Here is a 72,089-nt window from a genome sequence, read left to right on the forward strand (position 1 = left end):
CTGATTTGATTAAAAAGCCACCTGAGTGCTTACCACATTCAACATTTATGTTAGACTCTGCCAGGTAGAAATATGACACTAAAAGGCATCACTTCTTTTGCAATCTGGCCTGAAATATCTGATGGAAAATGAAAAACCATTATGGCTACCTGGTAGCAAGTCCAATTACAAATGACTCTAGAGCCCTCTGCAATGCGACCTGACTCTAAATCGTCCTTAAGGATTGTCATCCAGCCTGCTGGCCCTCTGCTTTCTGCCTACTCACATGTAATTGGGAAATGGAAGGTACTTATCTGTCTTGTTGATGGCACTGTGCTCGTTTGATAACAGTTGCTCCATAAGAGCACAAGAAGGAAAGTACATTTGCTGTAGCTATAAATTCACTCACTGAAGTGAGTAAATCATGGGGATTGCATTTGGACAAATAGACACTGAGAAGAGGGGCTAGGGGTAATAGGACTTTTTTCTTAAAAAATAAAATAAAATAAACCTCTTCCTTCACCCTCTTTACCTGACTTCTATTATCTTATTCATGAAAAATAGAGATAAAAGAAATCGGAAAATGGTATTGAGGAAGTCAGAAAGCGATAATTATTTGTATTCTTGGTAACAGGAGAATCTAAACTAAATATTAGGAGTAGATTTCACTCTGTTAATACAGTTATTCTTCAAGAAGTCTCTTTTGGTCGGAGGAGGCTTTTTCTTTTCTTGTTGTCCTAATATTGCACCTGAAAATGCTCATTATTTCCCCACCCCATTTTGGAATCAGTGTGGTAAAGAGTCAAGGCATGCTTTTTAGTCGAATACTACACAGGTCCTATTTTGTGTTGATCTTGCAAAGTGCAGCGTTGCGAATATTCACTGCAGGTGCCCAGTCAAGGGAGCAAATTTTCCCAGATAGAGCAGGTAGTAAAGAAGTCCATTTAGATGTAAGAATTGAATGTAGGGGTTTTACATTTTTATACATTTTTTATGAATTATAAAAAATAAATGAACACAAAACCACATCTGCAAATAATCAGAAGGAGCTAAAACCATGTTTAAAGACTTAAAGATAAAAATTTTTACCTCAGCAAGCATCAAGGAATGTTTTGTTAAAGTGCTGTCACAGTCATAAAAGCGAGGATTTTACATCTTTTATTAGCACTTCTGATTTAGAAAGCTGAAAAGCACTTTGACTTATTTGTGAAAATGAAAATACCCAAACCAAAACCTTTTTCTTTTTAGTAATAAATCTTTGCCTGCTTCTGAGGATTGTCCTGTATTCTTTTTTGGCATATTAGTAGCAAAACTCTTACAACCTGAAGCAAACACCTTTATTTGGGACTTTAAAGGATGGTTGATTTCTTAAGAAGAAGAGAAGTAGGATTAGGTAAATCCATAGGTGGTTGCTGCTTCAGTAACTTAAAATTCTTTGAAGAATTCAAGTCATTGTTTTCAAGCAAATATAGTGTTAAACATCAAAATATGAATAATGTAAGACATAATACTAATAACAAAATTGATCATTAAAAACAATATAACATTGATAAACTCTTTCCAAATTAATTTTGAAAAACGCCTGGATTTCTTTAAGACACTGCTCAAATGGGATTTTTGAGTTTTCTTTTACATCTGAAGTTTTGCAAAATGAACATGGAGGAATGTTTTGCTTAAGGGTTGTTTGGGCCCTTGCTCAAAGTCACACACAGAGCTGGGATTAAAATGATTGAGTCCTTACTTCTGGTTCTGCCTTTCTCTTCACTTGACAACACATCATCCAGCAAAAGAGCAAATCAATAATAATGAAAACTTCCTCTTTCTCCCTGGAGTGTTAAAGAGAACAGGTTCACAGAGTAATATCTGTAGCAGCAACGGCTGCTTGTTGACCAAGACCTCAGCCATTTTGGTGTGGGACAGTGGGACTATTTAGGACGCCTAGCCGGGGGATAAAAACAGCATTAAATAATGAGCATAGCAGAGAGTAGAGCCCTGTGGGCTAAACACAGGACACCTCAGCCCTGACACTGATTGGCTCTGTGACTTTGAGCTAATCACATAATTCCTCGGTGCCTTACTTTGGCCAGGAGCAAAATGGGACATGGAAGCAGAACAAACTTGCTCTCTACTGTTGTGGTATTACATCAATTGCTGGGAACTACTTTCAAAACAGAGGTGCTGGGAGTGGTGTTTCCTCTATTGATTTTCATTCTAAATCGAGTTGACATTTAGAAAATCTTTATTAGGAGATTTAATAATATTAACTGGTTGGGACAAAGTATGAGGGGTTTGAGTACAATAAGTGTAATTGAGACCAATCTGCAGTGTGCTAAAATGAATGATACATGGAACTCGTATGTTTTTCAGCATTGTTGCAGTTAATTTGAAGCTTCAGTCTAACACAAATTTCCCTGAAGCAGCCCCCACCTACTGTTTCAGGAAGTGTAGCCTCCTGCAACATACCTTCACTCTCATATTCTTATTAGTTATCATGGAGTCTGCTTGTTATGCCAAACTAGCCCCTGTAATTCTGGTGTTCTTTCTGCAGGTGTTGGCTGTTAGGTCACGGACATGGCCATCTGGCAGGTGTGATGATCATCTTTTGGTGGTGACTTTCCCGAGATGCTCTTTTCCAGTTTTCCTGAGGTTAAAATGATCCTAAAGCTTAATTTTTTTCAAAGTTTCCAAAATGCAGTTATTTCTCTTTCAGCCTCTGCAAAGTCCCATAGGAAACAGATCCTTTAGTCTCTACCCCAAATGCATTCATTTACTGGGATTCAGAAAACATTTCCTATGTGAGGGTAGAGGCATATCTGGAATCTTTCATTCTTATTATCTCCACTTCCAGTTCTTTTGCATAACATCCCTCTATTTTTCTTCATCAAAGGGCAAACTCTCCCATGCTTCTCTGCTGTAACTAGAAATATCTAAAGGAAAGACAGGATTTCGTCCCTGCATTTCTACAAACAGCTAGATTTCGAGTCCAAGTTTGTGTTTAGAGGAAGTTTTCCTCAGATATCACTATTTCCCCATTTTTAACAGTGAAAAAGGGAAAAGTTGTGAAAAGGAACAAAGCAATTAAAAAAAATCAATTGAAAGTCGAAAACAGTGACTCATGCTTGTAATCTCAGCATTTAGGGAGGCCAAGGTGAGAGGACTCCCTGAGGACAGGAGTGTGAGACCAGTCTGGGCAACATGGCGAGAACTCTCTACAATAAAAAATTAGCCCAGCATTGTGGTGCAAGCCTGTAGTCCCAGTTACTTGGAAGGGTGAAGTAGAAGAATCGCCTGAGCGCAGCAAGTTGAGGCTGCAGTAGCCATACTCATGCCACTGCAATCCAGCCTGGGCAACAGAGTAAGACTCTGACTCAAAAAAAAAAAAAATTAAAAATATTGTTTTTTACTGTAGCTATATTTCTTACTTCATTCTATCTGGGATTTATTCCTTTTGACCCCAAATAATTATATATGCCTAAAATAATTGCTTAAAAAAACAAGTGATATGGTGTTTGCTAGGTTGATTTGTGTGAACTTAACAAACTTTTAAATGTTTTTATCTACAAAAATAGCAATTTTATATGCTGCAGACTAAATACTTCCATTTTTTCTGAAGAAATGTTTCATTTATAAGGTATTCAATTAAAAAATTATCTGTAGTTAAAATGACACTTTATCAGAGTTAGGTGGACTGAACTAATCAATTTGTGATCTTGTTACTTAGAATATTTGATCGAAGTTTTTGGTCAAGGAGTACATATTTAATAGTTGCCCAACTTAGATTCTGTCAGTTCTTGCCTGTGCATAAATATTTCAAAATATCACACCGGCATATAGAAAGTATATTTTTCATTCCCTGTTTTATATAGAACCTCTTGTCTCAACAGGCCATAACAAGACATTTAGCTCAAATATCTCACTTTTTAAAGGGAAAACTTTGGTGCAAAGAGAATAAGTGCCTGGCTCAAAGCAACTCAGCTTTAATAGTGGGATAAGGTGGGTGTTGGTTGGGAGGGGGAATGGAAAGATTATGGGTGTCAATAGGCAGTACGTGTTGCCTAAAAATGTTGGCAGTTGATATATATAAAATAGTCTACATAGATTCCCACCATTATGGAGCTATAGCAGAGGTTGGTGTGGTCACCCCTTTTTGGAAACCCAAGCACACACATCATCAGAATTCATAATATCCCTTTATAAGTTCTCATGCCCTTTAATACTTCTTTGGATATTCATTTTTGATATCACTTAGCCTGCATAAAAATGGCATGGTTGTCAAATAAGCAACAGAGAGAGAGGAGTTCTGCAAGATTTAGTAGTGGAAAACTGTAGTCAGAACTAATGAATAAGTTATGTCTCAGGACAAAGAGTTTGACATCTGGCCTTTTATACACTAGCTGTTGAATCTTGGTGACTAAAGTCTCATAGCTGTGCACCTAGAAGCTGTGCACCAAATTTTAGTTAGATGGGGAGCGAGAACACAGTGGTTGCAGGTGTACTTCAGGCATAAGCATGCCAGAAGAAGCAAGAGAGAAAGGTGCCACAGCAATGGGTTACTTTTGAGTACTAGCCACAGTGGCTTCCAAGAATAAAATGCTCAGGAAGATTCTGAGGCTCTCTTAATTGACCACAAACTTAGTCCTTAAAATATCATCTTCTTTCTTCCTTTGAAAGAAACTTTTAAAACAGGTCAAATTTTCCTAAATGGCTTTCTTCAAGAAAATTATTAACTTTCTTCTCTATCTGCTTTTGTTGTCATTTTTTGTATAAATTTTGGACCAATCACATTCATATCTTTTCTTCCTATTTTTTTAAGCATAGTACTGCCTCAAGGAGAATGATGTCAGCAAGATGTTGAACTAGGAAGCCCAACATTCATCCACCCCACAAAAATGATTAATAAACAACTACATACTCACAAATATAGCTCTACGAAAGCACCAGACTACAAAAAACAAGCAGAAGAAACCCTATGGAGGACAAAACTTGAGGATGGCAGCATTAAAATAGCAGAGAGCATTTTTACCAGTGTCACCCCAATCCCCCCCAGAACAGCTTAGTGCCAAGAAGGATCCCCTCAAAGGGATTTCCCCCACAGGGCAAAGGAAATCAGGAGGACCTCAGCAAACCTTGTATCCACTGGGGACATTTGCAGCCTTCTCTATTGAGGATGCTCACGGTCTTCACTGATACTGAGCCAGAGGCTAGAGTTGCCTGGAGTCCACATTTCTGCACTTCTCTCGGGGCTGAGGCTGTTGTGGTGCTAAGCGCTGCCCCAGGGTCCTGGGTTGCTGCTGCACTCCACCCTCCGAGACCAAGACACCATTGTGCTATACCATCTGTGTGACCAGAGCTGCTGCTATGTCATACTCTAACTCCAGGGCCTAAGTTGAAGCCGTGACCTATCATCACTGGGGCTGCACTTTTGCTATGCTGTATCCCAACCCTGGGACCTAAGTCATGGTACTGCTGCTCTGTACCCCACTCACTGGAATCTGAGCTGCAGCTGTGAAACCCCATTCCTAGGGGTGCACTGCTGCTAAGCCAGGACACAAGTCACTGCTGCACTCTGGGACACAAGTCACTGCTGCACTCTGTCATCATCCTTGTGTCCTTGTCTTTGCTGCCTCCCACCTCATCAGGACCTGAGTAATCATGGCATGGTCCAGAGATCCAGACCCTGGCTCCATGGACAATCCACACATGCCCATGACTCAGTTACTGGTGCCACAACCACTGCAAATGTACCAAATCCCCAGCCCCAACTACACAATAGTTCCTGCATGCCCCTGAGCCCAGGATAATGGCTCCCCTGCCACTCTGAGTGCCTGCGCTCCCACCACTGCTGTAAGCCCATCTACTCTCTCAATCCTGGTGTTGACCTGGCTACATACATGCCAGCACATGACTTGGCGCCAAGAGAAATCTCTTCAGCTAGAAATTCTTCTGATAGAGGAATAGGAGAATAGAGGGACCCAGCAACCTTCATGACCAAGGATCCTAAAAGTCTAGCTGCCACTGCCACTGCAGACACCTTCGGCCTTGGCAGCCAAGAACCCCTGTTTTCTCCAACGTTGATGTCAGTTTGCTGCTTCTTCTATCTTGAATAGGAGATGCCGGACCCCATCCAAGGAGCCCCTTTAAAGCAAAGTCCATCTGGAAAACTGAAGGAGGTGACTGTTCCCCTCAAATGTACAGTCATCAACATAAGGCCACTAGATATAAGAAAAAGCAGGGAAACATGACACCACCAATGGAACACAATAATTTTTCAGTAACTCACCTCAAAAATCAGACTTATATAAATTACTTGGAAAATAATTCAAAATAACTATTTTAAGAAAAAAATAATATATGGGCAAAAGACTTCAATAGATATTTTTTCCAAAGAAGACATACAGATGGCTAACAGATATATGAAAAGTTGCTCAACATCACCAGTCATCAGGGAAACGCAAATTAAGACCTCAATGAGGTCTCACTTCACACTTGTTAGGATGGCCATTACAAAAAAGGTAAGAGATTACAAATGCTGATCATACTATTGGTGGGAATGTAAATTGATATAGTTATTAAGAAAAGCAGAATTGGGGTTCCTCAAAAAAAAATAACATGGAACTATCACATGATTCAGCAATTGCACTTCTATGTATCTATGCAATCAGTATGCCAAAGAGTTATCTGCATTTCCATGTTCATTGAAACATTATTTACAATAGCCAATATATGGAATCAATCTAAGTGTTCGTCAACAGTTTACTGGATAAAGAAAATACGGTATATGTACCTAATGAAATGTTATTCAAGCTTATAAAAGAAAGAAATCCTGCCACTTGCAGCAATGTGGATGGACTTGGACGACATTATGCTAAGTGATACAGCCAGACACAGAAAGATCAATGTTGCATGATTATTTATGGAATCTAAAATAAGTCGAGTACAGAATGTTGGTTACCAGGGACTGAGGAAGTGGATAAAATGATAGATGGTTAAAGTGTACCAATCTTATAATTCTCTGTTACAAGATTAGTAAACTCTAGAACTCTAACGTACAGCATGGTAACTACAGTTAATGATAAGGTACAGATGCTTCTTTACTTAAAATGGGATTAGGGGTGTGTAATATTTCATCATGTATATGTACCACATTTTTAAAATATAGTTCACTTTCTATGGGCAGCATGAGTGGTTCCATGTTTTTGCTATTGTGAATAATGTTGCAATAAACATGCATGTGCAGGTGTCTTTTTCACAGAGTGATCTAAGTTCCTCTGGGCATATTCCAAGAAAGGGGATTGCTGGATCACATGGAAGGTTGATTTTTAGCTCATTTAGGAATCACCACAGTTTTTCAGAAAGGTTGTACTAGTTTATACTCCCACCAACAGTGTAGAAGTGTCCCCTTTCCCCTGCATCCTCTCCAGCATCTGGGATTGGCAGTAGTGGGAAACTGCCGAGGTGGGGTGGGGGGGGAGGCACACTTCATCAATAAGGGTACCTGATCTCAACTCAGGTGAAGTGGGGACCAAAGTGAGGCCCACACTTTACCTGTACAATGACTATTTGTATACCAAACCCTTAACTGTACCCCACATATTTAGAATAAAAATCTTTTTTAAAAATGGGAGTATGTCCCAATAAACACATCATAAATTGAAAATATCATAAGGAAAAAATACATTTAATACACTTAATCTGTCAAACATCACAGATTAGCCTAGTATACTCAAACATGCTCAGAACATTTATATTAACTTATAGTTGGGCTAAATTATGTAACACAAAGCCTATTTATCATAAAATGTTCAATATCCCATGTAACCTGTTGAGTGCTGTACTGAAGTATGGTTTCTACTGAATTTGTATCACCTTTGCACCATCATAAAGTCAAAAAAAATCTCAAGTTGAACCATTGTAAGTTGGGGATTTTCTGTATTATAAACTTGAAATTTGCTAAGAAAGTAGATCTGAAATGTTCTCATTATACACATATACAGAGTAACTCTGTGAGTGATGAATACATTAATTAGTCATTGTGAGAATCATTACACAATATATACTTAAATAAAAATACTATGTAATACACCTCAAATATATAAAACTTTTGTCTATCATACATCAATAAAATGGGAAAAATATTGCCTCAGGTTCTTAGTTAACAGGTAGGATTTTCCCTGTTTTTATGAAGTCCTTTTTCTACAGCCTTCCATCCTCAGCTGCACACTTTCTGCAATTGTTTGTTACCTGCCTACAATGTGCAAACAGTTACACCTGCTTCAGGTGAGCATTGTGGTCCTAACAAGCTGATACTGTCAGTTGGTGTGGATTCTGGGCTCATTCCAGCAGCCTGTCTGCTCATTTTCAAAATAAAACACATTATCAGCAGAGTTGAAACTGGTCTCCTTAGAAAAATAAAGAAATCTCTGACTGCTCTTATAAAACTCACAGATCTTGTCAGAGCAAGTTCGATGTTGTTGACAGATCATCAATTGAAGGGTGCCTGTGTGAAAACAAATGTGGGAAGTGAGTGGTGTGTGACTTTTCGAGGGGTGACAGTGGCGCTCACCAGGTTGGGAGACAAGCTGGAATCCATTTTGTACTCAACTGTGGCTCAAAAGCAATAGTGCTAGATTTCAAAGAGTAATTAACTTACTAAGACTATCAACTGTCCCTTCCAACATGTATCTATAGCTCTTGTCCTTATTTGAGTATATTTTTATTTCTCCCCATGGCATGTGTTAGTTCTACCAGAGCAACAGGGCATGATACACAACACTATGCTGTTTGGACATCGGATAGATTTATGCCTACTACAGGCTGAGGCTTTCTTTGATTTACCAGAGGCAGACTTTAAGGTTTTGTTGGTGATTATTTCAAATATGTTTTACTTACATATTTAGTAAGAATGACAAAGCAAATCTCTTTTTGTTCTGTTTACAGTGAAGTATAACTATGTAGGATTGATCCCAGCTCAGTAAGATGCACCAGAAAGAGCAGGGTGTAGAGTGAGAGTGGCTTATGCTATACTGCCCAGAGATGGTGTAAACTGGGCAATTTAGTTATCCTCTGAGATTTGGTTTCAACATTTGTAAAGTGAGGATACCAATACCTACTTTGCAATGTGTTGTCAGGATTAGGGAAGTACTGTGCTTAAAACAAGCACACAAACTGGGCTCGGTGGCTCAGCCTGTAATCCCGTGCCTTTGGGAGGCTGAGGTGAGTGGATTGCCTGAGCCCGCGGGTTCGAAACCCGCCTGGGCAGCGAGATCTCATCTCTACAATAAATTAAAAAAAAATCAGCTAGGCGTGGTAGCGCATGCCTGTAATTCCGGCTACTCGGAAGGCTGAGGCGGAAGGATTGCCGGAGGAGCCCAGCAGGTCGAGGCTGCGGTGACCGGGAGTGGCCACTGCACTCCAGTCTGGGCGACCCGAGTAAGACGCCAACTCAAAACAACAACAACAACAAACAAGCACACAAAAAAGTTTAGTGCTTTGCATATAAAAGATACTTAATGGTTATCACTATATGTGACAATAACAACAGCAACAATATAACAATTTATTGAAAAATAAGTACTGGGATTGAATGATGAGAGATATTGTGCTCAGTTGATGAAAGTAGAGCTCTGTAGCTCACGTAGATCTTAAACCATTCCCATGTGTTAGGTTACTGAAAGTGTCACAGGGAGTTTCATTAATTCCAGTAAAACATCCAGAAACATGGACCTTAATAATTTACTTATAAGGCCATATATACAAGCATCAATAAAAATTATCTGCCAAAAATCTTTTGGCACTGATAAAGTATCTTCAGAAAGAATTAATTGCAGATGTTTTGTGTGAGTTTTCACAGAATATTAGTTTCAGAATGACTATATTCCTACTTTTTAAAATGTAATTGAGGTATAGGGTTTTAAAATTGTTTCAGCAAAACAGAATCCAGGCTTTGCAATCTCTAAATCTTCTGCCATCCATTATTGCTCATGACTTTTCTTTGCTTCTTTTCTATGGAAAAAGGACTGTTTCAAACCGTACATACAATGTTATACAGTTACTTATCAGTGACTTAGAATATAAAGGATGCTTTTAGATATCTATCAGAGACTTTTGACTTCAACATGCTTGTACTTTTAGTGATTTTTTGAAAAAGGATATAAGATAAAATTGAATATTTGGTAATATACTTTTCCATTACCGTGATAACATCTATTTGAAGAAAATAAATCCAATGTGTGAATTAAAATTGAGAAATATAATTAGATTACTTTCTTGCTTTGCTCATTTTTCATAAATTAATTTAATTTAGTAAAACATTTTTCTTTAAGATCAGGCAAACCTAAATTTATCCAGGATAGAGCTGTATTAAGGAGGCCTAGATAAATATATAACATTAATATTGGTAGTTTTGATGGCACTTTTAAAACTTGTATCTATATAGCCAATAAATTATATTATAGTATTAGACCCACTCTAGCTTAAATATATGTAAAGTCTTCATAGGACATTTTTGAGCACTTATATATTTAAATAACTTCCAACAATGTTACTGAAAGGGTAAAAATTAAGGCAGTTTGGTCGTTCTGCAAGGCTTAATTAAATGTATTACACAGGTAATTGAGTATGTAAATATTTCATTGAGTGATAAACTTCACACAAGGAACTCTTCTAACACTTGGTGATATTGAACTTGGTGATGCTGCAGGTTCATCAGAGAGTTAATCTATGTGAATGATGTTGTGTCTAAGAAGGAACAATGAGCTTAAATTAGAAATAAAAGTGACCTGAAAGCTTGCTTGGAGTTTGAATTGATCTTTTTTCTTGAACTGTTTCTGATTTACATGTATTTCATTTTCAGAGTATAATTGTAACTTTCAGCATCTTTGCATTTAAAAAGGCAAGATAAAAAAATACTAGCATACGATTGAAGATGAAAATGCATGTTCTAATTAGAAACTTTTGGCATTATTGACTTACAGATTATCTTACAGGATGCTCAGCTTCATCTATGAATATGTGGTGGTTTATTTCCAGACAAATAACTGACAAATACCAAGTTATCTTTGTTTTCTGAGAACCTAGAGCTACATCCTTACAACTGTCATCCACATGCCAAGTTGAGTTTAATGAAGAACATTCTTTGGATCACAGAACAAAAACCAACATTAGACTTACCTTATTTTAATAATTTCTTTTAGAACTAGTTGTTACTGCATTTTTATTTTTTGTTTTGTAAAATTAGATTTTTATTAATACATAATATTTTATTTTATTTTATTTTATTTTTTGAGTTGGAGTCTCACTCTGTCGCCCAGACTGGAGTGCAGTGGCCGCTCCCGGCCACCGCAACCTCGACCTGCTGGGCTCTGGCGATCCTTCCGCCTCAGCCTTCCAAGTAGCCGGAATTACAGGCACATGCTACCACGCCCAGCTATTTTTTTGATTTATTGTAGAGATGAGGTCTCGCTGCCCAGGCGGGTCTCGAACCCGCGGGCTCAGGCAATCCACTCACCTCAGCCTCCCAAAGGCGCGGGATTACGGGCTGAGCCACCGAGCCCGGCTAATACATAATATTTTATATATTCACAGGGTGCATGTGGTATTTTGTAAGTTGCATAGAATATGTAATGATCAAGTCGGGGTCTTTGGGTTATCACTATCATTTCTGTGTGTTACAGAGAACAATCAAAGTCCTCTGTTCTACTATTTTGAAATATATAATACATTGCTGTTCATTATAGTTACTCTACTCTGCTGTTGAACAATAATAAACCTTTTATCTAAGTATATGTTTGCATCCATTAACTTACCTCTCTTAATCCTCCCTCCCACCCTTCTCAGCCTCTTATACCACTATCATTCTGCTGTTCATATTTATGAGATCAATGTTATTACATTTTATCACCCAAATCTTAAATAGTGAGTGGTGTTCATAATCTGGAAGCCCATCACATGTTGTAAACGTCAGAATTTAGTTCAGCTCCTTTCTATACTGAAACTCATATATCTGTCTAATGTGTCATTTAGGAGAAACAGACCTGAAGAAAGAGAGTGATGACAAGAAAAGATGCCAGCCTCCAGCTCCACAGTATGTTGGAAATCACAGACTTTCAACTCCTTTCATCCTGCAGGGTTTATATTGAAGGTTGGTGGGGCTGCTTTTTGTCTGCATTGATCCTCTTACTATGCCTACCACTTTATTTGAAAAGAAATATCATTTTGCCATTAGACTTTTTATAGGTAATTCAACAGATGGTTATGGTAGCATTAGTCTTATTTCCAAAATGAGAGCTTTTGGAGTTCATTCCATACAATGGTTAAAACTGCAATTTGCAGCACTCATTGTTTGGGTAGCTTTACCTTGTAGGCAGCATGATGTCTGTTGAAAAATTATTCCCTGTCAGATGATATATTTTCTAACCTTATTCAGCTTGGTTAAAAGCAAAAGATAGAAAGGAAAGAGAAATAAGAAATAAGTATCATGCACATTCTAAATTGGTTTCTATAAGGTTTGGGGAGACTTGACTAGAACCACTGATAGGGAGATATAACTATGAATCATAGTCATCCTAGGAAAAATAACTTAATCATCAAGTCTTGGTTGCTTGTCTGTAAAATAGTATTCATCTCATGGAATTAATGAGTCTTGAATAAGGTGATCAATTTAAAGAATTTAGTCAATCTTTAATACATAAATTATATCAGTTATTATCACTAATATATTTTGAGTTTTCTGGAAATATAAGTTCCAATTTCATTGAAGCTAGCAGAACATGAGTTTAAAACCTTTTTTTCCCACCCTTTCCGGCAGTGAGCCCCTCTCATGTCTCTTCTTAGACTTGCAAACTGGAATTCATTTTGCATTTAGAATGCTTGATGAACAAGGAAACATTAATATAGCTGCTTCTTATTCACTGACTCAACGTCAAAATGTAACTGACTGATTAAAGAGAAAGAAGACATGAATAAAATGACAGAATACACATTAAGTTTTAATCAGTATAGGTTCATCTAAGACATGCAGCTGACATGCTGAAAAGGAATTATATTTGGGTCAGGGAGATGGCAGTGTTGCTTAAGAAGCTAGTTGAATTCATCCAGTCAGGAGAAAGGTAACAGCAGGATTAGGGCAGGAAGAGAGCAAATATCCTTCTGTTTTTTTAACTTTTAAAAAAACGTTTAGACTTTTAAAGTCCCAAACAAAGCTGGACGGTATTTTTGATGTTTATATATTTGGAATAAAAATGTGTGTGAAATTTAAAGAAATCTCACTGGAGTAGAATCCTCTGGCAGTCTTCTAATTTAACTGAAGAAAGGTCCCTGCAAAGTCTGTGGGGGAAGAGATACCTGAAATAGCCCTATCAGTCAGATACATGCAGAAAGATGAATTTCAAGTGACAAAATGTTTATTATAGAATGCTAGGCTATTGATTAGTGTGAAACTGTATATTTTTTAACCATGTCATTTCATTTATTCCTTCAAAGAAACTGACATGTTTGTTAGAATGAGACATAAAGCTACTTTAACTGCCTATCTAAAAATGTTAGAATTCCTTAGCATGACATTTAATGGAATCCACAATCTGTACCCAGCCTGCCTTACCTTCCACTTCTCCTGTGAACAGATTCAAGAATTCAGCTACCCATCAGAGTACCCATGTTGTTAAACAGACTCCCTCCTGTGGGGAAGGGTATAGGAAAGGGTAGGAGGGAACAAGAACATGCTAGAAAAATCCATCCTTGTTTAGTATAACCAAAGTCCATCATTCAAGGCGTAACTCAAATATGATATCAATCTCAAGTCTTTTTTTTAACCTCCAGGAACAGATTAAGTTGTATATTTTCTCTTCACGCTTGTGACAATTTATGTAAACCTTGTTTTGCATCTTGTTACTTTGCATTGTTTATAAAAATTACTTGTGCCTATTTCTTAGAAATTCCTAAAATAGTAAGCTCCTAAAGAGCAAGAGACCTTGTCTATTGATTATTGTGTATATCTTAGGCTCCTGCACACTACTTCTAACAGTCATCCATCCATAGAGCTAATATTCTAGGGAACGCTCTACATGTTGCCATGTAATGCTTATAGTACAATGATGTTTGAAATCAGCAAAAGATCCCATATGGTGATTTGAGGTCTTCAGGGTATATTCTCAGTAGGGGGATTGCAGGGTCATATGGAAGATCGATTTTTAGAGTTTTTAGGAATCGCCACACTGCTTTCCACAGAGGTTGCACTAGTTTACACTCCCACCAACAGTGTAGAAGTGATCCCTTTTCACCACACCCTCTCCAGTAGCAGTTATTTTTTGAGTTGTTGATAATTGCATATCACTCGGTAAAAAAGATACCTGCACATGTATGTTTATCGGAGCATTGTTCACAGTAGCAAGAACCTGGAAACAACCATGCTGCCCATCAAAAGAGGACTGGATTTAAAAAATATGGTACATATACATGATGGAATACTATGCAGCCATAAAAAAGAACAAAATCATGAATTTCGCAGCAACCTGGATGGAACTAGAGTCTATATATAATACTGAGTGACCTCTCACAGAAACAAAGATCCGAGTATCACATGTTCTCACTCGTATAATGGACCTTGAACATCCAATGTAATACTATAAGAAAATGACTGACAGTACTGGGAAACTATGGGGGGGAGGGGGATGGGATTAACAGTCGCAAATATCTGTCTGGGGATGGGGAAACACATCTAATCAACAGGGTGCCTGAATGAAACGTAATTGTACACCTAACCCTTAACTGTACCCCAAAAAATCATAATAAAAAATATTGATTAAAAAAAAAAGAGAGAAAAAAAAGAGTGGATGGGAGCCCCCTTTCGGCAAGATGGCAGATTAAATGAATAAAAATGATGTATAAGACTTATTCCAAAACAAACCTGATGATGTTGGATAAAATGCAAAAAAAGTTTTTAAATGCCTAGTTTAGTTCACGAAAATAAAACTAATATCCTGAAAATAAAAACACAGCAGAAATTGAAAACTAAAGTTATACCCACAAACTGCCGGTCTCACTAACCAGGGAACTTGAGCTTTTGGTGACTACAAGTAAAGACATCTGTGCGCCTGAGAGTGGTGGACAATTGGAACTAAGACATTTCCTTGCCCACCTCAGTGACACCAAGCGCTCTGGAGCACTGCATCCCCAGTACAAGGACGGGCTAGAAACACTCAGGCTATTGTACAGGGAGACAACAGAGATGCTTGTCCTCCTTGACTTAGGCACTGGATGACTATTTTGAAGTGCTATACAAATCAGGGACATTTCTCCTGGCCCCTCACCCCAACACCATGTAACTTTCATGGCTTCTGTCTCTGTTCTCCCATACCAACTTTCCTCCTCAATCTCTTCCTGCAGATTTCCCCTGGAAACACAGAATTCTTCTTTCTGTATTGCATTGGACCACTCACTCTCTAAAGCCATGGAAAAAACTGTGTCAAATGTCAAAGTCAATGTCTTAAATGTGAAACTTTAGGCCCACCTCCCCTTCAAGGTGTCCAGCTGAATAAATAGGATTTTTATTCTGAAAAAAAAAATCCCATATGGAAGATTTTCATTAGAGATGGGAAGAGAGGACATTTGAAAGGTTAGAGATGTGACATGAAGTCCTTGTATACAGGGTAATATTTGGACTTTATACTAAAGTTGATGGGCATTTGCTGAAGAATTTTACATTCCAAAATTATTCTCTCTAATTATGTAAAGGATGGGTCTTGGAGTCTGAAAACAGAAATAATGAGTCCAGGCGGGCTCGGTGGCTCAGCCTGTAATCCCGCGCCTTTGGGAGGCTGAGGTGAGTGGATTGCCTGAGCCCGTGGGTTTGAGACCCGCCTGGGCAGCAAGACCTCATCTCTACAATAAATCAAAAAAAAAAAAATCAGCCAGGCGTGGTAGCGCATGCCTGTAATTCCGGCTACTCGGAAGGCTGAGGCAGAAGGATCGCCGGAGCCCAGCAGGTTGAGGCTGCGCTGGCCGGGAGCGGCCACTGCACTCAAGTCTGGGCGACAGAGTGAGACTCCAATTCAAAAAAAAAAATAATGAATCCAGTTGGAATGCTGTTAAGGCTAAACATTTTTAAAAATCCACACATAACAAAGAACAAATTTGCATTTGAGACAGTAGTAAAGTGAGAAAAAAGAGAGCATAGATTTAAGAGCTGATTTTTATGAAGATCTAACAAAGTCCAGACATCAGTTTGATCTGGGAAAGACAGTGATGAGGGAATTATGGATGACTCCAAGTTTGTTAGTTTAGGTAACTAGATAGCAACATTAATGACAGGGGAAATACAGCAGGAGGAGTAGGTTTGGGAAGAAAAAGAAGAGCAACTTTTAAACCAAATGAGTTTAGGGTGTGTATGTGGGGTGGAAATCAAAAGTCATTGGAATTAGAGGAGTCAAGCAACTGTAAGGCTAGGATTCTAAGTGGCTCATTCATACAGATATTTGAGTTGACTAGCAAGGTAAGAGATGGTGGATAAGTGAAGAAGACTACAAACCAATGGCCAAAATTCTTGGGGGAGGGGATGTGTAAACTACCTATATTATATCGCTTAAATTACACATGCAGCTTTGAGGTTTTATTATTTTTTAAAAATGAAAAAATAAGTAGACTGGATAAAGAAAATGTGGTGAATTGAATTGAATGCTATGCAGCCTTAAAGAAGGACAAAAATCATGGACTTCTCAGCAAATTGGATGGAATTAGAGGCAATCATTTTTAGTGATCAATCACAGAAACAAAGAACTGAATACCAGATGTTCTCACTCATAAGTGGGATCTGAACATTATTCACAATATCACATGGAAGGGACTGGGAGTCATGGGACACTGCCAGGGGAAGGAGGAAGGTGGGTGAGGAGGAAGGAGGTGGACACATAACAACATAAAGGGTATCTGATCCTAAACCAGGGGAAGTAAGGACCAGTTGGAGGCCCAAACTTCACCTGCACGTAAGTTGTGTATGTACCTAATTCTGACTTGTAAAATAAAGTGTTTTTTTAAAAAAGGAATGAAAAATATATTCTAAGTGGCTAAATGACTTGCCCCAAGTCATACCAGAGATAACTTGGGTCCTAAAACTACTCTTTCTATCACAACAGTATGATAATAGTAAAAATGACAATTATGTTGACAAGTACCATTTCCCAAGCATAATGTAAGATTTGGTGCTATATGCATTAAATGCCACTTTTTATTTAGTCTTCTTAACATTTCAGAAAAGCAGCTGTTATTCTAATTAAAATACAAGAAAACAGAGGCTCAGAGGGATTGAGTAGTGTGACCATTTTCATATAGCTCCTAAAATTGGTGAAATACAAATGCAAATCCAAGGGCTCTGGATTTCCCAGCTCAAGTTTTAACCATTACCCATATTGCCTCCATGATCTTTAATTCCTAGATAAGAACCAAGAATGGACAAGTTGATTTTTTTTAACTTTATGACTTAGTGTATTGGCAACATCCTTTTATTTAATACACACTGAAGAAATCATGTACTATAATAATGGAACCTGTCCAATGTCAGTCCTCATTATGCCTTTATTGCCCTTCACTCAAAAGCTTACATCATATCCAAATAGAACATAATATCTTATAGAAGTATTCCATGTTTCCACTGGCAGCTCCTCTGAAGCCCATTAGGAATGTCTATTTTAATCAGGCATCTATGTTGCTGTGCCAAATGAAACAACCACCTTATATATATTTGTGACAACTCAAGATACAGTTGTTTTGCAGTTGCATTTAGTATTGCTGCCATGCTGTCTTGTTGAGGTGACTAATACTCATTCAAATCCAAAGAGTTCAGTGTGCTGGAAAAATAACAATGGGTCACAGCTTTTCAACCAGTGAAAGGGTGTGGCAGAGGCAAGATGTTATGTTAGAACAAAACATAAGAATATGAGAAAATGTGGAATGATAATACTTAAAGACTAAACTCTGCTTATTATTTGCCAATCAACTCAAAGTGAGCCATATTTAAAATAGGATGGCTAAACAGACTGTCAATTAATTCCAAATAGATGGAGTCTGACATCATGTGTTCTTTTCTTCCAAGATGACTGATAAATAACAAAGGCATGATCATTTCCCAATGGCCACTAGGACATTAATGAAATATGTTTTATAGAAACTACCCTGATTAGTAGCACCATGGATTTAGATCAATGATCAGAAGAGTAAGAGAAACTAAAAGTAAACAAGAAATTCAGAATGAATTTAAGGACTGCAGAACCCTCTCAGTGTATTTGGTATGTGTTACATCATATCATTGCCGAGATGTAATGCTTCTATGCTTGCACTCTTGCAAAATATTTTCACTTTTGTTGCCAACGAATGAGAACATCACTTAGTGTTTTTAAGTGTTTTAAGACCTTAAAATTAGGTTTTGCTTAAATGATAAATATTATACTCTCATGATCAAGTTCTGCACTTTTTACAAGTTATTCTGTACACTTTAGTTGTATTTAAGTTGGATTATTCTAGTAGATCAAAAATTTAATGCCAGATGTATTTAATAAGCCCATAATTTATACATGCAGATTATGGTGGGATGCATTTAATTGGTAATTATCATTTACCACTTGATTACAGTTTCAACTTATCGGTCATTGTTCTTTCAGTAGGGTCAGTGATCATGACATGGTTCACACAGGCAGAGTATTTTCCTTATGTTATCAGGGAAGAGACAACATCTATCAATTTACATGCTTTGTGCATGACATACAATACAATTTAGACAAATTGGGCACTGAGCTATAGAATTATTGGATTGAGATTCCACCTGCATTGGGCAGGCAAGACTTAACTGGGAGTGAAAACTTTAGTGTTCTTTAATTGGTTGTTAGCTATATTAGTTTTCTGCCACCGCTGTAACAAATTACCACAAATTTAGCAGTGTAATACAACATCCATTTATTGTCTCAAAGTTTCTATGGGTCAGGAATCCAGCAGTGTGGCTCACTTGGTTTTTGGCTTGGTTTTACAGGCTGAAATCAAGGCTTTCATCAGGCCATTTTCTTTTCTGGAGGCCATAGGTAAAAATCTACTCCCAAATTCATTCTGGTTGTTGGCAGAATTAAGTTCCTTGTGATATAAGAGTGAAGTCACCATTTCCTTGCTAGCTGCCCACCTGCGGGTCCTGCTCAGCTTGTAAATGTTTCCCAAATTCCTTAGCTCATGCCCCTTCATCTTCAAAGCTGGCAATGATAAGTTAGGCCCTTCTCATACTTCAAAGCTCTGCGATACCCTCTGTCTCACATATCTGTTGCCTTCGTTTCCCACAGAATTGGGCAAACTGATTCTGCTGCCTTCTTCTGCTCCTAAGAGCTCATGTGTTTGCACTGGGTCCATTTGGATAATATAGAATATTTTCCCTGTTTTATAGTTTTCTGAATAATAACCTCAATTTTATTTGCACATTCACTTAACAGTAGTACCTTGGATAGTATTTGATTAAATAAGCAGGGGACTGGAAACTCGGTACAGTTTTTGAATTCTGGAAGAAATCAGCTATTTCAGTTGCATTAAGGCAACAGAGGGAAAATAGAAGAAAATATTTGAAAAAAAAGCCAATTGTTAAAGAGAAACATCATTTTCTATTATTTTATAACTATGAGAATTGAGAAAAAACCAGAGTCACCTCAAGAATTCAAAGTATGTCCCTTCCTGCTTCCCTCTATTCATCTTGTACTAGAATTAATCACACCACCTGGTGGCATACAAAACTTTACCTGGCCACCTAGTTAACGAAACTGGTCATTTGTGAAACTGTGAAATTTTACAGTTTAATCATGTGGCCTGATGAGCCAAAATTAATAGGTCAAAATGGTCTCCAAACATCAGAATTTTAAACTGTGTATAATATAACCAAATAAAAGTGAAACAAAATCTGAATGCAGAAAATAAAAAAGACAAAAATGACAGAAAAAATAAGAAAAGAAAGAAAGTCAGGATGCAGATGTCCGTTCTGTCATTGGTAGGTGATATGTAGATAGATGCCTTTCCTGGTGCACTTCAAGCTTTTCACAAAATATCACCTTTCTGTTAGATTTAGTGTCTGCACCAGTGGGAAAGCAGCCTATTGATGGTTTTTATAGCTTGGTGATTACTGGTTTCAATAGCCCCTGGGTAGTGGTGTTTTTTCTTTTTCTTTTCTATTTCTAAGTCTTTACTAGGTATGTCTCCTAGGATGGAATAGTGCATGTTCCTTAACGGAGTTCTTAGATTGTACAGATTGTGCCTACTCTGCAGAAGTGTTTCTTTTTCCTTCTGAAATCTCGTAGCTGGTATTCTGCTCTTCTCTTACTTAGTGCTTTTGGCAGGGACTGTCACTTGTTTTCCTGTTCTGTTTTTAATCTCTGCTGCTATTGCTGCTTCCTGACATGTCTGTCTTTTGTTGTTGTTATTTTTCTTCTGCTCTCTACACCCCTCTTGTTACCTATTTCTTCCTATTTTAACAAACATCTATCATTTCATCCAAAGTTCTTGAGGGTATGTAGGTTAACCTTACCATCTTCGCTTGCTCACTTGATTCACAATTCACTGAAATCTCCCTCTCTCAGCACACTGCTCTTCTCAAGGATTCTCAATGTCATTTAAGCTGCCAAATATGGTGCATATCTTTCTGGGTCACTCTGGTACATTATGATTCTCCTCCCATCTCTTTTTTTTTTTTTTTTTTTGAGTTGGAGTCTCACTCTGTCACCCAGCCTGGAGTGCAGTGGCCACTCCCGGCCACCACAGCCTCGATCTGCTCCAGTGATCCTTCCGCCTCAGCCTTCCAAGTAGCTGGATCTACAGGCACATGCTACCACACCCGGATAATTTTTTGATTTATTGTAGAGATGAGGTCTCGTCAAGTTGCCCAGTTGCGTCTCGAACCCGCAGTCTCAGGCAATCTACTCACCTCGGCCTCCCAAAGCGCGGGACTACAGGCTGAGCCACCGAGCCTGGCTCTCCCATCTCTTAAATGTAGCATTTTCCCAGATTCTCTTTTACTCTTTCTTACAGCTATTCTCACCCTCCATGATTCTTTTCCCTTGAGGGATATCATAGATACTTAGGGTTTTACTGTCCATATCTATGGTAATCACTCCCAAATTTGTATCTTCACACTAAAACATCTCTCCTCCAGCTCCATACACAGAGGTATCATTCTCAGTGGACATCACTCTTGTCACAGGTTGGGTTCTGCAGATACAGAGACAGGGCTAGGTATACAAAATAATCACTAAGCATCAGCATCATGAAAGGAAAGGAGAAGAAGAAGGCTTGATCAGAGAGAAACGTGGGGACATGGTGCAAAGTCTCAGTCAACCCTATGAGATGCTCTAGAGCAATTATTGCCCAACAGAAGTGTCCTGCACTGGCTCAGAATTGCTGGGTTTTTGAAGTCTCACTTTGCTCACTCATTGGATTTACGCCACCCCAGGAGGAGTGTGATCCTGGATGTCTCTGCAACTAAGGCAGGCCTTGAAGAAATCAGTAGCTGGAGGCTGTCTGTTGACAACTTTCCCTGCAGTTGGGCAAGTCCTTCCCCAGAGGAAGTTCTAGGTGGTACGTGTTTATATCAAACACCCTTCCTGAGTACTTCCTAATAAACTCAAATTCACACATTCCTGATGTCGTCTAAGGTTCTCACTGTTCCTTGCAGGAAATTCATTTAAATCTTTCTAGTTAATGTGTTAATTCAACTAAAATTTGTTGAACACAAAAGGAATGCTGGACCCTGTTCTAGAAACTGGGAGTTCAAAATCTCTGCCCCAATGGACCTTACATTTATTTATTTTTCATTTTTTTCTTCTTTTAATTTTTATTTTAAAATTGTGGGGTACAATTTAAGGTGAGGTATACAAATATTCATTGTGCAGGTACCCTTGTTGATGAGGTATGCCCCCCCACTCCAGGCAGATATCGACTACTGTCAGTCCTACCTCCCCTTGCCCCCTCCCCCCTTAACCTTACATTTAAACAAATAATCAAATATATGATGTTTTAGGAGGTAATGACTTCGTCTTCGCTGGTCCAATATTTCCATGAATGAACTTGATCTAGTGTGACCTCCCTGGTCTCTCTCTTTATAATGGAGATTTGCTCCTCTAATATTTAGGTTTGAGAGACATTGTAGGAGTAGGGATTGTTAGCAAGATCTTTGAGTAGACACCCTAAAACCACATTCCATTATTGGCTTTATCAGTGATAAAGTTGACATAAATTGACATTTTGAAATTCATATGGCTCTTTTCTATGTTTTAGTTCACAATTGACCTAAACAAGGGAAGATACAAAAGGGGTATTATATTTTAAAATTCCTCAGATTCCATCACATAATATGTCAGGTAGGGAAAGTGCTATGAAGAATAATAAAAGTATAAAAGGAGTTCAGACAAGATAGCGACTGGACAGGTCAGACTATGAGAGTCTCTGCAAAAACAAGTGTCCATAAAGACTCTTTGTGTGAGTAGACATGTGCTGGTGGGAGAGTGAAAGTCCATCTGAGGGGATACTTGGGTTCATGCACCCAGGGCACCCCTCTGAAAGTGACTACAAGCCTCCACTGCCCTGAGATTGGAGCTGTGGGCATGCAAGATCGACTGAGAAGAGCCTGCTGAATCTAGCTGATTCTCATCACCTGGCACCTGACCCACACCATCACCTGGTATAGCAAATCAGCTGGAACCCTGGATCCGATCAGTGGAGAAAGAAGATTGGGGCGAGCCAGACAGGAGCCCCATGCCCAGTGAAGAAACACCAACTGCAGCCATTTTCTCTGTCCCAGGACCAGGCAGAGACCTGCATTGCTCTGGCCAGCTCATTCCAGTTCTGCCTAGCCTCCTACTTGGGATCTAAGGTGATCTCATCAAACTGGGAGAGACAGAAGCCCCTCTCCAGTGCTGGATCATACACAGACAGGTCGGATCTGAGTGGCAGACTTGACAGGTGGCAAACCGGGTGAGTTCAGATCTGATCCAACCTCCTTCCACAATAGGCCTGGGGCATCTGACCCAAGCTGTGAGCAACTCTGTCAGCCTGCACTGAGAACTGGAGACTAGAACTGAAAGGACGTTGGACTTACAGGAATGACCTCAGGGCAAGTTTGGTTCCTTGTTTTTATTTTTTATCTGTTTGCTCATTTTTGTCTGTTTTTGTTTTAGTTTTTTCTTTCTTTCTGTTTTTGCTAATGTTTTTATACTTGCTTTGTTTCTGTTATTTTACTGATTTTTTTTCTTCAGACTTCCTGTTTGTGTTTTGGAAGAGTACATCAATAGGGAGGTCTTTGTAGGCTTGTGTGTTTATTTTATTGTCTGTATGTTTTAGTTTTTTTTACTCTTTTTTATCTTTGTGTCTCTTTTCATTTGTTAGTTGGTATGTCTGTCTGTTTTCCCTCTTATTCTTCTGTCCCTCCACCTTCCTCTTGCCCCCCCTTCTTCTCTTTTCCATTATTTTCCTTTTTCTTACCTCATATTGCTTTCAGGGAGCAAACCTATATCCCCACTGCATTGTAAGGCACACCTATACCCCCACAGATTGTAAGGCAGAGTGAAATGGGTTCCAGGGTGCTCCTACACCTGTCAGTGGATACTGGGATCTGCAGATAGATTTTGAATCACAGCTCACAAAATTGCAAAAAGTACAACCTCCAACCCACAGCCCAGCTCTAGAATTGAACAAAGTCAGAGGATCCACATAAGAAAACATAGGAGATTGAGCAAACAGAAGTAAAAGCAAGTCCACCATCCCTGAACAATAGAATTAAAGAAGAAGAAGAAAAAAAGTTAGGGGGATAAAAATTTACACAAATGAAGAAAAACCAAAAGAAGAATATGGGTCTCACACAGACCCCTGGGAGGTCAGACACTGAGAAAACACACTTCAGAATGCAAACAATGAAGAACCCCCAGAATGACTGATCTCAAACTACAAACCCAGATATCAAGACATTAATAGAATAAATAGAGCTGAGGAGAGACAATAGGAAAATATGAAGGAGTTGATAACTGAGATAACAGCAATAAAAAATACTGTGAATGAAATAATAACAAACTGATAAGCATGGAAAGCAGAATTAGCCAAGCAGAAGATAGAATCTCAGAGCTTGAGAACCAAAATATAGAACTAACCCAAACTGTCAAAAAGATAGAAAGGAAGCTTAAAAAGACAGAACAAAACCATCAAGAGATGAGCGTTTATTTCAAGAGGCTGAACCTAAGAGTAATTGGACTTCCTGAGATAGAAAGAGAGACAGAGACAACCCTGGAACCAACATTCCATGAAACTATACAAGAAAACTTCCCTCACCTTATCAGTGATACGACCATTTAAATACAAGAGATTCAGAGAATGCCTGCAAGACAACAAATGAGAAGACCAACTTCTAGACACATAGTAATTTTCCTAAACAAAGTAGGTGTAAAAGAAAAAACCCTAAAAGCAGGAAGAGAAAAAGGTCAGATTACCTACCTGGAGAAGACCAATTAGAATAGCAACAGATTTATCTACAGAAACACTTCAGGCTAAGAGAGCTTGGAGCCCAATCTTCAAAGTTCTCAAAGATAAACAATTTTAACCAAGAATAACCTACCCAGCTAGGCTAAGCTTCATCAATGAGGGAGAATTAAAATCCTTTCCAGACATTCAATCCCTAAGAACTTATGCTTCCTCTAGAACAGCTCTACAAGAAATACTTAAGAAAGCATTAAACACAGAAGAAAGGGATAAAGAATGACAACGTTCTTCAGAAGAGTGCAGGAAAAAGATAGAAAACACACATGAATCAACCCAAAAATCAAAAGGAAGACAATAAACGAACAGGAACAACAACTCTATAAGAACCTCATGACAGGGATAAACTCTCACATTTCAATCATTAGCCTGAATGTGAATGGACTAAATGCACCACTGAAAAGACAGAATGGCAAAATGGATAAAATATCATGAGGCAACAATATATTGTCTCTAAGAGAATCTTTTCACCAGAAAGGACACCCACAGACTCAAAGTAAGAGGATGGGAAGCAAAATTTCAGGTAAGTGGAACACAAAAGAAAGCATAAACAATTCTCACAAGATTGAAATTTTGCCATGCACCTTTTCAGACCACAGTGGAATAAAAATAAATATCAACACCAACAAAGTTCCCCCCAAACCCACAAAGACATAGACACTAAGCAGTATGATGCTAAGCAACTCCTCGGTCAACGTGGAAATCAAAACAGAGATTAAAAGATACCTGGAAACAAATGAAAATGAAGAAACATCTAATCAAAGCCTCTGGGATACCATGAAATCAGTAGTAAGAGGGGACTTCATATCTCTATGAACACATATGAAGAAAATGGAAAGATAACAAGTTAACAGCCTAACAAGTCACCTAAGGAAGCTGGAAAAGCAAGACCACCAAAACCCTAACTTCAGCAGAAGAATCCAGATCACCAAAATAAAAGCCCAAATCTGGGACATAGAAGATAAAAAGATACTACAAAAAGAGCAATGAAACAAAAAGCTGGTTCTTTGAAAGGATAAACAAGATTGATGGTCCCCTAGCTAGACTGACCAAGAAAAAGAGTGAAAAGCCAAAATAAACACAATCAGAAACACAAAAGATGAAGTCTTTTGAAATAGAAAAGGTTTAAGAAATAGAATAAAAGCCTTAAGAAATAGAAAAGGTTTAAGAAATAAAATAAAAGCCTTAAGAAATAGAAAAGGTTATCAGATACTACTATGTACACTTGTATGGAAACAAACTTGAAAACCTAAGGGAAATGGAGGACTTTCTGACATCACACAACCGCCCCAGGTTGAAACAAGAAGAAATCGAGATGCTAAATAGACCAACAATAATCCAGGAAATTGACTATGTCATAAGAAAACTACCCACAAAATAAAATAAATAAATAAATAAATAAATAAATAAATAAATAAATTAAAAAAAAAAAAAAAAAGCCCTGGACCAGATGACTTTCCAGCAGAATTTTACAAAACATACAAGGAGGAACTGATATCAATCCTATTTAAAGTATTTCAGGCAATTGAGAAAGATGGAACTCTCCCCAAATCATTTTATGAAGCTCACATCACACTGATACCCAAGCCAGGTAAAGATCCAACAAAGAAAGAGAACTATAGGCTGATATCCTTGATGAACACAGATGCTAAAATGCTCAGCAAGATCCTAGCAAACCGGATTCAACAACACATCTCAAAAATCATCTACCACTATCAAGTATGCTTTATCTCTGGGATGCAATGCTGGTTCGACATTCATAAGACCATAAATGTAATTAAATACATCAACAGATGTAAAACAATATTATTAGGTGCAGAAAAAGTTTTTGATGAAATCCAGCACCCCTTCTTGATAGAAATCCTTGAACATCTAGGCATAGCTGGATACTCAAAATAGTAAGAGCCATGTATGAGAAACCTACAGCCAGCATACTGCTAAACAGACAGAAATTGGAACCATTTCCACTAAAAACTGGAACAAGACAAGGATGCCCACTCTCATTCCTCCTGTTCAACATAGCTTTGGAAGTGCTAGGTAGAGCAGTCAGAGAAGAGAAGGCAATTAGGGGTATACAAATAGGAAGAGAGGAAATCAAGTTATCCCTCTTTTCAGAGAGCATGATTCTAGACCTCAAAAACCCAAGAGAATCTGTCAAAAACTTCCTTGCACTGATAAAGGACTTTGGCAAAGTATCAGGGTCCAAAATAAATGTGAAAAAGACAATTGCATTTCTATGCATCAATAATAAACAAACAAAAACCCAAATAAAAAGCACAATTCCATTCACAATAGCCACACAAACAAATGAAATACCTTGGCATCCTCCTAACCAGAGACATGAAAGACCTTTATAATGAAAATTACAAAACACTGCTCAAAGAAATCAAATATGACACCAACAAGTGGAAAAATATTTCATGCTCAGGTATTGGAAGAATAAACATTGTTAAGATGCCCATTCTACCTAAGGCAATCTACAGATTTAAAACAATACCCATCAAACTACCAGCAACATGATTCTCAGACCTAGAAGCAATACAGGAATTCTCATGGAACAAAAATGACTATGAATAGCCCAAACAGTCATTAGCAAAATAATAATAATAATAATAATAAAACAAAAAACAAAACAGGAGGTATCACAATCCCAGACTTTAAACTGTGTTGTAAAGCTACAATAATCAAAAGAGCATGGTATTGGTACAAGAACAGGCACATATACCAATGGAATAGAATTGAGATTCCAGAAGCAAAACCTTAATTTCTCAACCAATTCATCTTTGACAAAGCCTCCACCACCAACCACTGGGGAGAGGAGAACCGATTCAATAAATGGTGCTGAGTAAACTGGCTAATCACATTCTGAAGATTGAAACAGGACCCCTACATATCCCCATACACAAAAATAAATTATAAATGGATCAGAAACCTAAACGTAAAACCTCAAACTATAAGAACCTTAGAAAATGCAAGCTGGGCTCGGTGGCTCAGCCTGTAATCCTGCGCCTTTGGGAGGCTGAGGTGAGTGGATTGACTGAGCCCGCGGGTTCGAGACCTCATCTCTACAATGAATCAAAAACTCAGCCGGGCGTGGTAGCGCATGCCTGTAATTTCGGCTACTCGGAAGGCTGAGGCAGAAGGATTGCCGGAGCCCAGCAGGTTGAGGCTGCGGTGGCCGGGAGCGGCCACTGCACTCCAGTCTGGGCGACAGAATGAGACTCCAACTCAAAAAAAAAAAAAAAAAAAGGAAATGCGGGAGACACTCTTATGGAAATTGGAACTGGCAACAAATTCCTGATCAAAGCCCCAAGTGCCCATGCCATGAGAGATTAGATGACAAGTGGAACCTCCTCAAACTGACAAGCTTCTGCAAAGTGAAAGAAACCATCAAGAGAGCAGGGAGACAGCCCACAGACTGGGAAAAAATATTCACCAACTCTATGTCTGACAAAGGTCTAACATCTAGGATTTACAAGGGACTCAAATGTGCTGAAAAGGAAAAAAACAAACAGCCCCATTACAAAGTGGGCAAAAGATATGAAAAGACATTTCTCAAAAGAAGACATACAAGCAGTCAACAGATACATGAAAAAATACTCAGCCTCACTAGTCATCAAGGAGATGCAAATTAAAACTATACTGAGATACCACCTAACTCCAGTCAGAATGGCCATCATCAATAACTCAAAAAAATAATAGATTCTGGAGAGGATGTGGCGAAAAGAGAACACTTCTACACTGTTGGTGGGAGTATAAACTAGTACAGCCTCTGTGGAAAACAGTGTGGCGATTCCTAAAAGTTCTAAAAATTGACCTTCCATATGACCCCGCAATCCCCCTACTGAGAATATACCTTGAAGAACTCAAATCACTCTATAAAAAAGACACCTGCACACGTATGTTCATCACGGCATTGTTCACAATAGCAAGAACATGGAACCAACTGTGCTGCCCATCAAAAGATGACTGGTTAAAAAAAATGTGGTACATATACACAGTGTAATATTATGGAGCCATAAAGAACAAAATCATGAACTTCTCAGCAACCTGGATGGACTTAGAGTCTATAATACTGAGTGATCTTTCACAGAAACAAAGAATGGAGTATCACATGTTCTCACTCATAAGTGGACCTTGAACAACTATTGTAATACTATAATAAGAGGATTGACAGTAGTGAGCAGCTGCGGGGGTGTGGGGGGTGGGGAGGTCGGATTGGCAGCAGTGGGAATCTGCCTGGGGAAGGGAGGCATACCTCATCAACAATGTACCTGCACAATGAATATTTGCATACCTAACCCTGAATTTACCCCACAATTTAAAAATAAATTTTAAAAAAGAAAGCACTATAAAAAGATAGGGGTTGATTGGAATAAGTGGTCAGTATTTTATAGAGGATTATTGGGAGACACCTCTCTGAAGAGTTTTGAGCAGAAATCTTCTTGAACTGACCCAAATTCACTGGCATGAGGAGGTTTACACTTTAGTCTCTAGATGTTGGTTTATCATCTCTGTCTTCGGGGGTCTTAGTTTCTAAAAGCCTGACTCATTTTCACACTCATTCTCTTCTTTAGTTTTGTAATTACAAAAATCATACCAATAAGTGATCAATTCAGTTGAATTTACTGAAGGTAGGTGAGTGTTCATGTAGAGGGGTTACATCATACTACTTTACAACTTTCAGCAGTTGTTTGTTTCCCTCACCACTTTGACCCTCTCAAATTCCTCTCCATCTATACAGTGTAGGATCTTTTCCTCTTCTAGGGCTAAAAGCCAACTGACTGCTAAATCTTAAAATGTTATGTTACAGCATGGGGCAAGACATAGCTTAAATCACTCCCAAACACAAAATTATTACAGCATTTTTTTTCTTATAATAAAACATCTTTCTACATGGATAATTCTAGTAACAGTTACTTAGCTACACAACAAGTCATATATCTCTCTCTTTACATACACACACACACACACACACACACACACACACACACACACACAAACCCCTTAATTCCTCCCTCAAAGTTACTTCAAAAATAAATCTCTCAGGTCAAGTCATAGTTGAGGGGTATGAAAGGGCACAGAATTGAATTATATACTCATATTCATATACTCTTAGCCAGAGGAGTTTCCCGGGATGCAGAAATATCAGGGCTAAAACTTGCAAGTCCTAGACAATCTAGTGTATTCCAAATCTCCTTTGACTTAGTTCCCAAATCTCCTCCTTCTTTGAAGGCAGTAGAGAAATTCCTTGAGGCTCTCATTTCTTGTAGTTTAAAGTATACTTACAGTTTAAGTATAATGTCTTAGCTCAATCTTAGTTCAGTCAGGAAAGTTTCTTGCCCACCCCTTCTGGGGTGAATTTGTCCCCTCAGGTCACCCTTTACTCAGTTAGAGGTCCTACTGTTTCTGCAGAGGAATCTTATCTGCCTCTGGTGGCTGAGAAATGTAACTGCCTTTGAGAAGATTTAAAGACCTGAAAAGTAAGCAGAAAACAAGCCTATCTCAGAAACTGTTCTTACTGTCATATTATTGATCTTCCAACACCTCCATAGAGCATAACTGGGATAGGCCTAACCATTCATCTCCTCTATCTGTACTTATTTCTCTTTGAACAAGATGAACCCACCACCCTCCATCATCTACATTTTTTTTCATGACCTCCCTTTCTGGATAGCTAGTATAGGAATTAGATATGAGTGGATTTTACAAACTAAAATAGAAGGATTATTATTTCACAGAGATCTTTCCATTTTGCTCCCCAAACCGAATATTTTTGCTAACACAGTGTAATTATTATGTGGTCACAGATGTTCTGGCTGTTAACCATTCAAATTAGAAAATAAACAAGAAGTAGTGCATGCAGTAATATACCTGTGTCAAACTTACTAGGGGCAAACACATTTTTTGAGAGCGAGATGGAGAGCCCACCTGTTTATCTCCCTTCCTTAGTTCTTGCTTAGCATGAATTTTATCTCAAATGTTCTAGTTCACAGCGATTCCCATTCCTTAAGTTTGAACTAATGCTTCTGATTCCAACTTTGGTCTTGTCTCTTATGAGCAAATGCTACGTATCTATCTTCAGCTTCCTTCTAAAACAATTCTATTCAACATAAACAGAAGGGGACTCTGCTATGACTTGGGAAAATTTAACTTTTGAGGAATGTTTTAGTGTATTTGGCACCACTTAAACTAAATTGTCCAACCATATCATATAGTACTTTGCTGTAGTGATCTTCTCTAAATATTCCTAAGTTTAAAATTTTTATACAAGACTTTCTTTCTTCCCCTTGGAAGAGAGAAAACATTTACTGTAAGAGTTCCAGTGACTCTTAACATAAGAGAATCCAAATAATATAATAATGACAATGATGACACTATCTGTATCGAAGTATTTTTAGAATGGCTTATTTATCTTTCTCCTATGAGGTCAGTGAAACTGGGATGTTGTTCTAGAATCTATCATGTAAATGTAGTAAGGCAGAATAATTTATTTTATTTTGATGTTTCACACATTTTAATAAGAACTATTAATTTTGAACATCTGTCATTGTTTAAAACTAAGTCTTGTTTTTATATTAGAAGTGGTATTACAGAATGATTAAAAGTTTATAAACACTCACATCTATGTTTGCATACACACACCTACATAAACTCACACTCATGCACTAAAATCAAGAATTATTAGCCAATTTTATTGTGATGAGCCATTCCTTTGGTTATACTTAACTCAGTTTTGGAAACATCTCTTGGCATTTCATAGTTTTTCAATTAAATATCAATTCATAATTGAAATAACAGTCCTGAGTTTTTGCAATCATGCAATTAAGTCTGTGTCATGCTATGAAAGTGTTCTTAGAACAATTTCATTGTCATCCTTTACAAACACCTCACTGTGAAGAGTTATATGTATAGACCTATAGCATAAATCACAATCGATTCACACTTCCTTTTAAGTTCTAAAACAGGATTTATAAGTTCAGATAGGCATTTTCTCTTCATGGACTGAATTTTCTTTTCAACATTTTAGAATGAGTGTAATATGTCTTTAACCAATTTGAATCCATTCTGGCTTATGTCAGATTAGATGATATTTTTCATTAGTTTTTGGTGTCAGCTAATATTTGTTGTCTGCAGATAGCGGCTGAGGCACACTTTTGCCATTCTTGTTTTTCCTATGACTTGCTCAAAAATTGCTTTAGAGTTTGCTGAATAAAAACTACCTCTTATTCAAATGTATGAATTAAAACTTGCAAAGAAAAATGTAAATTATAAAGCCACAGTCTGTCAGAATGGAATTGACAAATATAAATCTTTTTGGTTCCAGAGTGCTCATATTTCTAGGCAGTTGAAGGAAACTGCTAGGGGAGGGAGAGGCACACCTCATCAACAAGGGTACCTGCGTAATCAATGTTTGTATGCCTAACCCTGAATTGTACCCCATATCTTTATAATAAAATAAATAATAAAAGAATATAAAGAAGAACAAAATACATGTATTTTAAATAAAAAAATAGCAGTTAGTGGATGTAAAACCACCAGATGTTCTCTAAAGTCAGCATCTTATTATGCTGTATAGTATAGGAAAGTGGAAAGGAAATGAAATTATAGGCAGTCCTGTTGCTCTGGGAGCTGATAGGTTGTCTAATAGTTTGACTATTATTCTGCTCACATTTGCTTAACTCTTCTTTGTGTTAACATACAGTTTAGTACTTATTTTTTTTTAATTTCATTCTTCTTCTCTGTTAAGCTCTTAGAGGAGATGAATGATATCTAAAACTTTTTTTTCTTCTTCAGAATTGCCTCTCACAGAGATTAGGACTTAACAGATGTGTGCAATTCTCAATTAATTGATCATTCTTTTTTCAAACTAAGCTTCTCCACACCCCAAACCCCAGTGGATTATTTGAAATGAACTTGGCAGCAAGTGTGCATATGACACTGATCCAAGAACGTTTAGCTGAGGCATTCGTTATGATAGAGTTTAGAAGTGGCTTCTTGTAGTAGGCTAAGAACATTAGACATAGTTTATACTAAGTGGGTGACAAGCAGACCAAATGAGAAATAGGGTGATTGTGCTATTACATGAGAAACTTTAAGAACATGTCACCCAGAGTCTTTTATTTCCCTTACCCACCCCAGGAAATCATTCAAAGCCATGTCAGGTAAGGGCCTCAGATAAGAAATTGATAGTTACATATTTGGTGTAATAATGAGCCCTTTGTGACTTGTTGCTTTCTGAGTAGCCTTGTTAAACTGCACCTTCCTATGTCAGTTGTTCTAAGTATCTGCCAACTCAGCTGGTATTGCAAAAACAGAATTTAAACCAATTGAATACTCAGAAATATTGCTATCAAGAGACATAACTGGGGAGCAAATACCATGACCTATGTTTGTATAAAACTTTTACAATGTTGGTAACCTGTCAATTTTATTTTGTGGTTAACTACCATGAAATTCTCTAGGAAGAGAAGTTTCATTTTCTCCTCCATGGTGAAGCTAAGCCTACACTACCTCACTTCCAAATCTCATGAGCCCTCTCTTCCTTGCTGTTTAAATATTTATACATAAGTTTCTAAGGTAAATAAAACATCAATATACTCAAAATTTTGGAATCTCTTTTATAGGCACGTTAATAACAATGAAAGTAAAATAAGAATTTGAACACTGTTTTGGTAGGGGAGCTACTTATGTCATTTTGTTTGGTTCAGACAGAATCAGTTTCAGTTTGTTACAGTATTGATGCCTGGAATGTAAGAATGAAATTCATTTTAGAAATGAGAAGCAACAGTCTAACACATATTGCCTTGCTTTTCTTAGTTTATATTGATTCTGTTCATTTTTAATAATATGATGGCCACATTTTTCATTATCCCTCTTTCTTTTTTTAGAGAAGAATATCAAGTCATCTATTATATTTTATGTGGTACCACTTTTCAGATATAGTATAATCTACACCTTGTATCTGTTTCTTGATTTTAGAATTAAGGAATAAGTTTTGGATTCCATTCTCCAGAAGCACAACTAAGTTGCCAAATGCAAGAAAAGAATAATGGACTTTATTCTTAGCAAAATAATTCAACTTTTAAGATAAGGAAAAGGTTCTAGAGTCAAGCGTCTAAAACTCTTGGTATGTCTTCAATATGTTGATCTTCCATTCATGTATTCACAAGTATTTATTGACCCAGTTTTTGGAAATACAAAGTACATAAGGCAAGATCTCTACCCCCCAGGTAGCTCCTAACACTAAGTATGAGTACTAGTATAATAAATTCAAGGGTAGATGAGATTAACTGTGCCACGACAGGCAAGCATAGTTTACAGAAAAACTGATGACTCAGAAAGAGGAAAAGTAAACAAATGAGAACAAGTATTATAAAGATTTTTATTTTAAAAATTATAACCTAAAATATGAAACTTTGATAATTTTGAGCAAAGAAAAAAATTTTGAGAATAAGGAAGTGCATATAGGTCCAGAATGGAGTCACTCAAGTCACTCTCTAGTTGTTCTGACTTGGCTAATTTTAAAAAGTAAAGTTATATATTAAGAAAAAGTGATCTAAAATGTAAGCACATTATTGAAACAATTCTTCACTCTCTTTATTTCCTTCTTGAATTAATTTTATGTTGTTAGTGTCTGAGATGTTGTCATAAAATATATACTGGACACAGTATATAGTGTGTGTGTGTGTGTGTGTGTGTGTGTGTGTGTGTGTGTGTGTGTATAAATATATATACAGGGTCTGTCCAAAAACATATACACATTTTATATATGATGTTTGCTCAAAAAATGGCATTAATCAATTGAATGCTAGCATAACCATTCCACAGGCAGGACAGTCAAAGAAAATAGTGGAAGCACGGTTGAGCAAATGTCATATTACACGTTGCTACCATAATTTAATTCAGCTTCGAAAAGTAATACATAGATAACATCTCTTAAAATGTGTATACATTTTTTTGGCATCCTCTGTATACACACATCATATAAATATAAGAGTATACATGTGCGTCAATGTAGGTGTATTTCTTTCTGCCTGTCTGTGTTTCTGTCTATTTATCGATCTATATTTTCACTTACTAAACAAGAAATCTATTTCATTATTTTATAGACATGCTAGCAGAATGACTCACAATTTTTTCTAGAGTCATTTTTATATTCAGATGAACATTCTCTTTAAAGTTGTTATGGATATAGCAAAAATGAGCAATTATGCAATTATTCATATACTCATGTGTAAATCATATTTTTGTAAGATTTAGATAAGAATGATAGATATGCATTTATTTTTTACTCAGTTATGTGGATAATTAGAATAACCAGTGAACATCTATCTGCTGATTTCCAGACCAATTCATAAATTCTGACTCTCATATGCACTCTGGGTCTTATGTCAGAATGTCTTCTTGGCTGTCAAAATAATTAGAAATCATTAGACTTGCCTCCACCCAAGCATAAACTTCTCCCTCAACTTGTTCCTATTATATTTCCCATCTTTACTGAAGATACTTTGTGCCCTATCTCCTAAGCTAAAATGTTCACCATTGCCAATTATCTCTTCACTCTTTTATCCTGCATATCCAATTGTTTAAAAATTTTTATTAAATCCATCCCTGAATTGTTTCCCTAAATAGTTCTCCTTATACTCCAGCCATAATCATGGTTTAGAGTTGAATTTGTTTGGATTATCGCCAAGTTCTGTTTTTGTCCACCTGTTTTTCTCCATTTCATCCTGTGCTCCATTCTTCCAAATAAGAGACACAAAATCAACTAGTCTATGACATTTTCCATCCTCAAAACCTTCTTTGATGTCCTATTACCTAAAGGATAAACAATTGAACTCCTTGGGAAACCATATGGAAGAGTCTGGCTCCTGACCAAAAAGCCTGTGATCTTTCAGCCCTGACTACAGGCTTTATGTGGCAGGTCTGACAGTGGAAAGTTGCCCCCCTGGCACCAGCCTGGGTCACACCAGTGCATTGCAGGCTCTGTGGAGAGTTGCTGTCAATGACTGAGACCCCTAAGTGGCCATGCTCAGTGTATATCTGGATTCCTCTCCCTGGTGTCTACATTTGGAGGTCTTCTTATTGGGGAACCTTGAAGACATTTTCCCCAACCTGAACCAATACTTAGGGCTTCTCTACTCCTAGTCATTCCTCCCCACCTTCCCTGCAACCCCTGGGATTTTAAAGCTGCAGGAGCCTTTTGTTCCAGGATCACTCAATAGGGAGACAATCCCACATCAGTGCTGGTGCACTTGACCCTTGAGGTGCTCTTCCTTGGGGGAAAATCAAACAGGAGGAAGTTGGTGCTGTCTTTGGTTTTAGCTTCTTATTTATATTATTGCAGTAAGTGATTATAGGTTTTATCGTGGCTTCCATTTTGGTTCATTGTTTTCTAACAGCTCAGCTCTTTCCAGCTTACCTGTTCTGACAAACTTGTGCTATGAGTAGTATAGCCAAGTAAGCAAAATGCCATTCTGGAGGAAAAAAATGCCTGAAATTCCATGGGAATTTTTGGGCACAGGACACTCTAGAGGGATGTTGGTGTGTTGTTCAAAAGAATTTAAGGGTTCTGGGTGGCACTTTACCAGAGGGTCTTGGTAAGTGCTAGAGGAAACTGTGGGGGCATCCTTGAAGGATGGCAGATTGTTTATATATGCTTACTGGTTCCAGAAGGGAACTCTGGCTTCCCTTTAGCCATTGACTTTCTGGCTGTGCTCACTTAGTGGATCAGATTAGTGATACAACAAAGGGCTTCAGATAAAGTGAAGGAAGCAGCTCCTTTCTCACTTCTTAGGGTCCTCTGCCCATGGGGCCAGAGAGGGTCAGCAGACCTCCAGGATTTGAGGGACTCTAAGAGGATCACTGGCACTGACAAATATTCTGCAGTGTAGCAAGATGTTGAAATTTGAGAAGAAAGAATAGAGTGAAGGGCTCTTTGTGAGTGCTTTGCCCGTGGTCCTAAAGAGATCACAGAAACTTAATCATATTTTCTCTGGAGGTCATCTTGCTAAAGTGAGTAAAGGAAAGTGGCATGACACGGGACATGTTACAACAAACTCTGTCTCTGGAGAGTTCACTGAGAGCATTCGCTGCCAGGATAACAGATGCAGTCACAGCAGCAACAGCCTTTTGGGAACTACTCCCCAGTGGGGAAACCCAGGCTCCTCCTAGAGTAACCTGCCCTGTAAAGTCAGACAGAAGAAGCTTTCTTTTCCCTGGCCAGCTGCTTGACTCAGCTCCCTTCCCCACAAAATCTGTGGCCAAATCCTGACAGGTGACTCCTAACTCTGACATGGCTTCTTGTCTCTCTGATTTTCTTTGTGGATTTGGAAATAGGTCTGAGCGCCCTGTTTGCTTTTGCTTAGGCTTCTTGGCATTTGAAAATAAACAAAATAGGAATTAATCTGATGGCTCTCTATCTCCAGGAGAAATCAGAGGCCTTATGCCTAGAGTTCAGTGGGGAAGAGGAGGTGAATGACATTTTCTGGGTCATCTAGATTCTGGTGCACAAGTGGTTGTTGTCTCTGTAACTTCTGGCACCAAGTTGAAGGGAAGCCAGACAATGTTCTCTGGTTAGGGATCTAAGGAGAAGACCCCTGGGACCCTTGCCCAAGTCCAACTACAATGCGTCCCCAAGGTCCTCTATAAACCTCCATGGTATGGTCCCTGCCAGAGAATGTATTATTGGTATTGAGATGTTATCTATGTGCATCCCTGTTAGCCTTTTCCCGCAATCCCTAATAGGAATTGCTGCAGCTGGGGTCATTTTGGTGGGGCTTATGAAAGACTGAACCTCCTGGACTCATGGGCTACAGCTAATGGCCTGGTCATTTGAATGGCCTTTTGGCAAACCTTAGATTGATTTATAAAACAAGTCTGAAGGACTGAGACAACTGAATGAAAATCACTTTGCTCCTAAAAAGTTAAAAACAAAACAACAGAAAACAACAAAATATCCATGTGAATGCTCACCAGAGGCCCCTACACTAATCGAGAGAATTTAATCAATTTCTTAATAATGCGATTCACTAGATAATCCACTTACTATAGAAATACTACTCTCCCCTTTCACCTTTCTTATATTTTTCCTGTGATCCTGAACCAGGCCGTTTTTTATTTAGAGTCTTTGCATGGATTTTCCCTTCTGTTTTTAGTGCTCTTTCCCCCTTAGTGAACTCCTACTTAGCCTACAAAGTCCAACTCAAATGCCATTCTCATTGCTAAGGCTTCTCTGTGTTCCTCATTTAGGACTTTTACCTTGATGGATCTGTTGTTTACAGAACAGGAGTACCATAATAGCATTTAGGCAGAGAAATAGGGATTTTTAAATATAATAATTTGCCTCCTAGGCTACGTGTTTCTTTAGGAGAGGCACAATGAAAACATCATCGTGTTTCTTTTAGGTTTTCTTTTTTTTTATAATCAATATTTTTTATTATGATGTTGTGGGGTACAGTTAAGGATTAGGTATACAAATACGTGTCATTCAGGCACCCTATTGATAAGAGGTGCTTCCCCATCTCCAGACAGATATTTGCTACCATTAATCCCATCTCCCCTCCCCCCCATAGTTTCCCACTACTGTCAGTCATTTTCTTATAGTATTAGGTTGGATATTCAAGGTCCATTATATGAGTGAGAACATGTGATACTCGGATCTTTGTTTTTGTGAGAGGTCACTCAGTATTACAGACTCTAGTTCCATCCAGGTGGCTGTGAAATTCATGATTTTGTTCTTTTTTATGGCTGCATAGTATTCCATCGTGTATATGTACCACATTTTTTAAATCCAGTCCTCTTTTGATGGGCAGCATGGTTGCTTCCAGGTTCTTCCTATTGTGAACAATGCTGCAATAAACATACGTGTGCAGGTATCTTTTTTATAGAGTGATTTAAGTTCTTCTGGATATATTCCCAGTAGGGGGATTGCGGGGTCATATGGGAGGTTGTTATTTAGAGCTTTTATCTTTTAGGTTTTCAACAATTGTTGACAATAAAAAGAAATAGTAAAGTTCTGAGCAGACTGATATTATTTGTCTATGTAACTCATAAACCAGACCATAGCATTAACAATGTAGATCAAATGGTTAGATTTGCTTAATGTTCTCTGTTAATTGATACTGTTGCAGCTATAACAGACAGTTTTCTGTAGAAAAGAGACTATTAGAGATGCAAAGGAGATTAGACATCATTTTGTAAAACTCTTTAGTCTGAATGAAGAAACTGTGACTCTTCAAATAAATAGCTTGACCCATATCTCACAGATGATTGGTGACAGTATTTGGGATGTCTGTTTAGCATTATATTCATTTAAGTTGTGCTTCTGTTGATGCTTTGCTGTGTACAGGCAAAAGCTGCCTTCTTATCTAAGGAGAAGGATCTAAGGAGAAGACCCCTGGAACCATTGCCCAAGTCCAACTACAATGCATCTCCTTGGGCCTCTATAAACCTCCATGGTTATGATTCCCACCAGAGAATGTATTGTTGATATTGAGGTGTTATCTATGTGCACCCCTGTTAGCCTTTTCCCGCAATCCCTAGTAGGAATTGCTGCAGTTGGGACCATTTTGGTGGGGCTTATGAAAGACTGCACCTCCTGGACTCATGGGCTACAGCTCATCTCCCTCTCATCTGAGCTCCATCACAGAAAGTAGATTTTATGTTTCTTAATAAACCTTGTGTAATATCCTAAACACTAATAGTTAATTTCTTGCTTTTTCTTGTACCTAATAAAATGTTGTGATAATATTGCTTTATCAACTTTGAATCCATGAAACAGAATTTAATTAACCAATAATGATCTGTAGTTCAGATTATTTTACCAGCTTGTTCTACATCTAATACATGCTCAAAAATATCCCTCTAGCTCTTGATGTATTTTGAAGTTAAAATAGCTGTATATCTGTAAAACTAGAGCAAATTAGACATTTTTGTTTGTGTGTGTGGGTTGCCCTTGTAAATAGCTATTTTAAAGAGTATATTTTAATTCGTTTTTATCTTGATATCTTTATCCAAATTCAATAAATTTGTTTAAATATTACTTAAGCAATTATAATACCAATATTTATTATTTAAAGATGTGCCTTTTAGTGGGGTTTTAATGGTACCCTTTCAAGATTTCATTCATTTATTAAAGGTAAACAATCTGTTAACTCCAGATAAAATGTAGTTTTCAAAGCATTTTGAGACCCAGTCTCATTATCATTTCTTCTGGTGACTGATGGGCTCTTGTACAGAAGAACAAGAAAGGTATCTGCAAAAAGAAAACCTGGGTTATCACCCAGCCTTCATCTCTAAAGAGCTCTGAGACCTTGAATAGTTCATTTAATTTATCTGTTTCCAATTATCTCATCTATTAAATTGCTCTACTATCATTGCAAGGTAAATGTTTAAAAAATCAATGTTATACTAAATTAGTTGTCATCTTTCTCTTTTTCACTGAGATAGTGTAGTAGTATCCTGTTTAAGTGCCTTGGAGTCATGCTGCCTGGGCTTGTCACTTATGAGCCATTACCTTGGGCAAGTTACTTAAATTCCCTACACCTGAGTTCCCTCCTCTGTAAAATAGGGGTAACAATAGTGTCGATATTATAGGGTTGTCATGAGGATTATGTGAGTCATTATATGAAAAGCACTTAGAACAGTACTAGCATGTGGTAATTCCTCTTCCTCTTTTGTGACTACCTGCCTATTACCTATTGCAATAATGACATAGATTTACTAAGAAGCAGCCAGTTCACAAGTTTTGTATTATCGCTGGAAATAACTTTGAGAGAAAAAAAGATAGCCTCAAGGGGAGAGGACTCAATGCATGCATACTTTGTTCCTACTGTCAGAAATGGAGTTTCTGCTGAGGATTAAGTACACATTTGGGTTCTTAAAGAGGCAGCTTTGGTGCTGTAATGAACAATCACAGACATCAATACAACTGGAGAAGGTAATCCTGACCTCTGCTTTACTCACTCCTGATATTCTAAGTTTTTATCCCAAATCTCAAACATTGCCTTCTTTTTTTTTCTCTCTCTTAAAGTCAATAAAAACTTCAAAAATCTTTTACAGCTATAGGTCTAGGTTGTAAATCCATTCGTTTCAATTTCTATGCTTCAAAATTTGAAAATATAATTATATCATCGTGGCCATTATGCATTCAGGTTTTAGCACTAGCCTTAAAGATTTTTAAAACATAAATATATAGATTCTTTCTCTAAATAAAGTGGATAAATATAATAATAGGCAACAAAAATAATTAACTCTTCCCGAGGGCAAACTATATAATAGGCTATATAATAAAGGCTTTTAAAGCATCACCTAAACAAGTGAACAGAACAATCCTTTTTGGTATTATTTGTATTTCTCAAATGATGAAATTGAGGTTTACAGATTTAAGTAACATGTCCAAAGATACAAAGCTGTCAAGTCAGTAAGTGATAGAATCAAGATTCAAAACCTCATTAGTCTGACTTAAAATTCCATGTTCTCAAACAATAGCCTATAGCGACTCATGTTCTAAAAAAGGATAATGGGCCCCACTCTATTTACTGATTCAGACTGAACAGACAGGTCTGCATGGGGAATGGTCACAGCAGCTGCTGCTGTTTGTGCCAGACCAACGTAACAATTCTTACTCACAAAATTGGTACACTGAGAAATAACCTCCTAGTAGTTGTGAAGTTTAGGATTTCTCATATACTCTGTGTAACCGAGTACCAAGCAAGAGGGGTGATTGGTCTGATTTTCTAAATAAACTGTCCTGGGAGAACAGGTTACTAGGAACTAGGTGACTCGTTCAAAAGAAAGTGGCATTGTTCTTGTCAAAGTGGTCATTGATTTTTCTCTCATGTTTCTGTAGGGAGTTACAGGATAAATTTCTATTTGCTGCAAAATGAAAAAAAAGTGTTCTCAGATGGACTTATGTTCTAGAAATACAATTTTGGAAGGGACAAGAAGTCTAACAGAGAATAATCAGAGTTTTCTTAAAATTCTTTTTGAGGTTTCCCAAGACAATATGACTTGGAAGAAATGAACTAATCCAGTCTAAATTTCTTTTCAAGTGTTTAAGGAAAAGAGATTGCTAAAAGCAACTAAATTAGAAGAAAGTTATTTTTTTAGTTTTCTATCTATCTCTCTACATATTTGATGGGTCAGATAAGTTGTTAGATCTTTGAAATCACAGAAGAATAAAATTTGTTTTATTCAATAAGAATGTGCTATCCATAGCCAAAGGGGTATAATAGCATGATGTGGTGAAGCATTAAGCAGAAAAGTAGTTTAAGATTAATTTTTTCATTTATGTATGCCTTTTTTTAGTAACATAAAGCATTAGCTAAGTAGTAAGCATTTTCCTATATAGATTCACAGCTGTGTCTGGAGGGATTCTCATCAAGGCTACATGAATTTTGTTTCAAATACTTTAAGAATAAAATTCTTGAAGATCCTAAACAGTTTGTGTTCACGTGTGGAAGTCATAGACTAGGATAAATTTAGGAAAGCCACCTATTTCATTTCCCAGCCGAGGGGGATTTCTACTTCTATTGTCACAACTGTTGAGCACCCTCATCATCTTTAGGTCAAAGAGGCAGTTTTCAAAAGAACTGCAGACTCATTTACAGGACATAGTAGAAAGTAACAGCTGGGAAGACAATGTTAATATCTTCTGGGTAATTTAAATGAGTTCTTGAGAAAAGACAAGCACATACAATGAAATACATATTTATTTGAGAAGTCACACTAGTTCCCAAAGAGCTCTTGGGGACTGTCAGGAAAATAGTAACACAAGTAGAAATGAGAATGTAGGACAGTATGTGACAGGTAACAAAGATGGTTTCTTCCTCTGTGTCTGCTGTGCTCCCTCTTGGCACTCACAATGTTAGCTACTCTTTGCTTCCTCTGCTTTTGCATTAATAAGGCCTCCCATCTTTCTCACAATATTGTCACTTAGGAGATCAGGTACTTTGTGCACGTTATATTTTAACTTCTTAAGAACAAAGAAGGAAGAACAGAATGTGTTAGGTGGGTATAGAATCATTAAATAAATAAGCAGAAGGCTACAATTACATCCATATGACTACAAAAGAGAAATGGTAGAGATTTTAAAAAATTACCATTGCAAGAAAGGAAAAAGTATTGACTATAAACTTTTGAATAGACACAAAAGGTATTCATTGAACCCATCAGATCAGACTAGGTCTTCAAAAGAGTATTTATTTATTTAATAACTCAATTAAAGAATTGGGACTCTTACCATTTACACTGACTGTAAAGCCCCTTGCCCCAACTCACCCCAAAACCTGCAGGCCTACATAAAAACATGATGATATTTTTCCTTTCTATTCACTTTTTCTGTTTCGTAGCTGAAACTTTTGCCTTTATGATGAAGACATTCATTTATAGTTTTGGTTTTGATTTGCCAATATAACTCTGGTTCCATTTCTCTATTTCCTCATAGAAGACTACCAGTAAAGTTGTGGGCCACTACTTCAAATTCAGTGAATTCAAGACTAGCGTTATTCTTTCCCATGCAAAGGTTTTGATTTGTGTCATTTCTGCTTATGTTAATGACATTATGATGATATCACCATTCTCCTTGGTTTCAAATTTTCAAAGTAAACTTTGTAGTAATTTCCCTTCTCATTCCATGTTTAACCAGATCGTTTCCCGTAAGTACTTAGTGTAACTATACCTGCATTGAGATGCTATACCCACACTAGATGAGAACTTTATTACCTCCAATTTGTACTTTGGTTCTTTGTATTTGCCTCTAAAATTTCATGTTCAATTCAAAGGAAATATCTTCTTAAATTATGTCACTTCTCTAATAATAAAAACAAAATACAAAAGATATCAGCCTTAAAATTCGAAAATATAAGTTCATTTAAATTTGGCTGATGTAGATATTTATTGATTTTGGTCTATGGTCCTTTTGAAAGTATGCATTCTGATACCTCTACAAGGCAAATTATGATTTACAGTGTGTCTACTATTAATAAAATGGGGTACACATATAATTTAATGTTTTGTGGTTGAATATATCAATTTATGCAAGAAAGCTGCTTTGCAATAATTTCTTTCAAATACAAGAAACAATTGTAACAGAATATTAATTAGGAAAAAAGACAGAGGAGAGAAATTTTTCTTTAAGATTGGTAAGCAAAGTATATAAAAAGTAAGCAAAGTTATTGAAAGAAAATAACCCATATAAGAGTGGAAAATTTCTGCATTAGGCACTAATAAATATTTTCAAGTGCAAGATGTCTTTCTTATGTTTGATATGACTCATGAGAAAAGACACACACATCAAAAGCAGCCAAGTAAAATGTAAGATAATAAGTAACGTCCAAATAAATGAAGGTGCTGGTTAGTGCAGAAATATTAACTGTTAGGGGAACCATTACATATCTTCTACAAATTCCAACAGAGAGATGTGTGTCAAATGAATCCAATGCAATTCTAAGACCACAAAAGGATTAAGTTGAAAAAGTAGAATTACTTTTGAAAATATTATTCTGGAGTATAAGAAAAAAGTCAAATAACTACATTTTCAAATCAGACAGAATCATTATTGAAAAAAATTTCAAAACGAACGAGTGACAACCAGATTACAGTGATTTTTAAAAGACATAAACGATGCTCAAAATAAGGTATAGACAAGGTCACCCCATGGCCACGTTTGGAACAAAATAGAGAAAATTTACCAATAATGATGACATCTTGCTGTTAATACTCTTGCTTTCTAGATGAATTCTGTGGAGATAACCACTTATCAAATTATCACTGTTTCTGAGAACTTCCAGTCCAGAATTGGCCACACATCCCTCACTCATCCTGTGGCGTTACCTAGCACCAGCTCAAATCCTTTAAGAAATACTATCCAAATTTTCCTCACTGAGATACTCAGTTCTTCTGGGGTGTGTTCCCCTTCTATAGTAAGAATTATAAGCCTAGTTTTTTTTTTTTTTTTTTGAGGATAGGTATAAATTCTTGGTCATGTTTTGTTGGTGGGCTTTGATTACAAAAAACAATAAAGACCAAGAAAGGATTTCAGTGTCAGTGACGTGAATAAAAATTATGATGATTAATAACTTAAAAATTGTTAAAAAGCAGTCAGGGTGAAAAATTTGAACTTAAGAAATAAGTCAAGAGATAAAAATTCAGAACAGTTTTATATATATATATATATACACATATATATGTTTATATATGTTTTATATAGTTATATATAACATATATGCATATAGTCATATTAACACATATATGTAACTATATAAAACATGTATATGTGTTTGGAGTTTAGTTGAGATTTGATTATCTTATAAATATAAAACTAATATGGAGTCATACATTTTTATAGGCATCATGAATTAGTGTAACTTGGTGCTGGGGATAAAAATGGAGGTAAAATATGCAGTATCTGCTCTTGGAGAATTAAAACTTAGAGTAAATAGAACATTACAAAGTGTGACAAGTGATGGTGATATGGGGACCAGTAATTTTTTAATATCACAGAGAAGAGTCCCTGACAGGGTCAGGAAGGACATCCTGAAGGGATTAAAGTGTCAGCTAAAATGTGAAGGAAAAAAATGGAAACTGGCCAAACGAAGAGGGTGATGTGTTGGTTTATGGCATTCCAGAAATAGAAAACAAAATGTTAAAATTCACAGAAATGTAAAAATATATGATACAGCTGGGGTCTTATATATTGTTGATGAATATGACATCTTAAATGAAAGTAGTGGCACTGAGATAAGAGGAAAAGGCACTTTGAAGTGATGTTAATTAGGTAAAATTGAGTAACTACTTTAGAGGTAAGAACAAAAAGGGAAAAATCAGGTCTGACTCAAGTCTTATGGGAGTAGGTGGATAGTGATACCACTGACTAGGCAATAGAGCTTAAGTGTGAATGGGCAGATATTAGAATGTAAGATTATTTTTTTTACATGCACCACATTTGAAAAATCTAAGTGGAAATGTCTAATAGAGAATTAGATATATAGCTTAGGGGCACAGATGAGAACTATAAGCTGAAATATAAATTTGTAAGTCATTTGGGTACAGGCACTGTTCAGTGTATTTTATGAGACAGTCCATGAAGATGAAGTAGTGTGAATAACAAAGAATGAAGGAGGTGGTGGGAACTAATAATAGAATTCTGGGGATTCCAACTCTAATATTTAAGGTTTGGACAGAGCAAAGGAAGTCCAACAGAGAAAATGTGAAGGACAGACAACTTAAAAAGTGTAGATGGACTAGACAGTGTCCTTGAAACAAAAGCAGAAGGAGAGTTTCAAGAAAGAGGAACTCAGATAATGAAGGAAATTGTATGAGACAAAGACTGAAAATGGTACACATAGACAATTGTGATGAATCGGTCAATATATACCATTGGTAATTAGTTAATGGTAAGTCAGGAAGTGAAGAGAATGAAACTCTGAAAGTAGGGTGGAAAGAAAGGAAAGAGATGAGGAAGTAAATAAAACAGCAGGTGGGATGAAGGACTTTTTCTGAGATGAGAAAAAATCTGATTATGTTTCTTTACTGAATAGTTACATACAGAAGAGAGAAGGGACAGTGGATGGAGACAGATACATACGGAATTGAGAATTGGGGTGGAGAGGTGTTCTTGGACATTATATTGTAGTCATTGAAGAAATGTGCTCTGGAATTAATTAGATTTTGCTTTTGAATTTTAGTTGCACAAAAAGTTACTTGTTTAAATTAATTATGGTACCTCTCCCTAGCCTGTTAAGTAAAGTGTTGCATGAAAAGCTCATTGAAACAGAAATTGCTTAACATAGTTTTGGTATAATTATTTGTAGTATTATATCTAAAACTAGAGGAAAGAATATAAAGATGTGTACAGTTAAATCTAATTTTTTGTGACTGAATAGTTTGAATCTTTGCACGACTTCATCATTTGCAACTTTTCTGTGTCATGGTAGGCATGACCATTGATTGAGAGTGACTGAGTAGGTAGTAGATTGGGGTGCTTGAGGATAATGGCAGAGATCTGAGAGTTGTAGGAAGTAGAAAGGGGAACATTAAAGGGAAAGAATGAAGAAAATGTATATGTATGAATTTTGAATTTAAAACAATTTTTCTTTTTCTTTCATTTTCTCTTCCCTTCTTCCTTCTTGTCTTCCTCCATCTTCTTTTCCTTTTTTTTCTCTTCTTCTTCCTCTATCTCTTCCCTCCTTTCTTCTTCATCTCCTTTGTTCCTTTATCCTTTTTTCTCCTTCTCCTTTTCTTCTGCTTACTTAACAGTTTTAAACAGTTCTGATACAGGAACTGAAAAGATAGATCTGTCCAGAGTCAGAGATTTACTTGCCGAGTATGACAAAAGGGCAAGGGGATCGAGGGATTGACAATAGACTAGTGTAAGTGGGAAGAAAGTAAGAACAGAAGAAATGTGTAGATAAGGAGAAAATGACAAGTTAAAGGATACTTGAAGAATAAGAGATTGTAGGAGACAGGGACTAAAGAACTGAGATAATAGGCATCATAATCAGAAAGAAAGATATTGTAGCATGGGATTTCAGAGGTAGAGTGATTCTAGGTGATGGCAAGCTTGGCATGGCAGTTTTGGATGTGAAGAGGACAAATTAAGTGAACGCTAAATGAAAGGGATTCAAGAACTGTGAGAAATAGATCTTCTATCTATCATTTTCTTGGATACCAGAACAATGTACCAATATTCCAAATGAATTCCGGAAGATAACCAAAGAGAAAGAGACAATGAGTGGTAGAGAATTATGAAAAACTTTTTAATGAAAGGAGGAAGTAGTCATAATCTGGAGGAAGTGGTTGAGAGTGAATGTAGATAAGGGCATTAGAGGGGGGGCCGGGTTTCAGTTATGGCAAGGAAGTTGAGGGATTCTGAGAAAAGATAGAAGAAAAGTATTGTGAGATTATATCAATAACACTGGAGTCAGGGTGGGGGAGGGAGCTCTTTTTTTGAATTTTATTCCACACCTAATCCCCACTAAACCTCAGAAGGACCCAAAACGGAATCAAGCCAGACATGTTTCCCTCTTAAAGCAACTCTCCTCCTTCCCCAGAAAATCCCAGGTCTAAGCAAGGAAAGAGAAAAGTTTTAGTTATAATTATAGCTGACAGACACTGGACATTTCAATTAGAGAATTATGACTCTCTTGTGATTAAGAGTGATCAAAAGAATTTTTATTATGCAAGAGAGAATAGAAATGATGAGATGAACCCTGATGGAACTACCTGCAGGGACGGTTTGAGGAAATAATCCAGTTTTTTTCTGCTTTTGGCTTTGGAATTCCACTTTCCAGCATAATTTGGTACAGTGTTTTTTTGATAGTCATAAATTCACATTTGTTTCTTGGTAACAAGAGATTCAAGAGTCGCAAACCATAATTGATTAAAACTGGAAATATTCTGAGAAGATGCATATCGTCAAAATTAATAATGATGATCACTAGCGAAGAGTTAGAAATGCCTTTCTATTCTTGAATTCTAACTAGATTAACATGTGAATATTTTAACTGTCTTTTTTGTTGTATACTTACATTCTGCAAATGATTATGAATTGAAGTTTGAGTTATAAGATACTTTTGCATATTGGCGTATATCTGCTTTTCATGTACCAGAAACAACTTCTTAATGAATATCTACAAGCCTACTGGCTGCTTCAACTTTGTTTAAGAGGTTTAACTTGGCATTAGGGCATATTTTCTTCATTTCCTGTTGGTCTCTCTTCACTTTCATCAGCCTGACAGTTGCTCTTTGTACCTCTTGTTGTCATCCATTTTCTAAACACGTCCAGCTCAGGAGGACTAAATTGCAGTGAACTCCTGTCAGTGCTGACGAACTGGCTGGCTTCCAGGCTCTTCTTGTTGGTGATCTTGTCAAAACATTACATGCTGATTATGGTTTATTGATGAAGCCTGTGAAACTGCTTAAGAGGCCAGATGTAGCATCTCTGAGCAGCTGAAGCCTCACAGCTGGTTAGTATGTTGCACACCACTTCTGCTTTCTACACAATACGATGCTGTATCAGTGACACCATACCTGATAACCTCCTGAAGGACATGCAGCTCTTCTTGGCTGATTACTTTCCAGTCTCTAGATGCTTCCACTCACATTGCTGCCTAAACAGAAACTTACTGTAATTTTGTGTATTTACTGGTATATTTTCTCTCAATAATACAAGGTATGTGTTTTAAATATAGTTTCTGACTATAAGCACATTTAAAAAGAATATTTTCATCATAAATGTTGGTTTGCAAGTAACTTAAAAATTGAAATCCTCAAATATTTGGGCAGTGTGGATTAAGTCTGCCAATATGCTCAGTTTATTTTACCAGGGTCTGAACATTTTAGAGGAATTATAACCATATATATTCCAATTTGTCCAGATACACAACTTGTTATAAACATTCTTTAAAATTTTATTTCACTTTTAAGACTGAGGCAATATTAATATCTGAAATATCAAGAAGAACTGTTTATGGAACTCTTTTCAAAATTTTTGCAAAGTGCCATTTGAAGTTTATGTTACTATTAGAAATAATTGTTAAACAACATGTCAGCTCTAAAAGAAATTTGACAAGGTAACTTCTAAATGGCTACTTTAGTTCTGTGGATGAATGTTTCTATTATTTTAATAATTACTAAAGGGACACATACTTGCCTAGTATTCAGTTTTTACTTAACATGATAAGCCTATCATGTATCTTACTGTCTAGGAATGCCATGATACTCCGTGATTGCTAAAACACGCACGTCTTAAAGGTGCTTACCTAGATGATTCATGTAGTAAATTGGCTCCTGACCACTAGATGGGGCTAGGCAACCTCTTGCATTACTAACAGGTTTTGCAAACATTTTCTTGCTATGAAGGTAAAAAATTATCCTTGAGAATTTTTGAGGAGAGTTATTCGCTCCCATTTTAACCCCATCTTCTATTGATGACTGAAAAATGCTCCTGATTCTCTGTCTAATGACAAAGCATCATTCCTGAAATGACATGGAAGTGTAATCACTATATTATGCTCTAGGAAGGAAATGGATACATTGCTAAGGTCACCCTACAGTTAATTCAGGCTCTCCACTAATAGTAATAGGTCCATCACGGTGACATGCTAACAGTTCTTTCTTCTTCTATTCATTGGTCCAAGACACAACTCATTAACTTCATCTATTGGGATTGTAGACCACAGCTAACGTCTAGAATTTAAGAGGCTATGGAAATGTGATTACATTTGGAGTGGATATATAAGCTACTAACAGTGTACAAGTAAAAATAATAATTTTTCTTTTCATTTTATCAATTCCCCTTCAAGATTTACTTTCTAATAATCTACAAGTCCTTGTGACTCTGGAGGAATGAGAATCACCCCTAACCACTGATTAGCATTGCATATGAAAAGCTGAGTATGATTACATTATCGTGCCACTTAATGTTTATTTTTTCTTTTATAGAAAGATTTATTTCACTTTGATTCACAAGCAATTCTTTTACTATTTTGACTTTCATTCTAAATTTAACTAGCAAAAAACAAAACAAAACAGTTATTTGGCACAAATATTTCATTGTACTCTCTAGTAGAGCACTATGATACTATGCACAAAGTGCCATTCAATAAGTTAGTTATTATTACATAAATGAAAGATTTATGCCACCATGATTATATTTTATATTACGAAAGCAGCACAATTTCATTTGCGTCTCTTAATATTGCCCAGATTTTATTTATCAAATTAATATAAAACATCAAGTAACAACCATGCTTTAAATGTTTAGATGTGGTATTTCATATTTCAGACAGATTTTTGGATGTTGAAATAATAACTTAAAATCTTGGTGACCACTGTATTCCACATTAATTCCAGTATTTACATAATAGATTCAAGGACTAGAATCATTTTACTCAAATATATTTTTTTTAAATCTAAGGTCAAGTAAAAATTGGTTAAATGAGCAGAAGAAACTAGTTGTCAGTCAAATATTTTTAGTGGAGAATATTCGTGAAGAAAGGCATAATCAGAATTTTTTTTCTCTGCTTTAGAATTTTTTTGTTAAAGCTAGATATTTTTGGTGGAGCAGGGGCATAAAATGGAAGGATGCTTCACACAGCTCTTTGCTTCTAAAATGAGGCAGTTCTGGAAAACCATAGATAAAGAATCACCCATTAATCTCTGTTGGCATTCAAGCCAACCTGATACAAATATAGGAACTAAAATGAGTCGATTTTACTTCTGAGAGTAAATACAACCTCAATTTCCCTTCAGCCTGTGAAAAGCTTCTAAGAATGATACCTGGGTTAACAGAAAGAAATCTCATTCAACTATATATGTTTCATTTACAAAACGAAATTAGCATATTCCCTTGATTTTGATTGGGAGACAAATTTACAACAGAAAATTCAGAAAATATAAAAGTTGTAAATGAGAAAATAAGAATTACCCATAATTCCATCACTCAAATAAAACAACTATTAGCATTGTACATACGTGTTTGTGTGTTTATGGGACCATTTTGACTATATGCATTTAATGTGCTTTAGCTCTTTTCCTGAAATATATAGAAAGACTTATAAAATGTCATTAATTTATATGCTAAAGCATGATTTTAATAATGGCATAGAATTCTACTATATATACAACAATCTTTTGATCAGCTGTGTATTTTAGAACTTTAGATGATTTCCTATTCTTGACTATTGTAATCAATGCTACAGTGAGTTTTACATGAGTTGATATGTGGTATAAGCCTGTCCCAGAATAATATTTTGTATATTCATTATCAGGTAATACCTACATGGTAAAATATTTGTGCATATTATGTACCAATATTTATATTTTATTACTGAAAATTTGTACAGTAATCCAGTTCTCCAACTGACAAAGCATGGGAAAAAGAGAAGCTTTGGTAAAGGATTTGTTCAGTTGCATTTTTGAAATTGTTGGCAGGAATAGATCAAGATTATGTCTATACTTTCCTAGGTACTTGAACTCCTGATTTCTGAGGAGAACCTAAACAGAAAATGATGTGCCCCAAAGCAACCACATTTGTAATCAACATCAAAGCAGGGTAGATTGCAGCAGTGAGTAAAAGAATTAATGTGCAGATGCAGATGCCACTCCCAGCAGGCCTGCTGACAGTAAGCATTTCCTAATGTTCTCTATATGCCCATAACTTCACTCAAGGTCCCATTTGTAGTAAAGCTCTTGTAAATTTAACTACTTTCTCTAGAAACACAATGAAAATGATGACTAAATTTGTATTGTGTTCACCAACATAGTATTACCAAGCAAATGTCATTAGATGGTTTCCCCTTATGTAAAAATTATTTTGTCAGTTTCTAAAGAAGAATTTTTAGCTATACCTGTTTGTTTTTACTTTTTATTATAAAATAATATCAGCCAGACACAATGGCTTATGCCTGTAATCCTAGCACCTTGAGAAGTCAAGATGGGAGAATCATTTGAGGCTGGGATTTCGAGACCAGCCTGGGCAAGATAGCAAGACCCTGTCTCTAAAAACAAAAACAAAAAGAAAAAGATCTGGGCATGGTGGCACATAACTGTAGTCCTAACTACTCAGGAGTCTGAGACAGGAGGATCACTTTAGCCCAGAAGGCAAAGGCTGCTGTAAGCTATGATCATATCACTGCAGTCCAGCCTGGGGGACAGAGTGAGATCCTGTTGTTAAAAATATTAATAATAAATAAATAATAGATAAAACAATTTCAAACTTACAGAAAACTTGCAAGGATGACTATTATAGAAAATTTCATAGAAAACTATAAGGGATGAATATTCATAACCCAGATTCTACAACTGATGACATTTAACCACACTTGTATTATTCTATTCTCTACCCACTTACCTACCTTCCTATCTATTTAAGCATATGCTTCTGGCAGGCATATACCTAAGTGATGCTGTGTTTTTCTTATTACGTTTTATCTTATAGGCTGTCATAATATCAATGTTTTCATTCTCATTACTCGTTTTAACTCTAATCACTTGCTTAAAGTAATGTCTACAAGATAAAGTTACTATTTTTCCTTTGTAATGAAGAATTGCCTTGTATTTTGTCAGAATCCTACTTTGAAAGTACGTTAATTTCACTTTTCTCACTAAACTTTCACCTGCTAGTAACAGCATGCATTGAGATTCTTGTGGAAACAGTCATGACTACGATTTTTGCCAAATGGTGGTATTCTAATTCCATTATTCCTTACATAAAATGCTAACTAACAATGTCATTATTTTGCTGCTCAAATTTCTGAAAATTAGGCCAGTAGACCAACTTCAAGTTGGTTTCTGTGTTATTTTTTACATTTTCCATCATTCTGTGAAGACCAGCATTTTCCAACACAGTGATACGTGTTCTAGGCTCATTTGTGTTTCTCTTGCACAGGTCCCAGAGTTGGTCATTGCTCTCATGAAATCTGTTGGTGAAGGATGGTATTTCGAAACCAAGATATAGTAAGGTAGATGTGGTTGTTGACACTTAAGTTTACTGCTTCTAGTCCCACTGAGTGGGCTAATTGACTAGGATGGGAAAAATTAATGTATATGTGGTATATGAGTATGTTTGTGAACACATGCACACACTGAAGCCCCCTATATTAAATTAATATCGGGCCATGGGGTAAAAGCTGTAAAAGTGACCTAAGCCCTGAAAAGCTGCAGCTATGGTTAGAACTGAACAGATCTGTTGTTTCTAGGTTTGCTTTTACTCCAAGAGAGGATATTTGATTAGCTTCATGTCCTGATCCCTGGGGAGGAGGAGAGCTTTCCCACAAGGCTGGTAAACAAAGTCTCCCTTAAATATTGTGCCTAAGACTGCTTACAGACAAAAGCAGAGGTTGAAGAATAAAGTGGCTCCAATCTCCAGGGATGTCTCCTCCCCCATACCTTCCTCCTAAATTACCTCCATAATGGCTCACTGTCCAGGGTCTAGTAGCTGAAACTACTGTAAGATCTAAGAATGGTATATGAGATATTTTTCAGACTTTATACTCTGGGGGACCCGAGGTCCTATTTGTGCCCAGAGCACATACCAAGAAGGTTGGTTCCACCTGTCCTGTGATGCTCCCTCTCAGAAACTGGCTCTGCTAGATAAAGGATGTTTTGATACCGCCATAATGTCATCAACCAATCAGCAGTTCCTATCCCCCTGCCTGCCAAATTACCTTTACAAACCCTAGCCTCTGAATCCTCAGGGAGGTATATTTGAGAAATATCTTCCATCCATCCTCCTTGTTCAGCTGCTTTGAAATATTAAACTCTTTCTCCACTGTAATGACTGCATCAGACTTGGTTTTTCTGGGCAGTAGCTCCTTAAATTCACAGCAATACTGAAAGTTCACCCCGATACCTCCAATTCTAACCCCAATTCACAGCATTCATTCTGACTTTTCTCCTTTCCATATTTGTAGTTTCCTTTTCTGATAATGAGAGAGCTGATTTCCATTTGCTTGTTTTCTCAGCAACCCCATAATTAATCACAATGAAGTCCCAAAATCTGCTGCCAAACAAACAAACAAACAAACAAAAACCCTGCCTGGTTGCCTTTTTGCAAGGGTACCCAATTTCTTCTCTAGCTGCCTCCAACAAGTAGTACTGGGGAAGGCAAAGGACAAAGAAGACTAGAAATGAAAGGCTCCTAATGTCTTTTTGACTAAATTATTCAAAGAAGGAAGGAAGGAAGGTTGTCTATATATTCTAATGTATAAATAATTTGATCAAAAAAATCCTTTACTTTCAGTTTTCTTTGAGTAGTTTTAATTCAATCAAACTATATATATATATATATATAAAACATTTGAAAAAAATTTTCCCAAAGAGCATGATTCGGGTCTTTGATAAATAATGAAGGCCAATGTCATGTGAAATGATCTGAGAATTCATGCAGTTTTTCTCCAAATCGTGATTTTTCCCTTTATGATTTGATCATAGCTGCATAAAACTCTAGGGATAGAGAGCTGGCATACGTAGGTTTATCCTTAATTCATTTTGATGTGGTCAATTTTGTTTAAACGATATTCAAGCATTAATGTTAAATATCCAGGATACAGACTTTTGATTTTTTGAGTTGTATTCACTCAGGAATATGAGGTTTTTTCATAGAACATCAAAGATATCCACAGCATTTTCATTTGATTCCTAGCTGAAAGAACATAATGAAATTAAAGTCATCTTCCGTATTCCCTAATAAATGACATGTATTAAAACTGAGAGCTGATAGCTGAAGTACCCAACTTTTGCCCATATAGCAGAGTTGCTTACCAAATTTTTAAGTGGCACAGAAGAAAGGAAGCTGAAACACAAAAACGATAGTGAAAATTGAGTATTGTTTTGTAGGAATATCACACACACGACTGAGTTATGCCAAGGAACAAACGTTTAACAAACAAATTAAGTTATTGACATTATGTTAGAAGGCTACAATGAATAGGATGTAGGCTTGCATTTTCTAGTCTGTTTACTTACAAAGCTTCAGTCACAAATGATCTATCTTCTTGCATTGTTTATCAATGTTTCAAGCAAAAGAGATTAGATGTCATGCAGGGACATTGTCACATAGTTTTGAAATGGACAGTTTTATGTGTTTATTCAACAAATATGCAGTGAATGCCTACAATGTTTTAGGAACTATTCTACTTCCTTACAGAAAATACTTCAGATAGTGCTAAGTTTTGTTAAGGAAAATAAAAGGGGGAATGAGATAGAGTCAAGGTAGGTGTTAATCTGTTTAGAAACACCACTGCAGAGTGATTATAAAACTTCACATATTAGAACTGAAAAAAAAAAAACTTGAGACATTGCTTTGTCTTACTTCCCCTGCCCCCTTTTTCTTTTTGCAAATATTGAATCTGAATTCCACAGAGGTTGTGACTTGCCCAAGTCCCATGGTTATTTGATGTCCTTGCTGGGATTTGAGTTCTGCTGTCTAGCAGACCATTAGTCACAGATTCTACAGGAGATTCTGATATTTCTGTACAAGTGTAGATGGTGTTATAGAGCTTTATTTAGCTCCTTGAGATCCAGACCTACTCAATATTTTAAAATTTAGTTTCTAAAGTTATTTTATCTTCATCAAATTAATATTTGTGGTCATTGCCAGGCCATTGCGGCCATTGCTTTGCTAAGCTATGGTGTGTCCATGTGCTCTTTGAGCTACGGCCGGGCCATGTTTCCTGGCTTTGGCCCCCTCCCCTACCTTGGGGAGGTGAATCTCCTCTTTCTCTCTCTAATTCACTTTCTAAACAAACTTTATTTTCTAACCTAAAAATTAATATTTGTACATTTGTTTTAAATGACAAAGAATTCTGTATAATTATATCATATCATAGATATTATTATAATGTTTAAAACAAATAAAATAACAAAAATAGTAGCTTTTATTCCCATCTCTCTCAGTGCCTGATTCCTACTTCTAGAATCAATCATGTTTCATTTTTGCTAAGGTTTATACTGGAATGTACCTCCATGTATCTAAAAAATATGTTCATACTTCTATTTCTTGACTTTCCAGTTCTTGTACCTAATAGTTTTATTGAACAGGAACATTTCCTAGCATGTTATAACAGCAGGAATTAAAACAGCTCTAAAGTCCTTTAAATTTATTTAGTTGATCTTTGCTCCTATAGAAAATGAAGGACAATAATCATCTGGTCAACTTCAGATTTTAAAAAATAATTCAATAATTATGTGCCTGTTCTAAATAATAGTAAAATATTTAAATTTCATTCAATGCTTTCCTCCTCCTGCCTGTGTCTGTTGTAGGCTGTCAGTTTGTATATTTTCCACCAAGCAGGGAGACTTGGATTCTTTGGTCTCCACTCCCACTTTTGGATTTGGTGCTTTCTCCTCCTTCATTTGCTAACCCTTGAAGATCAAATCTTTGAGTGAGAATTAGAGGAAGAGAGTTTTTTCTAGGCTTAATAATATGAGATGGCCTACTTATACTCTGGGTAGGCATAAACTGACCTGTTCTTCTTGTGAGGTCATTACATGGATTTGTTTGATGTCTATTCTGATTGAAATTCTCCCACCACCAGTTCAGTTCCTGAAAACACAGAGAGTCACCTCTCTGTGGGGGACCACTGTTTCCCAACGGATCCAACCAGGCAGATCTAACATATCTGTCCCTCAGGGTGGCCCACAGCTGATCTGAGTCAACAGCCATGCATATGTTCTGACAAACTCTGGAAGTACCAGCAGCCCCCCAACTCAGCAACTTATTTTGCACAAAGATTGAAGTTTTATTCTCTATATCAGCAGTAAGGGGCAACATGACTTCTTCCCTCACATAGTGAAGGAGAGGGGACTCAGGGTGTATCATGAAATCTCTTTCCAAATGCTTGCTTCTCATTCTCTCCAACTCATTTCCTTGCCTGCCCATCTGCATTTATGGGCTGCAGTTAGATATTCAATTTAGTGTTGAAATTCTGTTTGCAACCACATTTTGGAATATTTGGCATATTATTTGGGGGCTTTGAGCCACATTAAGAATTAAAACTTCCATTTGTAACATTTGATTGAAAATATTTCTGATTTCCTTCTATGAAAGATGAGAATACAGCTTTTTCCCCCCATTATCTTTTCTCTACATACTTCCCTTGCCTCCATTCTTCCAAAAGAGTTTCATTATGTTTTGGGTTGAGTCATGTAGTGAACACATTTTTGTCATTGTGTATATTTACAGTTGAGTCACAACTTTTAAACTTTCTCATCCAATGTAGTTTTTCTTTGATTGGCTTTTTTTCTTTCTAAATTGTTTATGCATCTGTCACTAATTAATGTTAAAACATTTCATCTAAGCTGCAAACACTGCTTTAATATGTTCAAAAATTAAGAAATATATCAATTTTCTTTTTCAGAGAAAGCCTTCATACTCATGCATCATTTGGACTGCTCTCTCTTAATTCTCCTGCTGGAGACTTCCCATGATCATCATTGTTGGGATTCTCAACTTTCTTCTGCACCGGAGTCCTCATATCCTGGAGCTTGGCCTTGCTATTTCTGGTTTTACTTACAGATTTTGTGAGTGAGCATGAGAAGCTTACTTCTAAGATCTTGTAGTCTGAAACTGTTTTTGTTCAACCTTCACATTTGCTTGATCAGAGAAATTTAAAGGTTTTGTTCCATTGCCTTCTGGGACAATATGAAGTAATGTAATGACGTTCTAATTTTTTTTTTTTTTTTTTGAGTTGGAGTCTCACTCGGTCGCCCAGACTGGAGTGCAGTGGCCACTCCCGGCCACCGCCGCCCTGCCTGCTGGGCTCTGGTGATCCTTCCGCCTCAGCCTTCCAAGTAGTTGGAATTATAGGCATGTGCTACCACGCCCGGCTGATTTTTGATTTATTGTAGAGATGAGGTCTCGCTGCCCAGGCGGGTCTCGAACTCGCGGGCTCAGGCAATCCACTCACCTCAGCCTCCCAAAAGCGCGGGATTACAGGCTGAGCCACCGAGCCCGACAACGTTCTAAATTTTTAACGCTCTGTTCCTCCCTCTTCTTCCATTGATAATGCTGGTCACTGACTGAGCCTTGCCTTTTTAATCTGGAAGCAAATGTCTTCAGTTCTAGAAAATGATCTTATAATTTCTTGAATGATTCCTCTTCCCTGTGCCCCAGTTCCCCTTCTCCTTTTCTGTAACATCTAGCTTATTATTAAAACCTCCTCAATAGTTCACCTAATTTTAAAAATTTTTTCTCTCCAGTGCCCCACATCTTTGTATTTTTGGTGTCTAATATCTGATACATTTTCTCAACTTTTAAATTCTATAACTTCTGTTGAAGCTTTATTCATGCTGAGACAAGTATTTTCTAAAAGTTAGTTTTCATTTTTTTTTGAATAGTCTCATTTAAAACAAAAGAAAATCCTCCTGGAAAAAAAATGACAGCAGAGCCTGTCAGACTGTGTGAATCCCTGTGTAAGTGAATGAGTGTATGAATGAATTTTTATGCGTGTCTGTTTGTAAGTAAGCCGGTGAGTGGCTGACTGAGTGGGGACTCTGGAGCAAGTGGCCAGGGACGTCTAGATGAAGCAGCTGGTGCCGGCAACTGTTCTGTTTGGACCCTAGCACTTCCCAGGTTGCAGAAGCCAATTGCCATTTTCCAAAATCAACAAACCTTTTCCCAGGGAGAAGCTGCCGGGAGGGCAATGGCTGTTGCCAGACTCTCCAATCACCTCAGCGCCAGACCGGACACGGACAGTGAGGGCAGCAGAGGGAGCTCAGCAAGGAAGCCAGAGGTAGAATCCCACTGGTGAAGATGAAAAAGGCACCCTGCCACCATCTTGAAAACTGAGCATAGAAGTGCTACAGCTTGCCCACCATGGAACAACAGACCACTCTCCGTACCCAGCGGGTTTACTTAGGGATTGCTCGTGACTCAGAGGGAATATTCTGAAAACGCAAACTTTGGAGGGACAAGAAGGGTGTGGAGTCTCAGACGTCCCACACCCCGCCCTGACCCAGCCATAGGGCAAAGGGTACAACCAGAAAAGGACAAGGAAGACCCCCCCAAAGAGATCAGCGATGAGTCCTGAACTGATCCAACCCACTGCCCCCCTCCCCCCAGCAATCCTCTGAACATCAGACCCATGTGGCTGGCCCGCAACTGAGAGGGATGAAACCAGGTGGAACCTGGATGGCAACCCTCCTAGGATAACTCTATTCTGGTATAAGCCTGACTGGGACATTGGCTGCCAGCACCTGGGGAGGAGACAATCCTGTACCTCCCCAATGGAGGGGATCTCCCTGAATTTACAAGAGTAGAAGGGGAGGACTGATGCCTTACCCACCTCCACCAACCCTTCCTACCTCCCAGGCCGTGCCCAAGAAAGATTGTGAAGGATCCTGCTGCCCCACAGCGGCAAAAGTTCTTACCTGTGAGCAGCTGAGAGGAATAATTACACAACCTGCCACAAAAGGGCAGTTAGTGCCCAGAATTTTTTTTTCCTTTTTGTTCTTCTTTTGTTTTTGTTGTGTGTGTGTGTGTGTGTGTGTGTGTGTGTGTGTGTGTTTGTGTATGTGTGTATGTGTATGTGTGTGAAGGTTAAATTTGTATTCACCCCTTTTTTGGAGGGGGTTGTTTTGTTCTTTCATTTTGATTTAGTGTGCGTGAATGTGTGCATGAGGGTTTGATTTGCATTCTTTCTTTTTTTCTTCTTTTCCTTTCATTTTTTTGTTGTGCATGCGTGTGTGTGTGTGTGTGTGTGTGTGTGTATGTGTGTGTTTGGTTTTCCTTCTTGTGTGAGTGTGTTTTCTGTTGGTTTTGGTTTGTTTTTTGCTTTCTTTTTGTCTTTTGTTCTTTGCTGTTGCTTTCTGTATTTTGTATTATTTCTGTCCTAATTCATTGTACTTTTATCTGTTCTCCTCATCACTGTTACCTTAACTTGGACTCAGGGGGTACACACATGTACCCACTGCACCATCATACAAAGTGGTGGTAGGAAGTGGGTCTCAGGAGGCCCTTACACCAGTCAGTGAACATTGTAACTTGCAAGTCATTTCTGAATACTAGCTTCCCACCCTCCACCTTATTTGACTCTCAAAACTACCAGAAACAGCAAAGCTTCCCATCCCCAGTTCTGTTTCAAAACAGAACAAATTCAGAGGCTTGGATCAGGGCAGAATAGAGGGCTGAGCAAACAGAAGTGGAAGCCCAACCCACTGCCACTGAATAACAGAGTTAAAGGAAAAAAAAAAAGAGATCTGTCACAGATGAGGAAAATTAAATGGAAGAAACCAGGCAATTCCAAATGTACCAAAGAGGCAACACCCAAAAAATCAGACCTCAGAGCCCAAACAATGGAAATCACCAATTGGCCCTAGAATGCAACAGGGATTAGAGGACAGATGAAAAGAGTGAATAAGATTCAAGAAAGGCAAGATGCAACACTGAAAGAACTTGTAACAGAGATTTTGGCCATATAAAACTTTATCCAGGAAATAAATAACAAGATAACAAACATGAAAAGCAGAAGCAGGGGAGAGATGGTGGCTGAGCCAGTCAGACTATGTGAGTCCCAGTGTGAGTGTGTGAGTGCATGGAAAATTTTGTGTGGGTGCTGGTGAGTGAGTAGGTGTGTGAGTAGCTGAATGAGTGAGGACTAGGGAGCTAGTAGCCGGGGCTTTCCTGGTGGAGCGGCTGGTGCAGCAGCTGCTCAGCTTGGATTCCTGGGATGCAGAAGCCCAGCATCAACTTTTTAAAAAAATCAACAAAACCCTTCCTGGGAAGAAAGTACTGGGAGAGACCGACTAAGTTGAGGCTCCTGAGTAAGTGACTAGGGCCCTTTTGGTGCAGCAGCTGGAGCTGCAGTTCTCTGCTTGGTCTCTGGTGCTTCCCAGGTTGCAGAAACTAAGCACCATTAAAAATAATGGACAATGGTTTTCCTGTGAAGAGGCAGTGGGGAGAGACTACAGGCTTTAGGCTCTGCCTCACCACTGTAGCAGGAGAGACTGCTGGCTCCAGACTTTGCCTCACCACTTCAGTGCCTGGCTGGACACTGAAAGCAGATACTGCAGAGGAAGCTCAGAGACAGAGTCCCACTGGAGAGGTTGAGAGAGACACCCTGCCGCCATCTTGAAGGTGGGGCAGGAAAATGCTCCGACTTGCTTACCACAGAGCAACAGACCCAATCTCTAAGACTGGCAGATCAACTACTCAGGGTTGATCATAACCCAGAGGAAGTATCCTGAAAGCACAAACTGTTGAGGGAGCTGATGAGTACTGTGTCCCAGGCACTCCACCCGCTACCCTGATCAAGCCATGGGACAAAAGATGTGGCCAAAAAAGGATGAGGAAAACCTCCAAAGAAATCAGGAGTGAGTTCAGGGCTGACCCCAAACCCTTCCTCTCCAGCAATTCTCTGAACATCAGACCACATAGCTAAGATGTAACTGAGAGAGATGAACTCAGGCGGAGTCTGGATGTCAGTCACAATAGGAAAACTCCATTTCAGGATAGGCCTGACTGGGGCACCCCCTGCATGTACACTGGGGAAGAGACAGTTGCACACCTCCCCACCAGAGGAGATCTCCCTAACCATACAAGAGTGGGAGGGGAGGACTGCAGGCCCACCTACCCCCACTGCCCCTTCTTCCTTGCTCTGGACACTGGGGAGAGCGTGAAAGAGGTGGAAGCTCTGCAGAAGATAGCAGAGGAGATGAGAGGAACAATTGCAGAGCCTGCCACAAGAGGGCAGGAGATTTAAATTTTTTTTAATTTTTAAGAATTTTTTTAACTCAATGTTCATTCAGCTATTTAAAAAAATATTTTTCCATTGTGCATAAATGTATATGTGAGGGTTTTAAAGGATGGAAAACAAGTTTCCAGGCAAATGGATCACAAAAGAAGGCAGGGGCTGCAATCTTAATATCAGAAAAAATAACATTTATGCAATCAAAAATTTAAAAAGATTGCATAAAAAGGATACTACATAATGATAAAAGGTTCAATCCATCAACAAGAAATATCCATCCTAAACATATATGCACCCAGCATTTATAAAGCAACTACTAAGTAAACTAAAAAAAGATATTGACTCTAACACTATTATAGCGGGGACTTGAATACTCCACTAGCAGCCCTAGATAGATCTTTGAGGCAAAAAATCAACAAGCAGATCCAGAACTTGAACTTGACTCTCGACCAAATGGACTTAATAGATACCAACAGATTATTCCATCCAAGAATCACAGAATATACATTCTACTCATCACCACATGGAACACACTCCAAGATCAATAATATCCTTGGCTTTAAATCAAGCACAAACAAATTCCATAAGGTTGAAATATTGCCATGCACCTTATCAGACCACAGTGGAATAAAAATAAACATCAACACCAACAAAATTTCCCCAAAGCCTACGCAGGCATGGGCACTAAACACCATGGTGATGAACAACTACTGAGTCAACACTGAAATAAAGGCAGAAATTAAAAGATTCCTTGAAACAAATGAAAATGAAGAAACATCTTCTCAAAACCTGTGGTACGCCATGAAATCAATTCAAAGAAGGGAATTTATAGCTCTACGAGCACACATCAAGAAAATGGAAAGATCACAAGTTGAGATCCTAGCAAACACCTAAGGGTTCAAGAAAGAGAAGACCAACAAAATTCTTACTTTAGCAAAAGAATCCAAATCACTAAAATAAGAGCTCAAAATGGGACATAGAAGACAAAAATATCATAGAAAACATCAACAAAACAAAAAGCTGGTTCTTTGAAAGAATTAACAAGATTGATGGACCCCTAGCCAGAATGACCAAGAAAAAGAGAAAAACAGCCCAAATAAACACAATCAGAAATAAAAAGAGCAAATCACAACTGACCGTGAAAAATATAAAAGATTATGAGAGATTACTATGTACACCTATATCAAAACAAACATGATAACCTAAATGAAATGGAAGAATTTCTGACATCACACAACCTCCCTAAGTTGAAACTAGAAGACATTGAGACACTAAATAGACCAGTAACAATGAAAGAAATTCACTCTGTCGTAGGAAAACTACCTACAAAAAAAGCCCTGGCACAGATAGATTTCCAGAAGAATTCTACAAAGTATATGAAGAGGAGCTGATATCAATCTTACTGTAAGTATTTCAGGCAATTGAGAAAGATGGAATTCTCCTGAAATCATTTTATGAAGCCACATCACACTGATACCAAAACAGGTAAAGATCCAACAAAAAAATACAACTACAGACCAATATCCCTTATGAACATAGATGCGAAAATCCTCATCAAGATTCTAGCAAGTTGGATCCAAAAACACATCTCAAAAATTATCCTCCATGACTAAGTAGGTTTCATCCCAGGACGCATGGCTGATTCAACATTCACAAGACCATAAATGTAATTCAATACATCAACAAATATAAAAAGAAGAACCACATGATTACTCATTAGATGCAGAAAAAACTTTTGATAAAATCCAGCATCCCTTCTTGATAAAAACTCTCAAACACCTAGATATAGAAGAAACATACCTCAAAATAATAAGTGCCATCTACGATAAACCCATAGCTAACATATTGCTAAATGAACAGAAACTGGAAACATTTCCCCTGAAAACTGGAACAAGACAAGTCTGCCCACTCTCAAGCTTCTTGTTCAACATTGTGTTGGAAGTCCTAGCTAGGACAATTAGACAAGAGAAGGAAATCAGGAGTATCCAAATAGGAAAAAAAGAAGTCAAGGTATCCCTCTTTGCTGATGATATGATCCTATACCATGAAAATTCAAGAGATTCTGTCAGAAAGCCACTTGCACTGATAAAGGAATTTGGCAAAGTCTAGGGGTACAAAATAAATGTGCAAAAGACAGTTGCATTCTTATATACCAACAACAAGCAGGTGGTGAACCAAATAAAAAGCATAATCCCATTCACAATAGACACACACACACACACACACACACATACACACACACACATACACGCCCCCCCAACACACACAAAGAAATACCTTGGCATCTTCCTGATCAGAGAAGTGAAAGACCTTTACAATGAGGGCTACAAAACACTGCTCAAAGAAATCTAAGAAGACACAAACAAATGGAAAAATATGCCATGCTCATGGATATGAAGAATCAACATTGTTAAAATGTCCATCCTACCAAAGACAATCATAGGATTCAATGCAATACTCATTAAATTACCAACATCATTCTTCTCAGACTTGGAAATGACAATACAGAAATTCGTATGGAAACATAAACTACCACAAGTAGGAAAAAAAAAATTCTTAGCAAAAAAAACAAAGCAGGAGGTATCATACTTCCAGATTTCAAAGTTTACTATAAGGTTACAGGAACCCAAACAGCCTAATATTGGTACAAGAATAGCCATATAGACCAATGGAACAAGATAGAGATTCTGGAAGTAAAGCCTCAATTTCTCAACCAACTCTTCTTTGACAAAGCCTCTACCACCAACCACTGGGGAGAAGAGAACCTATTCAGTAAATGGTGCTGGAAAAACTGGCTGATCACATGCAGAAGAGTGAAACAGGATCCCTACCTATCACCATACACAAAAATTAACTCTACATGGATCAAAGACCTAAGCATAAAACCTCAAACTATAAATATCTTAGAAAATGCTGGAGATATCCTTGAACTGGCAACCAATTATTATTCAGAACTCTAAATGCCCATACCTTAAGAAATAAGATAGGCTAGTGGATCTCATCAAACTAATGAGCTTCTGCAAAGCAAAAGACCATCAAGAGGACAGGGAGACAGCCCACAGAATGGGAAAAAAAAATTTGTCAACTGTATATCTGACAAAGGCCTTACATCTAGGATCTACAAGGAACTCAAATGTGCCGAAAAGAAAAAAGCAAACAGTCCCATTAAAAAGTGAGCATAAGACACAAATAGACACTTCTCAAAAGAAGATATATAGGCAACCAAAAGACACATGAAAAAGTGCTCAGCCTCACTAATCATCAGAGAAATGCACATCAAAACCACATTGAGATACCACCTAACCCCATTATTAATGACCATCATTAACAAAACAAACAATGACAGATGCTGGTGATAATGCAGAGAAAAAGGAACACTTCTACACTGCTGGTGGGAATGAAAACTAGTGCAATTTCTTTGGAAGACAGTGTGGCAATTTCTGAAAGAACTAGAAATTGACCTTCCATATCACCCAGCAATTTCCCTACTTAGCATATACCCAGAGGAATGCAAATCATTCTACAAAAAAGATACCTGCATACACATGTTTGTTGCAGTTCTATTTACAATAGCAAAAACATGGAACCAACCATGCTGCCCATCAAAACTGGACTGGATAAAAAAAATGTGGCTCATATACACAATGGCATATTATGCAGCCATAAAGAAGGAGAAACATATGAACTTTGCAGCAACTTTGATGGATTTGGAGTCTATGATACTTAGTGATCTATCACAGAAACAAAGAAGAGAATACCTATGTTCTCACTTATAAGTAGACCTTGAATGATTATCATAGTACGATAAGAAAGGGATTGTCAGTATTGGGAAACTGTCAGGGAAAGGAGAGTGATGGGGTTGACAGTTAAGGGAAATTGCCAGGGGAGGGAGATCACACCTCATCAACAAGGGTACCTGCACAATGAACATTTGTATACCTAACCCTGAATTGCACCCCACATCTTTAAAATAAAAAAAATAAATTTAAAAAAGTAGAATCAACCAAGTGTAAGAAAGAATTTCAGAGCTTGAAGACCAAAACATGAAATTTGCCCAATCTGTTAAAAACATAGAAAGGAAATGCAGAACAAAAGAACAAAGCCTCCAAGAGTTGTGCAGCTATATCAAGAAGTTGAACTTATGCCTGGTTAGTATCCCAGAAGAAGAAAGGGAAATGGAGAACACTTTGGAACAAGTATTCCAGGAGGTTATGCAAGAAAACTTTCCCCATCTCACTGTAGTTGGGACCGTGCAAACACAAGAGAATCAGAGAACACCCATAGACATCAAATGAAAAGACCAACCCCTAGACACATAATAATTCACCTACACAAAGTAGATATAAAAGAACAAATCTTAAAGGCAATGAGAGAGAAAGGTCATACTACCTACCAGGGAAGACCAATCAGAATAGCAGCAAACTTATCAGCAGAAACACTGCAAACTAGATGGGACTGGAGTGCAATTTTCAAAGTCCTCAAAGATAAACAATTTCAACCAAGAATTTCCTACACAGTGAAGCTTCAACTACATCAACGATGGAGAATTAAAATCCTTCTCAGGCATCCAATCCCCAAAAGATTATGCTGCTTCCAGACCAGCTCTACGGTAGATGCTCAAGAAGATATTAAGCACAGAAGAAAAATGAAAGAACAACCATGAATTTCCCAAGAATGCAGGAAAACATAGAATCAACACAACACCTCAAGACTGCAAAATTAAAAATACACATAGCAACCCAAAATTTAAAAGAAAACAAAATAGCCTTATAAAAGCCTCATGACTCTGATAAACATTCACATTTCAATAATCAGCCTGGATGTCAATGTATTAAATGCACCACTGAAAAGACATAGAATGGAAAACTGGATTAAAAAACAACAACAACAACAACCCTACAATATGCTGCCTCCAGTAACCACATATCATTACAAAGGATACCCACAGACCCAAAGATAAAGGATGGAAAACAAACTTTCAGGTAAATAAAAACCAAAAGAAGACAGGAATTGTGATTTTAATATCAGACAAAACAACATTCAAGTTATCCAAAATTTAAAAAGATACAGAAGGGCATTACATAACGGTAAGAGGTTCAACCTATCAACAAGAAATATTTACCCTAAATATATAAGTACCCATCAAAGGAGCACCTGGATTTATAAAGCAACTACTATATAAACTAAAAAAGGATATTGACTCAATATTTTATCTGCAATAATCTATCAATATTTTATCTGCAATATTTTATTTTTGGAGACATATTAATACTATGTAGTTCATTACTCAGCCTATATCTTTTCCTGCTTCCAAGGAGTATTGATTAGTAAAAGACTGGGTTTGATGTTTTGCAGTGGAGTAAATGTTCATACCTTTTGAAGAAATACTATTATTTTTTAACTAATCAGAGTTTTTCTATTAGTGTAGAGTTCTTTATAAAACAAGCCTTTAGCATTCTAAATTAGATAGTCAATTATAGAAAACTTAATTTCTTCATTCTGTAGCATGACATGATTTTAATAAAACATGAGCTTGGAAAATGGGAAAATACATTAGAAAGGTGAATATGATAATATGGTAGTACTATGGAAGCCTAAGATCCAAAGCAGAAAGTAAGCATGAGAAAGAAAAGAAAAGAAAACCACAATGCAGATAAGAAAGAACGCTACAAAATTTTAAAAGCAGCTTAGTCATCATTTATAAAAAATATTCACTAAACGCTCAAGTAAGAGAGAATAAAAGTAAAGAGAGATTAGGAGATAGCTGTGACGATAGAGGGCATGGCCACTGGGGACACTTAAATATTTAAAAAATTATGTAAAGAAACTAAGAATAGTCAATTTAACATTCAGCAAAACTTCATTATTACTAAATCTTTTGTATCTTTGGTAAGTCTGATCGTCTAGGTAGCTTGAAACCTTTATAATGCTGCACAATGCAGTTTTCAAGACAAAAAGCAAAAAGAATACACTTGGTCAAAATGAAAAAAGCTGTAATAAGAAATCTAGTATTTTTAGAGGAAAATGCCTACCACTTAGTGTGATCCCGGAGTTCATTTATAAAAGTTATTTGTCAGAGGCAAATAGGAAACCACTAGGAAGTACTCAGCTTCTACAAGATATATAGCCCAATTGCTTATAGGACTATTTGACACTGCTGAGTTCCTTAGTCTTTGAAATTGGAGGTCTCTATTAAATAACAAAAAGCTCTTCTTGTATGAACTATTGCTTCTAATTTGTGATATAAATTTCTGCAAATAACAGTACAAAGTCAAGCAGTTAACACCACAGATACTATTACTACCACATGTGAATAATTTTAAATATTGCAGCTGATTTGTATATTTTAATTTAAAAACACTATATAACTGCTGATAGTAGAAATTGAAAATATTATCATTATCATAGATTGGAAGTTACACTTTTATTGCTTTTACATAGTTTGATAACTATATAAGTGATTGTTTTATTTTCACTTTTTTGATTTAACCTCAATAACATACTGTACTTATGATTTGAGGGGGAAACTAAAAGAACAGGAATGATCTTTTGGAGGGTGGGACCCTTGTTGTACAGGCTTTCCCTGCTAAGTAGGTAATCTAGAAACCCATCTTCATCAGTGTACCACCTAATGTTGTTGTGAGAGGCTGCAATCAGTCTCAGTGATTTTTTTTTGGAAATTCTTTCCATATATTTTAAAGTTGGTCCATTTCATGATGAGAGATTCCCGAGTGCACCTGCTCACATCATACTGAATGATCAGTAGTTTTTTGTTAAAAATGGTATGACCTCCATGCCCCACCCTCCCTATTTACCTGATAGCTCCTTGAGCAACTTTTTTTGGTTTGTTTTCCTGGATGAAAAAAGTGCTCAAAGGGAAATGTTTTGCTGATTGTGGAAGAGGTGAAACAAAAAACAGCAGAAACACTAAAAGGCATTCAAATTCATGAGTTCAAAAACTGTTTTGAGTATTGTTAAAAGCATCTTGATGGGTGTATTGCATCAAATAGAGAGTACTTCGAAGATGACTGAAATTTAAATATGGAAGAATAAATATACAATTTTTAAATAAATAAATTGTGGAATTTTTGGGGTCCCCTTTTTAGTGATCTTCAGTGTATTTTGTATATCTGACAGGCTTAATTTACCTCTTTGCACTCATTTTTCAAAATGACTTGTTTATGGAGTTTCATTCTGATATGTAGATTTGAATGTATGATTCTTGAATTTTTTTTTGAATTTTGATGAAAATGATAACAATATTCAGGTGGGTGTAATAAGATGTACATTTTTCTTTCAGTTTATTTTTAGTTGCCTAACAGATCTCTCGATTTCATTAGCTCTAGATATTTTAGAATTTTACTTAATAGTTTAATGTTAAACTTATGGGTCACTTACTAGCATATATTTTAAAGTTGGTACTTAGATGTTTGTTTTCACTTTTACTTCCTGATTGTTAATTTATATTATTATTCTGATTGTTAATTTATATTGTTAAAGAATATTGCTATGGTTTGGATATGGTTTGTATGTCCCCACCAAAACTCATGTTGAAGTTTTATCCCCAGTGTTGGGAGGTAGGACCTAGTGGAAAGTGACATGAAGATGTATCTCTCGGTGAACAGCCTGGTGCCCTGCTTAGAGTAGTGAGTTCTTGCTCTGTGAGACTAATTAGTTCTCTTGGGAATAAATTAGTTCCCACAAGAATGGGTTATTATGAAGCCAGGTCTCTTGCCTGTTGCACTGTCCACTTCCCCTTTGACTTTCGCAGCATAAAAGCCCTCACCAGAAGCAAAGCAAATGCTGGCACCATGCTTCTTGTACTTCCCAGTCTGCAGAACTGGGAGGTAAATAAACCTCTCTTCTTTATAAGTTATTCATTCTGAGTTATGCTGTTATAGCAATGCAAAATGGACTGAGACAAACATGGAATGTTGGTTTTCTTAAACTTAGCAAGGCATCTTTTGTAAACAATTTATAATTGATTTTTTTTGGTAAAAGTTCCTTGTTTATTTCAAAGCAATCAGCATATTTTTGCTGTAAATAAAAATACGTATATCTGTCAATGTTTATTGCAGCACAATTCACAATTGCAAAGGTATGAAATCAACCTAAATGCTCATCAAATAATCAGTGGATAAAGAAAATGTGGTGTGTGTACACACACACACACACACACCGTGGAATATTATTAAACAATAAAAAAAATGAAATAGTGTCTTTGCAGCAACTTGGATGGAATTAGATAACATCATCCTCAGGGAACTAATGGAGGGACAGAAAGTCAAACACTGCATGTTCTCACTTATAAGTAGAATCTAAGCTAAGGATCTGCAAAGTAATATAGAAAGCCGTAATGAACATTGGAGACTCAGAAGGGGTATGGGGGGAAGGGATTGAGGGTGAAATATCACCTATCAGTTAATATGTGTGCAGGTGGTTGTAGTGGGTACACTCAAAGTTCAGACTTCTTTGTCACTATACAATACATCCATGTAAGTAAAAGCTATTTGTATGCCCTAAAGCTATTGAATTGAAGAGATAAAGCAAAACAACAAATAAATAAAAAATAAATAAATAAATAAGAACAATAGAGTCATCAAGTTTAGGTATTAATTACGTCTTCAAACGTTGTACATCTTTGCTTATTCTTTGTGTGTCAAATATCTTTTTCTGAACACACTGTTAAATTCTCTCACTAGATTTGTTTTCTTAATATTTCTACAAAATCTGACTGTATACATTTTGCATATATATTGTGTTAACTGTATGCATGTTTATAAACATAATATCTTCTGGATCTATAACTTTTATCATGATAATATGCCTATATTTGTCTGTTATAATTTTTTAATAAGGTGACATTTTATTGATTTTAAAATTGCAACAAGTTTTGTTTTTTGCTTTTGATGGTTTAAATAATGGAATGAAGATAGCCAAATCATAGATAAATAAACTGATTAACAAACTAGAATACAGTGAAATTGTTCATTGAAAGCATCATAATGGAAAAATATATTAATTATATTTTTAAATGACCAAGTGGTATAAAGTATGAAATTAGACATGTCAGCATTCATATATAGCTATATAATCAAGGAAGAAATAAAAATAGAAGAAAATAAAAAGATAGTAAGAAAGAAATATTAATGTTTTTAACATGAAATAGTTGACAGACAGTAAACAGAATTTTTTGTACCTACAAAATAAAATACATCAAGTTTAAGAAAATTAAAGAAAATTGCTTTTAGGTCAATTATATTTTTCAAATAAAGAACAATTGGGTTTACCTTTAAATACTTGTATTTCTGTATACTAGCAGCTAATCATTGCAAATAAAAATTTACATTTATAAAATATAAAACACAGCAATAAAATTAACAAAATTTGGGCAAGGCTACTACATTGAAAATGTTAAAACATTGCTGAGAGGAAAATTAAAAAAATCTAAATAAATAGGAAAACAATACCATATTTATAAATTAGAAAACTCAGTATCAATATTGCTACGATGTCAGTTCTTCCAAAATTTGTCAAAAGTATTTACTTCAAAAGAACATATTTTTAGTTATTCTGGGGTTTGCTGAGCTTTTTGGATCTGTGAGATGATAGTTTTCATCAAATTTCCAAAAATTCTCAGCCATTATTTCTTTCAAATATATTTTTTCTACCACAGTATTTTTTTCCTATGTTTTTGGAAATCCAGTTATACATATACTGCTAATATGTCAGTTACAGATTTTCTTCTTGAATTTTTTTTTTTGAGATAAGTTTTTGTTCTGTTGCCCAAGCTGGAGAGCAGTGACACAATCACAGTTCACAGTCTCCAGAGTAGCTACACATACACCACTATGTCTGGAAGAGAGAGAGAGAGAGAGAGAGAGAGAGAGAGAGAGAGAGAGAGAGAGATTATTTTTTTCATAAGATCTTTTGTAGAGATGAAATCTTGCTGTGCTACCCAAACTGTTTTTGAACACCTGGTCTCAAGTGATCAACCCACCTCGGCATCCCAAGGTGCTGAAATTGCAGTCATGAGACTCTGCACCTGGCCTCACTCTCATTTTTAGATTGGATAATTTGTAGCAATCTGTTTTCAAGTTTACTAGTCCTTCCTTCTGCATCTCCAATTTAATTTTCAGCTTATGAAGTGTTTTACTTTGAGTAATTGCTTTTCAATTCTATAATTTCCATTTGATTCCCTTTTATAAATTGCATTTTTCTTATGAGATTTCTCTTCTACTCAATCATTGCATCATCTTCATATATATATATATATATATATTTGACTGACACAATATTTGTAAGCATTTATGGGGTACAGTGTGATATTTTGATACACAAATATAATGTGTAATGATCAAATCAGGGTATTTAGCATATCTGTTA

This window comes from Carlito syrichta, unplaced genomic scaffold (assembly GCF_000164805.1).
Source record: "Carlito syrichta isolate Samal-C Ts95f unplaced genomic scaffold, Tarsius_syrichta-2.0.1 Scaffold303708, whole genome shotgun sequence".
Classification (NCBI taxonomy): domain Eukaryota; kingdom Metazoa; phylum Chordata; class Mammalia; order Primates; family Tarsiidae; genus Carlito; species Carlito syrichta.